This window comes from Pelecanus crispus, chromosome 2 (genome assembly GCF_030463565.1).
Source record: "Pelecanus crispus isolate bPelCri1 chromosome 2, bPelCri1.pri, whole genome shotgun sequence".
Classification (NCBI taxonomy): Eukaryota; Metazoa; Chordata; class Aves; order Pelecaniformes; family Pelecanidae; genus Pelecanus; species Pelecanus crispus.
Genome location: NC_134644.1, coordinates 71,658,157 through 71,730,245, shown reverse-complemented (window position 1 = coordinate 71,730,245; position 72,089 = coordinate 71,658,157).

Genomic DNA, 72,089 nt, shown 5'->3' with positions numbered 1-72,089 from the left:
GTTGAGAATGATGTTTTCCTAGACCTTTTCTTTCATCCTTCAGAGCAAATGTTATGTTGAAAAACTACTTTTTCCCTGCAAGTTTTATGAAGTCCATTCCTGCATTCATGCATGGAGTCAAAGCTGATCCTGTGAGCATCACAAGAAAAAGCATGTGAATAACACCAATAGATGCCTGAATGATCCTGATTATTTGCACAAAACAAGGTGTCCGTATGTCACTGTTTAAGTCCAAATGAAGAAATTGTCAGGAAAAAAAATAAAATCACTCTGATTTGTCAGCCTGTCTTATTCTAACAAAACTCTGCTTTGGCAAAATGTCTTTCTGGACAGTAGGTTCATAATCTTTTTTGACAGTCGCTGGAGATAGACTGTGTTAATATGAATGACTTTACCTTTTATAAATGCCACCTGTATTATCAACATTGATTTGAAGGTGACATAGTTTTCTTGAAAAACCCATTAGGTTTTACACTCTTGGCAAGCAGCTCTGCTTTGGTGATTAGACATAGTAACTCTTCTTTTGAGCAAGGAACCTCAAATATTTGCCTCAGCTCTTATGTGCGGGCTGCATAACCAGATATAAAGTAGATGATTTAGCTTAAAGTTGTCTTAATGATCTGACACTTGTTTCTGCTTTTACCTATTTAAGCACAACACTTTCATTATGGCTATATAATCAATATCTATGATGACACGTTGTGGGTGATGCTGTCAAACAGGATGAGCATGCTGCTACTCTTTCAAAGCCTTTGTGATCACACAATCCTTGTTATACAGCATCTTTCATTCAGCATTAAATTACACTAAATTTTGACATCTCTTCTTATGAGATGAACTGCTTGTTCCTCAAAACAAAAGTTTGCAATTCAACTGTATATTTCCTGGAAGTTGGACATTTCTGTCTTCTAAATGATAATTGTGATGAATGACAATGAATCCCCACATGATAACCTCAAAGAGATGAAGGCTAAATCTGCAAGGGAATTCAGGTGCCCCAAAGGTTCAATATTCTAGTGCCTGGGTGAGAACATGCAGGTACATGCCATTTCTTAATGTATATGTATACAGATTTCAGATATCTCCAGCTCTAGGCAGCAGCTGTGAGAACATGCTGAGGACCCATATTTTCATTCAGTCACTTAAATTTCACTTTAGGTAGCTAAGCTCTTTTATGGCTTTGGCCCTGGATGACTAATTAGACAAGACAGAGGAAGGAAGTATTACCCTTATTTTATAAATGAGGAATTCCAGTACAGGGAAATTAAATGCTTTGCCTAAGGAAATGTATGAAACTTGAGGCAGAGTCAGGAAGGTCCATTTAAGCTGTGCTTCAGATCTAGATCTCCTTAGTCTCTGATTCCAGTGTCTTAACAAAAAGGCCTTTCTTCCTCACTTCCTTCAGCTATGTCAGCTCACAAATGCTGCTGAACTGGATATGTTGAGACCATAACTCTGTTTACTTCCCTTTTTTTTGGTGTATTTTCTGGTGAAATAATTAATTCTTCTCTTTTATGTAGGTTTTTGAACTATGACAGTCCCCCTGGTTTGCAAGTGCCAGTCAGTACAGCCTTTAGCAACGTAGCTAACAACTGTCACAGGCTGTTTGTGTCCTCACTGTCTCCCCAGGGAAGGAGTGTTGTTTTGGTATGATTTTTGCAAACACATGTGCTGCCAGGTATTTGTGTTCGAGGAGGCAGGTGAAGGTGAAAGTGCACCTTGCACTGCCAGCTGTGGCAGTGAGGTTATGACGGTCTCTGCTCTCCTGGGGACTTTGCTGCGGGCAGGGCTGACTCAAGCCTTCACAGCAGTGCACGCAAAATCACATGCTGCTCTCCTCGGGCAGCGGTGTTGGAGCTGGTAGGCTCCAGCTACGGGAAGGGATGATGAGGAGAGCAAAGCTAGGAAGAGGAGCCAAGGGAGGCCACAGAGGGCTGGCACGTCTCCTCCTGCTGCTGCCAGGCAGGCAGGGAGCAAACGCTGACGGTTTTGACCTCGCCCTCCAGCAGCAACTTTGTCTTCCTGTAGGTCTGGCACAGGCAGAGCAGGCAGCATAGCCGCGGTCACTTTTCCTGCCGGTAGAAACCTGCTGCCCCAGGCAATGGCCGGGTTTGCCTTTCTCCCAACCACTCTGGCTCCAGCCTTTGCCGGCAAGGCAAACTGAGGCCAACCACCTCCAGCACATCAGGAGCAGTGGCACTGCCATTGCCTGCGTGGCATGCAGGGCTGCAGGTCCAGGAATCTCAGCAGCAGCCACAGCCTTTTAGGGCTTATAGGCTTACTCATGGATACTGAGGGATCCAGATCCTGGAGCTGTTGGGCTCCAGGTAACCCCTCTGGCTTTTAGGTGTCAGAGTTTAGGAAACATTTTTAGGTGGGGCTGGAAATGTGGACTCTGTAGCATCCAGTGCAACCCACCCAACTGTAGTTCCTTGCAAGCCCACTGACTATTCACCCAAAGTTTGGCCAAACTTGGTCTGTTTTCATAGAACATCTCAGGTTTAGGTATAGGGTGCTTTCTAATGAAATATAGCTTTATTTAAAAAATGTCCATCCATCTCTGTTTTGACTGGACTGCTTCTATGATGCTATCTCCAGCAGCCCTGAAGGTTGCTTTTGCTAGCTTCTAGGTAAACTAAGAGCTATGAGATTGGGTGCCAGCTGGCCAAGAATGAGGTCTACAAGGTAGATTTCCTCAGCACTGGACTGACAGATGGACAGAGAGAGGAGGGCCCTCTGTTTGAGTGTCGCACTGGTAGCTGCCCTCAGGAGTGGCACCAGCTGTTGAGTGTTTTCCTTCCCAGGCTGAGGAAGGGCATAGGCCACTTCTTAGGGCTCAGCTTGCAGCTCCTTGAGGGTGTCTGTTACTTCCTGATGAGATGAATGAAAGTGCTGAATTCAGGGAATATATGTGAGCTGATTGTTGTTGGGTGGGAAGGAGCAGGTCTATGCCACTTGGAAAGTTCCCTGAATATGCATGAGCTTGTTGGCAAAATAGAAGTAGCCCCTTGGTAGTTTTGTCTAGTGTTCAGCTTCGTTACGTGCCACAGTCATCCAAGTCCGATGAAGTGTTTTGTCAGGGTGTACAGCAATCTGGGGAAGGATTCGGTAGTTTCTTTAGAAGTTGACAGGAAGCCTCTCTTGGCCTACTCTTTCACAATCACATTACTACTTTCCTTCCTGCCCTCCTGGTTCTCTTCCTCAGACGTGACTTCTGTCAGACCTTTAAGTTAAGCATGTCAGATGTGTGCAATGATGAGATACGAGGGAGGCAAAGCTGATCCCAGATTTTCCTTGTTTTACTTCTATATAGGAACTTATGTCTTACAAATGCCTGTAAGCAAGTTGAAAATGGTAATCTGCACAGGTCTAGCTTCTCCATAATTCAAATAGATCAAATAAATCTGGGCAGACTGTTTTTGAACTGAAGCAGAGGTCTACAGTATTAATGCTGTGATACCATACAATTTTTCTTTCTGCTTATTAGGAAAATGGTACACCGAGGTTTCTGCCACAGATAAATCTGCACAGGTGTTCTTCCTAATACGAATTACATCACAGCTTTGTACACAAAATATGCTGTCTCCACGACAAGATTTTGAAAAAAATATGTTTTCAGAGGCACAGCAACATTGTCCGACATTCCTCCCTCTGTGACACTTGAAAGATACAGTAGGTGATACCGAAGCTGAACTTGATTCCACTCTAACAAGTAGTGAGCCTGATGCTGACTTAGGCTATATGTCAGGAATATTTCTGCAGACCATCACTGCAGAATAGTTGGCTCCTTAGAAGGCTGTGACTCTGGGGAGACACTGTGGTAAGGGCACTTCTACGTCAAAAACCAGTTATCATTCGTAGAGAAAGACAATAGTTAATCCTTCAAATAAGCTCAAATAGAGACATAGTTAATTTTTCACTTCTTCTTTCACCATCATAATTTGGAAAATATAAGTAAATTCTAAGATACCAGTGATTCAGAAGCTGGCTGCTCTGTTAGCGTGGCAGAAATCTATACTATAGGTGCTTGCTTCTCCTTTCCTCTTTATTTCTGTCACCTCTGCCATTGGAATCAGATACTCTCCAAATTGAAAACAGGTATCTGATCCAGAAGAGTGCATTTCCCATTAAACGCAATGAATCCTAATGCAATCTGATTGGATACAAATGAACTGCAGAAAATGAAAGAAAAAGGCCAGTTTGCAATGTAGGTACAGTCTCTTAATATGTGTAACTGAAGATCCAGGTAGCTGGGGAAAAAAGGCCAGTCAACTGATATTACTGCAAGCACTCAGCAAACCTAAATACCTTCCAGTCTCTCTGTCATTAAGTGTTAGGAATCTGGATCAGAATCATTTCTTTACTGGAATTGTTATTTTACTAAGGACTGATACCTGTTTAGAAGACAATTTTTTTTTTCCTTTTGAAGAACATTTATGCCCTGTATTATGAGGTTGACCCACTTACCACTGGTAATGGTAAAAGTCAGCTGCAGCTGTGCTAAAGACAAGAGGTACATTTGTGCCCAAGAGAGGTAGGCAGAGGAGTTGAGTCAGGCCCCATGTGTTTGAAAACAGGCCACAGAAAATCTACTGCTTTAATTGCCTCCTGAAAGATTGACATGGTCTAATTTGCTTATGGTTAAACACCATCATTTATGATGAACAGGGTGATTACCTTGAGCATTCAGCACCAATTACTAAACCCTCCCCTCCTTCCCCCCCAATATTATTTTACTTAAATCTGTTCGTAACAACAGTAACAATCTCCATCCCTCAGAACATCTCTTTGCTTGAAAAAAAAATTATTAGCTAAACTAATTCCTGGGCAAACCTCTATGTTTCTTCCCACATATACATTCTATATGGAGGTGCAGTGTTAAACCTCTGGCCATCACAGCAATTTACTGGTTTTTAATGGCTGGAATATTTCACCCCCTGTTAAATATCCCTTTGCCCTTTGTTAAGTTTGTTGCCTGTTAAATTGCATGTCTAGCTTTGGAGCTTATGTTGCTGCACCCCTGCTGCTTTAGCTCCTTATCTCCATAGGATTTGCTGTAGCACACACAGCCAGTGGATGAATTTGCACATATTTGCAGTGTGGAGCCTTGACTTTTACTGCTAGCATGTAAATGAAAAAAAAGAGAAAGAAAAGAAGTAATTTCCTTTTCGTGATCAGCAATTCATCATCACTAAAGCACTGGGAGGAAAATAGTTATCAACTTCCCATTTTAGGTTATAACTTCAAAGCAAACCTTTGATTTGAATGCCAGACTCTGAATGCTGGGGAAAGAGGGGGGGAATGGGAGGGGGGAGAGGAGGGAAGGAAGTAGGAGGGACTGGACCGTCACCTTGTGGTTGTGACAGCACCCACCATCACAGATTGAAAAACAGCTTGTAAAGGTACCAGAACAGCCACTGGTTTCTCACTTCCTTGTTTATGCTCATTCAGGGATTAAGGGAGTCACTGCAGGAGCGCACATTCAAATCCATCCTTACAGTCAAAACTTTGATTCTTGTGGAAATGATCTGCCTTTAGGGTATGAAATACTCACCTAATAAGTAAATGAAAAAGCCTACGTTTTCATAGACTTCTGGAAGACTGACTGCATTGTACCCTCTTACTTGCTTTTTACCACTTGGAGCACTTAAATTCAGCATCCATTCATGGAGGTACATGTTTCTGACAAATTTCAATTAAAACCATAGATAGTCTGTGTCATAAACAGCCTGTTTTATTGCTACATGTTTTTACAGTAAGGTGGAGAATTTAATTCCCTGCAGAGCTTGTTTAAAGGCTTTAAGTGCCTGCCTGAGCCCAGATCCATCTTTCACGAACCTGTTTTTCTGCTTGTAATAGAGCAGCCCCTTTTGAGCTCCTTCTCTTCCTCCTTCTCTGCCTCTCTCACTCTCTCTCCCTCTTTTGAAAATTTTATTATTCCATAGCCAGCATACTCAAGGCTGTTTACAGAACTGATACCTTGGTACATTAGTACCACATTGATTATGGTTGGAAATAATCGCAGGAAGCCATGGTCAGCTCCCACCTCTTGTCCTTTCTGCTGTGTAAGCACAGTCTTTTTGGCTGCATGAAAGGAGGATGTTCTGTATACAAACTATTTCCAGGCCTTGAAAATGTTCCATATAGGTGCCTTTGAGGACTTTCTTCAGCCTATTTTTGTGTCAGTCTCCTGAAACTATCATATATCAAACCCCATGTTATTCCTTCGTTCAAGTCCATTGTACTACTGAAAATACTGCTTAATCCATTTCCTCTAATGGGGGGAAGTGGGCTGATGATTTTTGAAATATGCACGCTATTCTCATGCATTAGGTTATTCAGTAAAAATTCCTATTAAAAGACCATTAATATACATGCACTGGAAACACCTTCGCAGAAGTCTCCTAGGCTTTTAAAGAGCCCATGGAGAGCCTGACTCCAGTGAGCATTTTGTCATTTGTTTCCGTCAGAGCACAGCTCAGTGCCAGATTACATTTTACCTCAGTGTTTATTTCTACAGTAAGCAGATATGCCTAATAAGACATTGGCAAGATTTAGACTTTAAAACACAGCCTGTTCCAAACCCTAGGCTGCCTGTTTAGGACCTTCACTTGTTTCATTACAATCCCATCTTTAGTGGAGCAGCACCTAATCTTCTCCTTTCTCAGCAGAATATTCTTTTTGGCAGGAGGGCGTGAGGGGTAATTAAGGGGCCCGGCCTCCGGTTGTATTGTCGGTAGTCCTTTATTTGCAGCCTGCTGCCGCTGCGCTCAGCGGAAGGAGGGATGCTCTGCCCCAGCGATGCTCTGGGACCAGGGCTCGACCCCTTCCACCTGCTGCAGAAAGACAAGAGCTCCCCCTGCACTCTGAGTGCAGACTGTATCCCCCAGAGAGGTTCTCTCCTGCTCCTCCCGAAACCCATGCTGTAATTTTAATCGGGTAGCTCTGTCCATTTAAGGGCGACAAGAAGTCATAGCTGGCATAAACAGTATGTATCTGCTGTTCGCAAACAGGAAAAAAGGAAAGAAGAATTGCTGTTTTGCTAGAGCCATTTGAAATTAGTGGGGTCATTAAAAGCTTTTATTCAAATAAATAAATTCATAAAATTGCCTAGAACTCAATAGGGCAGGATGTCTAATCAATAGTAATTCATTTTCAGAATTGCTGTCTGTTACACAAGCCAGGAATTGCAAGAGGTAAATCATGACAAACACTGCATGCACAGACAGGATCCATTATATCACAGCAGGGGTCATGCTGGAATCACTTCATCTGTTTTTAAGGTTTGAAAGCCCAGGATGCAGCGGATTTTCAAACAGGCCCATCTGTGTGATATTTCTGGCCACAGATCTCTGGTTTCCCCACCAACGGTAGTAACTAAATCTCTGTGATGTACTCCATGCCACAGGATGGATTATTTGCATTAGGAGTAATCTTCTGGTGACTCTGCAGGTGTCTGAAGCTGGCAGAATGAATTGCAGGGCTGCGCTTAAGCAACTTTGCTTCTGAACATGATTTCAGCTTGAAAATGATTAAAATGGGTAGCTGAACTTTTGGAGCTGTAGCCTCTGCCCTGTGCTATAATTATTGCCTAACTTCATACACAAAAGGGGCAAAGCTGGAGTGGGGCCACTGTTTCTCCAGTTTTTCGCTGAGCTTTCTGAATAACAAAAAAAAAAAGAAAAATACAAAGCCAAACCCGCTCCCTTGCAGGCTTGCTACTGCCTGTTACTCACCTAACTGGAATTTTCTGACAGTAAATTCCAATTCATTTAAAGTCTGGTTTTAATTCTGTACATAGATGATTGTGAGAAATTCACTTTTATAGTTTGGAGGCATTCCACCTGGAAAAAATTAGCTCTGGAAAATGATATTTCCATCTGTTAAAAAATGGGAGGGAGTGGAGGGGGCAGGGCAGGGAATAAATGATGGTCTATGAAGATTAGGGCCAACATTTTCAAAAACAGGAACTAAAGTTAGCCTTGTGTATTCATACTCAGACACAAATAAATATATAGTGCTTTGGGAAATTGTGCTAAGCCTCTGCTAGCTCTGTCTTGTTGGTTTTTTTAACCTGACCTCATCGTTTCAGGCCATAGTTAGCTGCCCAAATGTGGATGAGAAGCTCATGCTCATCCTTCTTTGTGACAGTATTGACCCTTGTCCCAGGGAGCAGAGTCTGTGTTTCTTTCTTCCAGTGGAGGACTGAAGTGCCAGTCCAGGCTAGAGCCCATGGATCTGGTCATGGATAAAGGTTAAATACTCCAGCCTGCCATGATGTTGAACTTCTGTCTGGCTACATTTCCTTTAACAGCAGCTTCCACAGGAAAATTACAAGCCCACAAATTTCTGCTTAGTGTTTTAATTGTCTACAACACATTGCTGGGAGCTACAGTGAGTTTTGTAATCGGCATATGTAGCTGGTACTGAAAGACCAAAGTAACAGCAAGTCCAATCCAAGCAAGACCACTTAGCACAAAATTACATTCTGCTAATCCTACTGAAACAACCATGCCAAAATGTCAAGGGACATGGCTGTGCTTTCAAACATTGTGAACAGAACACAATTTATTTAAAGTTATTTGGCTGCAGCTTCCCCTCATTTCTTTGTTTCTTATCTAAGAAAGGCATAAAGTACAGTCAATGCTGAGTATTTGCTCCCTTTAAATGTGGGATTTCTGGGGTCTGATGTGAAGACTCTTGCCTTCCTTTCATCCCCACGGACAGTGGCAGATGAGACAAGTGCTTGCACCTCCTTGAAATATTTTTCTATTTCTTTAAGGCAGGTCTGCAGTTGCTGTGGCTTGTTTCTCCTTTCTGGACTGATGCTAATTATTCTTTGCACAGTTTCTTTTGCTGTTGTTTTTTCTGTGTTTTATGTCATGTTGTATTTACTGGCTCATGCTTTTCAGCTCTAAAGTACCAGGAAAATTAATATAGCTAGACAAAAATACCTGGATATACCTAAGCCCATCTCTAATTTTCTCCAGGTTAATAGCTTTAAGGAGGACAGCAGGGCAGCACAGACAAGACAAGTTCTCACTGAAGTGTACACAGAGCATGGTATCACCTGAAGTGTAACTTTTGAGGAGATGGACTCATACACTGCAGTATCTTCTCCAGCAAAACTTCTACTAAACTAACTAACTTTCCTGAGTGAGGCTTGAACTTAATGCCTCTAAAACATTCTGCAAATAATTATCTTTGCACTGATGTAGAGGAAGCACAACCGCACTCCATAAACACTCATCAGATCAGACTCACAGTGTGTAGGTATGCAGGCACATTGATTTCCTTGCCTATGCCTGCCTACTCAGGAAAGCTGCTCTCATTCAGGAAGGATGCTTAAAACTCCTGAAATTTAAACACGCTTTCTCATCTCTGGCCCTTTCAGATGTGGAAACTAGCACACAAGAGGAAATCCTGACCCACAGAAGCTCTTTTCACACACCACTTCTAGCTTGAAGGGCGATTAATACAGCCTAATTTATGAGCCTGGGTTTGTAATAACCTTGTGCTATTGAGCCAAGAGAATTACTCTTATCCAGGCATCCTCTGGACTTACATGAAGCATATGTTCTGCAATTTGATGGCTTTTCTGCTGTTTGCTTTTAGCTGTACCCATTTGGCATGATCTAAAAGTTGGACATTTTCTCCTAACACCAGATTTCACAAAGAACTTAGACGTGCTTCCTGACCAACCAAGACCTGACATTCCAGCGCAGTAGTTTCCTACTGCAGGATAGGACTTTCCCATGGGACCTGCTTCAGCAAGGCCGGGGCTAAAGCATGTGTTGGTCTGCAAAATGGGAGATCCACTCCTGCACTCTTAAGAAGTTCCTTCTCTCAAGGGTTAGGGCTGCTCTAGTGCCTTGACAAACCAGGGTGTTATGGCTTAAAGTGTCCTTCCTCGCTTTGGAGCTGAAATGGGCTGGAAAAATAATACGTTTAACAAGATGATGGTCACAGATGTACACAGCAACCAGGGGAGAATGTGTGTGATCAAGGAGAAAGGAAGAAGAGATGAAGAAAAGGAGGAGAAAAGAAGGAGAAAGGGAACCAGAGGCACAGGCATAGATACTGCAAATACTGAAGCTCAGTTTGCTTGCAAGTGGGACATCAAGACATTAAGTAGAACAGTATCTCCTCAGCCCAAGTTCCTGTCAGTCCTCCCTTAATACTGTATACCATGGTGAGGAATATGGTGAGGACCTAACAGCAGTCAAGCTGTTATTTTACTCCATTGATTGTGTCTAATATCCTTCTGTTTCAATCTTATTATGATTTGCATTGGTTTTGCCTAGTTTTTCTCTGCAATACGATCTCTAAAGACACATCACAAAATAGTTGTGGCTTTAAGTTTTTGCATCATCAGAGAGTCATTAGCTGTTCCACAGATATTTAGGTAGAAATCTTTAGCCTCTTGCTTCCCCTGCAGTAGCATTGTTCTGAGCCTTGCAGCAGATGCCAAACAGGCTATCCCACAGACAAAATGTGTGAAATAGGTTCACTGGTCTAACCTCGCACTGTAAGCAAAGAACAAGGAGGGGATAGAGTCATATAACACAGCACTTATGAAAGCACTGTAGACAGGGTAAATAAACCAAACCAAAACTAAACCATTGTCTTTATTTCTACTATAGCTTGACTAATGCCTTGGACATAAATACCTCTACACCTTAACAAAATATCAGTCACCATATGAACTTTGCAGTCCAAAGCTACTTCTTGTTAGAAAGGCTGCATTTGCTGGAGTGCCATAAATATAAAGCTAGCTGTGTTTTGAGCAGGAATGAGCACTAGCCTATGAATATCAAGTGGTTTCAAGATATTTAGTGACTTACGTAGCTGATTGCTAGGGGAAGACATGTTTTTTTTCCATTTAAAGAGAGGGAGTGAATGAAATTGAGATCTAGCAGTGCACAGAACAGCTGGTTCAGTAGTCTGAGGTGGAAGAGGACCTCAACGTACTAAATAAACCTCAGCCTGAAATGCTGTCAGAGAACCACTGTCTGTTACTTTGGAAGCAGCAGGGCATTTTTGATGATAATAAAGGCTGGACATAAACTGCAACAGCGCCATTGCCACATTGCTACAACATCCAGCACTAATATAGCCACATTTTACCAGATCCTGAAATTATTGTCAGATTTTTCAGTGCAGTTGTAATTGGGTCATGATGATGAAAAGAGTTCTTCATATGAGGGGTCGTTATGGCTGGCATAAAATCAAATATTTAGTTATCTGTCTTCCATTATATACTGAAACATATGATATTTATGATGTAATGAAATATTCAGGCTCAATGCTGAGACACTTATACCTTAGCCTCAGAATTCAGCAAGCTCCTGAAAATGTACTTTGCATACACAAGATGTATATTTCATAGAAAAAGATGCGCACTGAAATATTAATAACATTTCCCTGAACTCTCTACATTGTATTCTGCAGAATATGACATATTTAAACGCACTCATTACAAGCTTTACCAGCTTCCACCAAAATGCACTGTATCACTCAGCTTACTCACACCATCCATGGTCTGTCATTCTGATTTCAGCCCATCCCAGGTATTCTGTACATTCCCCAGTTGCCCAAACACATGTGCTGATCTCCAAGAAAAAGCTCTTAAAACCAAGATTTGTCTTGTGCCTTTCTCTGAAACCTACTTTTCCCACCATACGTGAACAAATCTTGCCAAAAGTGCTTTTTCTTCTGACAATAATGCTTGCTGTTTGAGTTTCCTGACAAGCAATGAAGATTTTCCTTTTCTCTTCCATTCAGTTCACAAAAAACCCCATTGTATTAGTTAACAACAAAAGCATATAAAACCAAGATAAAATGTTGGCTAAATGACATTATGGCTAAATAACAATAATCCTCTTTCTAATTTATGCAAAAAATGCTTCGTTATCTCACTGAATGAAAAGAGAAGTAGGTCTTTTGTATGTAAAAACACCATAATATGAAGTCCTTGTTTAAGTGAGAAAAGGGAGAGCTCCTGCATATCTAAAACTCATTATAAACTTAAGTCATTTTTATGGGGGAAAGATATAAAAATGATGCAAGAACCCTAGAATTCTGTCATATAGTATCTGAACATACACATTCCATTTGAATTATTTCTTTGGCAATGAACTAGATCTCCATGAGTTGATGCCATGATGGATTTTCAGTGAGTGTTTATTTTTCAGGGAAGTTCATTTTTTTTTTCTGCAATTGCTGTCATTACATTGCTAATGCAGAAGTTGTTATTAAATCATTTTGAAAAATGGGTTTACTCTCTTTCCAAAACAATTTGGGACACTGTTTCAACATCAGTAAAATGTACTCACTTCAGTCGTTTCTCATTACGTTAGTTGAGTCATGGACAATTACAGTTTTGTCCTGGTGTTTTCTGATTTGCCCACAACATGTTTGACCAAGATGTTCAGAAGTGGTTATTGACCCTAGCTACTCATCAGGAGGCAATTTAGTAGGATCTAATTTGGACATAATCTAACCACCAGTCCTCTTCGTAACTCAGTTTAGTTGTCTAATTACCCCAGTGATTTTTAAAACTGCTGACCTTCCATTATTATTATTATTTCTTTAGTTTCATCTGCTTTGCTATGTTTATAGAAAGAAGCAAAAAGACCCATCTTTGTCTTAGGCATCTTAAGGTCTATGAAACTCTTTCAGAGACAAAGGAAATGTCTTTGTAAGCTGTTTGTGCAACAGTAACAAATAATTACCTCCAGCATGTTCTTATTTATGTTAATTTTTAATCCTTAAAGTATTACCAGTAGTCTGAGATGAAAGACAGCAATACTCTGAAAAGTTGTCATGTAACCTGCAATGGCTCTCAGCACAAGAGGCAAAGAGGAAGACAGACTTGGAATTACAATTGACCGCTAAGTGTTACTACTCCACCATATACAAGCTTCATTACACAGTAAAGGAAGCCAGCTATATTGCATCATATTACTTGTATATTGAACTATTTTGACAAAGAGATTTCATAATCGGGTACACAGTGGCTTGCAGAATACAATACACCAGATATGTGGCGGCTCCATAAATATTTCAGTATGTTCTGCTGCTTTTTATGCGAAGTGCACATTTTCATTAGGTAACATATTTTTTTTTCCCAATGTACAGTGTATCAGTTTTGCCTCATGATTCTTCCACTATAGCAGTTTCCAGATTTTATTATATCATACATATGTTTCAGTACACAGTGTAAGAGCTTACTAAATATTGAGATTCTTATGGAAACCAGATGTATTTTCTGATGGCTTCATATGGCTGCGTATAGGATCTTGAGCTGTGGGCCTGCAGTGGTTGCTGAGACGAAGTGTCAAGGTCAGGCATGATACTAATTACATGCCCTGAAGTTATGCCTTGCTAAAATGGCATGAGCCTTTATCAGCTGAATGCTTTTTATCAATTCCCCAAGACTCCTAACATTTTTATGCATCTACCATTTTTGAAAAGATCAAGTGTGTTGATGACATCCATCAAAACTCAGACTTGGTCACCTGTTAAAGAAATCACTCCAGCCAGGGCTGTAAAACAGAAGCTGTTATACTTTTTATTTTATTCTTTGTAATAGGCCAGTACACAAGTAATACATTCTACCCATTGGGAATTTTCAGACTCGCTGTATATCTACTTGTATGTGCTATTTACAGGGCCTCCAACATGGCAGCAGGTTTTCAACTCACTGTTTTAAACAGGACTATCCCTATACCACTGCACCCATACAGACAGTAACTGGTATCACAGAGAGAACTAATGACATGCCCGTGGCACTGGTGGGTTGGAGCGGGGGTTAATCTTTGGCATTTTTACAGCTCACCACTGGGATATTACCTTCTTAAGGCACATGCTTTTGAGTACATGCAAGAAGAGAACTGCATCTACTGCAAGGAAAATTGTTTTTCATTGATTCTTCCGCCAGCGAGTAACTAGCATGTATCATCCTTTAAAAACAACTGATACTAATGCCTGTTCTCCTAAATTCTACTGTTACATTAATTAGCTAAGATAACTAAAACACTAAAGTGCAGTTATGTATCTCCCTGACCAAACGTGCGAAAAAGTGAGTTAGGTAGCTGGCAGTCTGCAATAACAGAAGTGCTCTAAGTGCTTAGAGCCAAATGATTCTCTTATGAGTCCTAGTGCTGTATTTCTGACTCCATCCACAAGCCTCAAGCAAAGAAAGTCTGAAAGCTCGTGCAGTATACATTAAACCACCACTCTCTGCTATTTCTTCTTTCTGTGACTTAAAAATGTACTCCTGTTTGAATTAAAGTAGATATATATGTCATCAGGATCTTAGCTATCAAACATGAGCAGTCAATAGAACTGCTGAATGCCATAATTTCACCTTCTGATTCAAATACAAGAACATATTTTCCTGTTTCATGTGGCTTTAGGCCAGTGTATATGCACTAACTTAAAGCTCCCATTTAGATGCTGTACCAACAAGATAAGAGCTCTGACCTTGCAGAGTTTTGAAAGAGAGGACTAAGTCAGGTTGTAGGACCTTTTCTTCTGGCTTTCTTTGGAATATTTTCCCTGTTTTACTCCATTAGAGACATCCATCTCCTTCTCTCACTTCTCAGCCTGTGAAGTAATGCCCTTCCTTCTGGTGTGGAAAGGGTAGTACACCTGCATCCATGGCAACATGTCAGCCTTACTTCACTTGCCATATCTTGTACGTAAAAAGTTCTTTGCCATTATTTTAGGACAAGTTCTCCACTCCCTTTGTAGTTAATACTAAGGGTCAAAACCCAGCCAGTTATACTCAAGCCTATGATGACTTTTCTACTCCTAGTTCAGTGGCTCAGAGGTACTAGCAAAGATAAAGATCCAGATTTGAATTTTCTGTAGGAATCACTGAATTAGCAATGATTCTACTTTTTTTTTCTGTGCCTCTCAACAGGCTGGATCAGAGTAAATACTCTCGTCTGGACCATTCCCAATTTATGTCTATCTCCTTACAAAACAGATATAGTTATTGCCGTGACACTTATATTGCACATTTTTCTGTATTATTTTCAGTCGTAAACGGCCTAAAAAGTTGAAAGGACACTTACTTTTTTTTTTTTTTTTTTTTAAGATGAGTTACATTTTAAGAACTCCAGAGTAATATTAATATCCTTAGTAAAGGACGAAGTAGTGATCTGCAGATCTAAGTTACCCTCTGGGGATTTAACTACTGGCCTTTTTTCTTTGGTAAAAATCTGTGCACTTTTCAAACTGAAGGTTACATTAACATTACACAGAGAAAGTCAATTAATTTAACAAATTATCAATTTGTGGAGTTTCTTGAACATGCAGTAACATGCACACAAAGCAGCTCTTTGTGATCCCACAGATGTCCTGTCCTCAGTGCACAGCTTCATTAATCATGTGCTATGCATGTTATTGTCTAAATTGCAGTGTCATTTGAGACAGGGAAAACATTGGGAAAGAAATGTTGCTTACCCTTTGCACACCAGTAAAGATTACAAATAAGCAGAGTGTTTAAAAAGGCTATCAGATCAGTGCCGTGAATATTTTGTTTTATTCTTAAAACTGATGTGATTCACCCAACCAAAATTTCTTTTATGTTTTTTTATATATTTCTAGAGCAAAACTGAGTGTACCCAGCACTACATATCCAGTTCCCTCAAGAAAAGCTGAGATCTGATGTAGTTACATCCCAAGAGTGGGAAGGCAAAGGTTTCCTTGTAGGGTTGGGTTATGCCTCTAGGACATCTAGAAAATGCTGCTATAGTGTATTGGGTCTGGCTGAGATGGAGTTAATCTTCCCTATAGCAGCCCTCATAGTGCTGTGCTTTGTATTGATAGCTAGAAAGGTGTTGATAACAAATCAATGTTTTGACTACTGCTGAGCAGTGCTCACACAGCATCAAGGCTGTCTCTCCATTTCCCCTCCTCACCAGTAGGCTGGGGGTGGGCAAGATCTTGGGAGGGGATGTAGCCAGGACAGCTGACCCAAGCTGACCAAAGGGATATTCCATACCATATGATGTCAGCTCAGCAATAAAAGGTAAGAGAAAGGAGGAAGAAGTGGGGGAGGGGCATTCATTATTTACAATATTTGTCTTCCGGAGCAACCACTACACATACTGAAGCCCTGCTTCCCAGGAAATGACTGGACACCACCTGCTGATGGGAAGTAGAGAATAAAATCTTTGTTTTCCTTTTGCTTCCAGGCACAGACTTTGCTTTTGCTTTTATTAAACGGCCTTTATCTTGACCCACAATGGATTTTTTTTCCAATCGCATTTTCTCCTCCCCATATCCTGCTGAGGAGGGGAGTGATAGAGCGGTTTGGTGGCACCTGACATCCAGCCAAGGTCAACCCACCACATATAGTTAGTGTGATTCTGTTACAGCAATGCTGCACAACACCATCTCTATCCCTAGTGCAATACTGACACAGGCATTGGACTAAATTTGCCCTCTTACTAAATGATGAATGAAACTCAGCCAGGCCAGAAGTACTACTTTACACGGATTTTTACCACGTCTGTATTCCAATGACCACTGCTGGCTGCTAGCTAGGGTCTCCATTTTCTTACATTAGATAAACATATAAACAGCTGGCTATATATAAAAATCATATGTGAGCTATACTTTGAGAGAGCCTCAGTGATTTGATATGAAGTGTGAGGACCCTGTTAGCCTAATCCAAGGATATCTATTGCTTGAGGCTAAGACCTTTTCTGCAGCACCAGGCTAGATGTCAGCACTCAAATAGCAGAGACTGTGGCTTAAAATGCTTCCCTTCCAACTACGTCCCTAGCACTCATCAGTCACTTGACCTGAATACTTCAAAATGGACTGTTGTCTAATATATCCTGTCAGAAATTCTTCATACAGCCTTTCTCAAATGTAATTCACATATTCCATGTTTCACAGGTTCCATGATTTCTTTGTCTAGTTGCCTACAACCACTTAATTTAATGACGGACACAGTTTGACAGATACAGGAAGGGCCACATTTTTATCTCTAAGAAGGTGATGAGCAGTTTATACTTTGAAGGACAGGTACAATTCAGAGACCTCAAGGGCAGAGTATAGCATGTATTTCGTCAGCTTACTGATATAAATGCAAATACTCCAAAAAGCATCTGCCATTAAAAATGTTTGGATTCCTTACACAAATGAGCAAAAAAATTGCACAAATAAACTAATGAAATGGTGATATTCGCAAACAAAAATCCTAAGCAAAACTAAGAAAAAGGCTGCTAAGAAGGGGTTAAAGAGAGAAAAGTTACAGATGTGGACAAAAAGACCTCTTATTCAATGCAACCATAAAATCAGTGTTATAGATATCCTCAGGGAAGGAATGCTACAATTAGGATCCTTGATCTGGGAAGGCCTACTTGTTACTTGATGATGAACAGTAAGGTCAGAAAACAAAAAAGGTTGATTGAAATCAACTGTTTTGTTGGGCTAGAGGATGCGGGAGAGTTGTTCAGCCACTTCAGGATAAACTGTGGAAGTGACTCTGCACCATCAGTTCAACCCTCACTTCAGCCTGATGACTTCTCAGAAGTTGACACATATTCACCAATATTTCATGCTGATGATATTCTTGCTTCTGTACCGTACAGAGCGTGAGCAACCAAAGAGTGTAACTGTAAATCATATCCCTGTAATCTTGCTAATGATTCATGCAATGCCTGAAAACAGAGAGGGGGAGAGTTAAAATGGACTTCCACTCCCTGCAAACAGCTCAGAGCACTGCAAATTGGAGTTACAAATACCTGTTGTTGAGGAAGCGATCAAGTACCCTTTAGTCCTCCAAGGCATTCAGAGGAATGTAAATGAAGCCCCTGTGAGGAGACAGGTAGATATGCAAAGGTACATTTGTAGGAGGCTTCTAGTAAAGCTGTGTGTCTAAAATATGAAAACATCAGGCAATTTTAACACTGCTGCTCCACCTTTACAAGAGGGGTTTGTGCATATCACAAGTGCCATGAATCCATGGACTTGTGTCTGGATGCTACCTGTTGGTAGAGAAGGAGCACAAGTTAAAAAGATGTTGCCTGTAGGATCTGTGTAGATCATAGTGATCCTGAAGGCTGCACATTTCTTCTTTTTCACAGACTGCTAATGGAATTAGAGTTGAAACCTTCATTTTTACAAATACCATATTTGCCAAAGAAATCCAGTTTATAGGCTTATTTCCTGCTTACTACATTACAACATATATTGTATCATGAAACAAAATTTAGTAAATGTGAACTGTTTTGTTATAACATATTCAGATCATAGTGAATTTTCATTTTGAAATGTTTAACATTTTGAAGATGAGGTCTTTTTTTTAAGGCTGAAAGATATAAGTTAGATAACCTGGAAAGAAAATGTTTCATGCCAGGTCAAATTAAATTTGGGGGGTTGAATTTTTAATCACTGAACAAATAATGTGTCTTTCACACAATTGTGAAAGGCTTTTTATTTGCTTTTTAATATGTTCTGTTTCCACACAATGATACCACCATACCACTTACTTGAGAAATGATATGTAAGAAAAAGTGAATATGAAATATGTATTTTTTGTAGAGTACATTCTCTCCACAAATTACGTGACAAAATGCCTGAATAAAAAATACACATATAAAAGGGACACAGTGCTCTTCCCTCTTATTTTAAAAAACTATGAAGTAAGAACAACTTTTCACACACAAAATTTCACAAAGATATTTTCATTTCTAAGCCAATGAATGGAATGAAATCCTCTAAAAATTATATTGAAGTTCCTTTAACTTCTTAAAATTCATTTGGCAACTTCTATTTGTTTATGTCCCTAAATTACTTTTCAGCTGTCATTGTACCCATGTGGAACACAGGAAATAAATTTCCACATATTTCAAGCCTCAAATATGTGCATACAAAACACAACAAGCCAGCCTGGAACAGTAAACACCTTTTCAACACAGCACTGTGCCACCTTGTACTCACACATCTTTTCTATGGATTAAGGAGTATAAGATAAAATATTACAGAGCTACAACTTGGGGGGTTGGGCGGGGGGAATACAAACCAAAACCCCCCAAAAACCTGCATCAAAACCTTTAGTGCTTTAAGTAAATGGGCACCCATTAAATATAATGTTTCTGAGCTAAATCCTACAGAGAAGAAAATGTTAAGCATTGCTTTGCAATTTGCCAGATGTTTCCAGATTATTTTTTCTCTTTCCATCACAGTCAAGTTAATAATTTTCAATAGGCCACCCTGCAATGAAAAGTAAAAGTAACTTCCTTAGACAGCTGCTTTGCATAAAGTGTTTGCTTTCAAGGAATATTGTGCAGACAGGAGATACTGGAAAATAATAACACAAAAAAAAGGGGGAGGGAGAATGTGCTCACCCTTCCCCTCTTAGCATTTCCCCATCCCCCCAAAAAGAAAAAGATAAAAAGCTTTGTTGAAATGTTAGGGGAGGCTAAACCGAAATCCATAGATGACATCAAAGAGCCATCTTGAGCTAGTGTGAAATATTGTCACCCCATTTTCATTTGCAGCAGTTAATAACTCTCTGAGTAGGGATGCTGTCTAAACTAGGCTTTAACGTGTAAATAATGACTAAGTGATAGAACAGTTCAGAAACAGGATATGCAATGAAAGGAGAAAAAAGCACAGTGAGAGTGGCTTAGCTCAGAGTACAGGAACAGACCCAGGTCCGCTTGCTAACTGACTTCTTTTATATTTTTAAATAATTATATTTGTTGTCCTCCAACTGCTTGAAAAAATATTCCATGGCCACAGATTACACATGGAGAGATTTGAGAGAACTCAGCTGGCAAACACATTTCTTTCTGGGAAAACCCCCACATACATCAATATAAAAAATGCAGACATAATTCTAGTGTTGAAAACCTCCTCAGTTTTTATTGCATAATTATTGTTTTTAAAGAATCGGATTTTAGAAGACCCCTTGCCAAAAATATGATTTTATGGTAAAATAATGGGTTTTAAATTAGGCATAGGGAGTCCTCAGTATAACTGAGAATTTTAATGTTCACGATTATCTACTTTTCTAGTGTCTCAGACATCTGCTATATCTTTGGAAAGCTGTCATTATTATAAGATTTTCACTTTATCTACTGAATCCGGCTTTTAAGATCATAGATGTCATATAGTACTCCGACTTACAAATACCAAAGAATGTTTACTACATATACAGTAATTGCCATAGACAAGCAAACACACAGGCGCACACACGTATATCTAAAGAGACATACAAGACATATACAGATAATGTACTTACACATATATATACTCGTGGGGGGTGGCGTTAACTAGTGGACATACAACACATTGAATCCAATTACATCCCTGAGTTTTATTATAGTCTCTTCTGTAGGCAGGTTTTGAATATGCTTCCATGATCCTGACTCAAAAGAAGAAATAATTTTGTTAATACAGAGAATGTTGTACAAAATACACTGATATATACCACAAAACTATGAAGTGTTGAGTCAGTAAGAGATGAAACGTAGAATTTCTAGTTATCTCTGTTAAATGTTATATTAAGTGCATCATATAGAGGCACAGATATGTGCATTTTTCTTGAAATCAAGATATATGCATAGTCCCAAACAGTTTTTGAGTTTTAGGAAGGTTGGGAATGTGAGCTTCACAGCTAAAGCACAGCTTTAATATTTTCGCTATGCATCAGTGAATAGAAGCCTTGTTTTCTTACAGACTGTTTGGCTGGGCTTTTTTGCTTTTCAGCACAGCTCTTGTGCTTCTCTTTTAAAGCTTCAGCTCTCCCCATACCTATTGTGTTATTAGAAACACTGCAAAACTCGGGGGACATAGAAGCAGCCTCCAGGGGCTGCCCAGCTTTTGCTGCAGCTTGCACGGCTGCTGCCTTACCCAGCCTGGAAGCAGCAATCTGCTACTGAGGGACTCCGTGTAGCACCCAGGCAGAGCATCAGGGACAAGTCTTCAGAAAAGTAATCAAGTTTCAGCCCTTGCCAGTTGTTTTTGGGTTTGCTGCATTTAAATTGCCCAGGTTTCTGTTTTTTAATCCCAAAGAAGTGACTTCATTGTGTGTGTGTGTGTGTATGCACAGGAGCCTTTTGGTCTTCCTTGGGGCACTGACTCTCGGAGAAGGTCCAGGTACATCCCCATGGGTCAGCCAGAGCTGAATGGGTTTTCAATCTTTTTACACCTGGGAACCTTGGAACATTGTCCAATGGAAATGTAGGCCAGTAGGAATGAATATAAACCTCCTCATTACTTTCTGCAGATCTCCTAGAAGGGGTGCATGAATGAGCATTTGAAAATGACTGTGCTTTATCCTTTTTATCACACAGCCACCACAATTTACTTACTCCCTGGCAGAGACTCTAAGCTGTCTGCCTCTGTAAATCAGCACTAGGCACCTTAGCCTTCTCCCAGAGGGTTCAGGTTGAGGTGCATGCAGGTTGGGATGATTCATGGCAACTTTGACAGCCCCCTTAAGGACTCTTTTATGACTTAAATGCACAGATGTGCCAAGTTTTTTCTAGGTGAATGATACTTAGACGTTTGCTGCTGAGAGATTACACTTTGATATAAATGTCCAGTCTGTAAAAAATGTGCATTTTTCAGGATGTATTAACAAATGAAGCTCTTGCTCAAGACCACTGTTGTATGTTTTTGCCTCTTTAATCTTAAAAGTAACATATGGACTAAAGCCTAGCATTCATCAAACTGACGTGGGAACAGAACAGACATTTATAAATCTAGTCCATAAGCACATTTTCTCATGTTTGGTTTTATCTGATTGCAATTATATTGTGTTGGGAGAAGAACAGTAGGAGCAATACCCAGCACCTAGGCAGGGCTAAGATCTGAGTGGCTCTGAAAATGCAAGATAGAAAACCTTGCATTTGGCAGAGCTGTCTGGATGGATTTTACACCAAACAAGCAAGCTGATGAGCATGTGTCGTCTCCCCCCCCCCACCCCCTCCATGTTTCATGCACATGCATGCACACAGCATGTCTCCAACGTATCCCTTATGCCAGGAGCAACCAAAAAGGGACAGGTGAGAATCAGGACACATCTATGGGCTTTGAACAGGAATGCTATGGCACAGACATCCCATTAGGCAAGCTATGCAGCGTGAGGCTCAGGCAATAATGTGTGGACTCATCCAGGATGTTTGGATGCTTACTCTGACAATGGTAAAACCCCTAAGTCACAGCAGCTAATTTTAACCTGAAGGTTGTCAGAGACCAGCTTTGCAGCAGGATGGGCCACTGCTCCACACCTTACCTCACCCCTTGGCACCCTGGCTTCCCCAGAAAGATGTGGGTGTTTGCTGTGCTCCTGCCAGCATCTTGGTTTGGTGCAGCCTAATGCACACCCACAGGTCAGTGGAGACACAGGCTCTGTTTCTTTTCAGGAACTATGAATCAAGTGAGGGAAGAAAAAAGAATCAAAAAATAGAGGTAAGGATATTGATTTGCTAAAGATCGGTGTTACTCAGAGCCTGAGCTGGGATAATAGAACCGCAGGACACGTCCTTATGCAGGGAGCAGCTATTCATGGCCCTCCTTGAGATGTATAGATTTAATGGCAGCCGTATCCCCTCTAAAAATGCCTTGTGCTATAGTATGTACTGTAAAAATAGCACTCTCCACACAGCAGGTTTCTATTATAGGATTAACCAATTGTGCCCACATTGTAAAAACCTGCTAACGACTAGCAAAGGCAGATCTCCCCAAAGCAGCAAGGCAATGACAGAAAGTTACAAATGAAAGACTAACGACCTAAAAATAAAATTCAAACCTGATACATCAGATGATATTGCTTAAAAAGCTAATGGCACAAAACTGCATCAATTATTCAACTAAACCCAACTAACTAAACTTCCATTGCTTATTCTCATATGTCCTATGCTTATGCATCTGTTAATGCCTTTAAGAATGTAAAATGGCAGGTGGAAAGATTGCATGTAAAGTGTGTTTGTTTATGAATTCCATATTTAATGATTCTTCAGCTAGCTAATGATTCTTCAGAAGAGGCATGGATGATTCTGACTGAAGTGGAAGGGTTATGTTAACAGCATTATACAATCCCCTGCCAGTTTCTGCACTGACCAGAGTTTTATGAAGTCCATTTAAAGTAGATAACTCCAAAATAAATTAATTTCATTCTCTTCCAGTGTTGACCAGGTCATTCATTTAATTAGACTTCAGTAAGTATAAAAAAAATCTGAATGTTGCTTTCAGTTCAAATCATCTTGTGGTATGCCCTGTTTTAGCATATGGTACCAGGCAGATTGCCAGCTCTATATGGAAGGAGAAATTCAACGATATGTTGTAATAAAGCACTCTCCTGGTTCCCCAGTCAAAACTTGCTTTCACCTAAAGTAGTCTTTCTTGCCCTTCCTTATTTCTAGGATCTTGACATAAAGTCATCAGCATTCACGCTGTAAGATTACATTTAATGTGTTTCTAAAGCCTCCCATTAACATTTCAGAAAGTCTGACATTTCCTGATTCACCAGACAACTAAGTCTTTTTCTATCGGGGTAGACAGTCTCTTCTCAAATCACTTGCATGTGTCAATAATGACTCCTTTCTTCCTCCGTGAGCCAGAGGAGAGTGGGGCCCCTGCTTCCTTGACTGAGGGGGTTGCTTTTGCAATGGCTTATGCACAAGTGAAAGGCAGAGATGGAGGAATGATGTTAAGCAGCCTCACAGTCAAAAGCTTCTGCAGATAGCCTCAAACCCAGACATAGGTGGATTGAGTAGTAGATAATTCTTTATTAAGGCACTGACAGAAATTCAGTCTTTCAGGATGCATATGAGCCTAAGAAAAAGCTACTATTATTCTTGAGTTTCCATTCCTGCTGAGCCAGCACCTGTTTGCACTTTTCCCTCATTCTGGACAAGCAAAGATTCTCACTTAGCATGTAATAAAATGTTGCTTTATTTCCCCTGTAAGCCAAACACATTGACATCATTGGGTTGTGCCTGGTTTATGGCCTAAGGATTTGGCCTTTTATATGTACACTATTATCTAGATCGCTAGATCTAGCACTACCCCCACCCACACTCCAGTCTCAGGTCAAAACAGCAAGTCCCTCAGGTCTATTTTTTAAGTTCATGTTTGTGAGTGTCATGTATGTTCAGATCTGTTTGATTTCCACGAGATACCAGGGTGCAAGCCATTCTGTACTCATTAGACATTAATGTTTATTGTATAATTTTACAGTTATCATCCAGTTTTGAATATTTGGCCAACTTGCTTGTTTTGTCCTGCAACTACAAAAATAAAATATTTTCTATAACCTAGGTACCATGAAAGGTCTTGACTGACTTCATGTATGTCCATATAGAGTGATTTATCACTTGACAATGATGTCCCCATTCTATTATACTTTTGACGAAAGAGAAAGGAAAGTTTGGTCTTTTGCCCTTGATTTTGTGTTTCTTTCCCACAATCCAAGATGGGTCTCAGAAACATAAATGCTCATGATTTTTCCCACAGACATGAAGAACAAGATATACCATCAGGACTTCAATGCCACAAAAGCTGATATAAAGTAGTATCTTTTATACTTGCTTGGAGGCCACACACAGCTTTTTTAGGCAACTCATATGTTGGTTATGGCAAAGAAGAATTGCCTCCTTCTTCCCCCAGTGTCAACTCTAACTAAAAGAGTTGCAGGAAGTACTGTCTGCTCTGCCTTCTATATATCTATATATCCATATACATCTATATATCAGTATAAATATACATTGATCTATATCAATATTGATGTCTATATTGATATCAGTGTATTTAGATATTTATACAGATATATGTACGTATCAATATAAATATGTGTGTGTGTATATATATATACACACACATTGATAGCTCACAATAGGTATCAGTGTCAATCAGTATCCATAGATGTTGACATCTATCGATACAGGCAGATATAGATATTGATAGGCATTGATCTTTTTTTTAATCTGCATATCTATATCAATAGGCATCGATACCTATTGACTTGTTACCTAGAACTACCTACGGATATGAATATCTATTGATAGGTATTGATGCCTATTGACAGGAGTTGGCATCAATACCTATTGATAATATTAAGCATCAATAGGCCTAATAGACCTATTGATGGGTTTCTATATTGATTGATGCCCTACAATTGATAGGCATTGATACCTATCAAAACCTATTTCAAAACCTATTTCAGACATCAAAGTCTTTCGATATCAGTACCGATCAATGTCAATATGTATGGATATCTATTGATATCGACAGGCATCAATGGGGTTTGTTATCTATAAATACTGACAGGCATTGATACCAATCAATATTGACAGGCATCAATATCTATCAATATTGATACAAACTGGCAGCTATTTATATTGATACCTAACAAAAGGCATTGATACCTATTGGTAATGAAAATTATCATTATTGGTAGGCAAAGATGACTATTGATATCAATAAGAATTTACAGTTACATATAACAATACTTCTCAATTTTGATAGACATTAAGAGGCATTGATATCTATTAGTGTCTATAGCATTCAATACTGATAGGCATCAGAAACTGTCAATATTAATAGACATCAATACTTATCAATACCTATATCAATGGGCACTGATACCTACCAATATTGGTACCTATGGATATTAATACCTATCACTAGTCACTGATAATATTTGTCCTGGCTTCGGCTGGGATAGAGTTAATTTTCTTCCTAGTAGCAGGCATAGTGCTGTGTTTTGGATTTAGTAGGAGAAGAATGTTGATAACACACTGATGTTTTTAGTTGTTGCTGAGTACTGCTTATGCCAGTCAAGGACTTTTCAGCTTCCCATGCTCTGCCAGGTACACAAGAAACTGGGAAGGGGCACAGCCAGAATAGTTGATCCAAACTGACCAAAGGGCTATTCCATACCATATGATGTCATGCTCAGTATATAAACTGGGGGAGGGTTGGCCGGGGAGCAGCCATCGCTGCTCGGGAACTGTCTGGGTATCGTATGGCGGGTGGTGAGCAATTGCATTGTGCATCACTTGCTTTGTATATTATTATTGTTATTATCATTATTATATTGTTATTATTATCATTACTATTTTACTTTATTTCAATTATTAAACTGTTCTTATCTCAACCCAGGAGTGTTTCTCACTCTTACTCCTCTGATTCTCTCCCCCATCCCATCGGGGTAGGAGGAGTGAGCGAGCAGCTGTGTGGTGCTTAGTTGCTGGCTGGGGCTAAACCATGACAATATTGATACCTCTCAATAAGCATTGGCACCTTTTTCTGTCAATAGGCATTGAAACCTACCAATATAGATACCTTTTTATATCAATATGCATTGATAGGCCTTAATACATATCTGTTTGGATACCTGTTGATAGGTATTAATATCAAGAGATATTGACACTAATTGATATCTCTCAATATCCATACCTATTGATAGGCTCAATACCTATTAGTTTTGATACCTATTGATATTGATAGGCATCTATGCCTATTGTTTTGGATATTGATTTGGATCTCAATAGGCATTAATAAGTATTGAGATCAATACCTTTTGATATCAATGCCAATCAAGAAGATTCAAACCAGACAGCTATTGAAGCTTATCAATATCTATCAGCAACGATATCTATTGATATTGGTAGGCATTGATACCTATCAATAGTGATAGGCATCTTTACCTAACAATTTCAATACTTCTTGAATATCCAGTTTCAATACCTCTTGAATATCCAATTTCAATACCTCAATATATCACACATGTTAATATTGACACTTATCAATAGTCACAATACCTATTGATATTGATGGGTATTGATAGGTTGATATCAATACTTATTTTGATGTCAATACTAATACTACTTTGATAGTCATCAATGCTTTCTGACATGGAAAGTATACATATTAATGTATACCAATATCAGTATTTTGACTATCAATAAGCATCAATGTCTATCTGTTTGGATACCTACTGATACCTTGCGCTCCACAGAATTGTCAATAGGCATCACTAGGTACCTCTACCTGTCTATATACTTAATACCATTTTTGATGTAGACAGGCGTCAATAACTATCAACAACTTTTGATGTTGATAGCCACCAATACCTATCAATTTTAATGTCTATCAAAAGTTATCAGTATTCTTAGGCAGTGATACCTATCAATATGGATATTACTACTTAGCAATAGGCATTAACCTCTCAATTTTGATACCAATTTTAATATCAATAGGCATCAAGAGGCATTGGTAGGCATCAATAACTATTGATATTAATAGGCATCAGTACTTTTCCTTATCAATAGGATAGGAGCCTACAGATAGACACTGATTTAGATACATATCAATCCATATAGCTATTGATAGGAACTGAAATTTATCAAGACTATAGGCCTTAATAGGTAATGACACCTTTTGATATCAATAGATATCAATAGGTATCAATACTTACAGGCATTGATATATATTGATATCTACAGGCATTTATAAGCATCAATAGACATTGATACCCATTGACACCCATTGACAACTACTGATATTGTAAACTGTGGATAGCTATCAATACCCACCTATTTTGATGTCTGTCAGTAGGTAGCAATATCAATAGGTATGGATACCTATCAGTACCTATCAATAGCAACACTTGTTGATAGGCATCTACACTTACCGTTGTTGATACCTATTTTCATCAACATCTACCTATATTGATAAGCTCAGTCAGTGTCTAATACCTATCAGTTTTTATATTGTTTTTGATATTAATAAGCATCGATGCCTACCGATATTGATACCTTTTGATATCGATAGCCATCGACAGACAATCAATACCTATCGATTTTTACACCTATCAATCGGTAATGATATGGATAGGTATCAACAGGTATTCGCACCTATCCATATCATTAGGCATTGTTAGGCGTTCATACTTAATGATTTCAGTGCTGATTTCAACATCTATAGGCATCAGTACCTATCAATATTGATACCTATTGATTTTGGTACCTATCCATAACAAAAGGCATACATACCTGTTAACACCAGTGGAGTTGCTCTTCATAGCACTGTAAAAGCACCCTCAATACAGAGTTACAGCAGGCATACTGCTGGTGGTTTCTATGGCCTCAGGCTTATGCTAATAGTTTGCATCATGTATGTTGTGCAACACCACTCCTCAGAAAACTACAGAGAACCTAACTCCTGATGTTGAGTAATTGACCGGAGGATTTCTACCTAGGGACCACAAAGGAAGTGGAGATGAGACCATACCTAATTTTCGAAACGCTGCTACCTAACATGGGAAACCTCATGAAACCTATCAAGTGAGAATGTATCAAGAGGTCCCTGAGAAGCAGACCTAGTAGCGTTGCAAAATGTGAGTACATTTCTATTTGTTTGACCATCTTGAGCCATTAGTCTGAACCACAGGGGCATTGTAATGCTAAAGGTTTACACAACATTCAAGAACACATGGGTTATGGCATGTTCTATGCTCCCTACCCTCACACCCCTTCACTATTTCAGATAAAGAACACTGAAATGACACTGAAACAAGTCATTTACATCAAGGTACTGAGGTGTTATCTCCTATTCAGACAGAATCACACAGAACATCTGTGTAAAGTTTGCTAGTTGGTGTTCTGAATACACAGGAAGAACTCTCTACAATAAAAAACAGTGGAATAAACTACTAATCTTTCTCTGAATAAGCAGATTGGGGAATCTCCTTAAATTTCTAAAAATCAAAATTTGCCTTTATTTATTCCATGCCAACTCCTATGTTCAATCAATTTGTCTGACATAGAGAAACTTCACACATTAAGTATTCCTTCTGAGTACTTCTGTCTGAAATGAAGGCTTGATTTGCACTGGGATCAAACTATACTTCTTGGCAATGCTATGATGATAAGTTGTGATACAACAAGGTGGCCAGGGAATAGTCTCACTTGTCAACAAGGATGACTTCTGCGGAGTATGTTGATAATGCAGTAGTGTGTTGAAATAAAATGTTCTGATGGTCTGCTCATATGGTGGAGAATAAATTATTGATATGGACTACTTTTCTAAGACATCTTAATGTAAAGACTTACGTGGCGAATGCCTCCATGGAGATAACTCATGCATGAGTAGCATATATTTTCATTATTGATTCACTAAAAGGATAATATTGCTACTGCAAATGCAAGAAAATTGTCTCTATGGGTGAAATTCCATTTTAATCTTACTCCAAAGAAGGTAACAAAAATACACCGGGGATTATTTTTAGTCCATCAGATGTACTCTAGTGGCTGGTGGTTTAACTTTTCCAAAACCATAGGCTAATATGTTGTGAGCTGCACTGAATATCTCAAGAAGAGAATAATAAACAGAAAAGAGCCTACTCCAAACAATTTAAACCTGAACAAGCTGCCGAATCATGAAAGATGCTAAGCCTTCCTGGGTTGATGAGCATTTTGATAAAAGCAAATTTTAAGTACAGAAGACAAACACCAGGAGATGCATCACATGTCAGCGCTGAGCCTGTACCAAGAACAGAAAGTTAAATGCTTCTTGTTAATTTGGATGCCATCCCAACCTGATTGCAAGCACCCAACCCCACAGTACCCCAGCAAGGCAGTGGGACAGACTGTAGCCAGGTTCAGCCAAGAGTCCAGACCATCAGTCACCTCCCTGGGGATGGGGACAGGCTGAGACATTGGCCTATGGATGGGCCTGGATCGATGGGACCCATGGCCAGCAGGGCAGGGCTGTGGGGATTTGAAGACTGGCACTGCTGTGGCATCGCTTGGGCAGGGACTGATGGCCCCAGAGGGCTGGGCCATAGGCAGGGTGGGGGGACCATCAGGGGGCAGGGTAGAGATGGTCAGCACTGGTGGTGCCCCTGGGGCCATGACAGCAAAGCAGCACTGCAAAAATTGTCTATATGTGCGTATACCTGATATGTATCACATCAAGGTTCCCCTACCAGACCATAGCAGAGTGTAATAGAGTGCTCTGGAGAATGCTTCCACGCTTTTCTATCCGTTCCTACAGAATTTGAACAACGTTAAAGTAGTGTTGAAAGAAGACCTCCCCAGCATGTTCGATGCACTGTAAGATAAGCTGTGGGTGGGATTTCTGAAAACTTCTCTAAGAAAAGATTATTCTCCAGCAGGAGCAAAGCGAAGCCAGCGCTGAGAGTATAGAAAAAAACCCACAGTAGCGTGTCACATGTTGCTGCTGGAAAGGAATCTTAGCTACACAGTTTGTTTCATTTTAGAATATGAAATTTCCTAGCCCTTGAGAGCTTTGGTATCTGAAGTTCTAATGGTAGACCCACTGTGGTTAAAACAGAGTGTGATAATCCAAGCTGGCGTAACATATATACAGTGCATTCGGTTTGCAAAATGACAGACATGAAGGAAATAAATGCCATCATATTTAAACTATATTTAGGCTCCTAATTGCCAAGTATAAATCTAAATATATGATTTTGAAATCTAAGCTATATAATCACATTTGAAAACTCCATGTTCAGTATGAAGTAATTATTAACTCTTCATTACCAAATAAAGTAAATTATTATTTTTAAAATGTACTTAGCTATCTAATGTAATCTATCTAGATTTCTATTCTGTTCTCATCCCAATAATAATATATTAGAATACATTGAAAGGTCTAAGTAAACTTTTAAGGAACTTATTTTTCCATGTACCTAGGCCAATAGTTTTCTACCTTTGGAGGGGCCACTTCTAAGGGTTCAGAAAAAGTAGCCAAGAAGAGGACACCTATTTCCAGAAGTTTTATATTTGCTATACAGAAGATGTACACCTCACAGCTAAGAAGTCTAAAACCAGTAGTAGAGGTGATAGGAGAGTTCTTGCCATTAAAGTATTGCACTGCTTTCCAAGCATTTCCATATAGAAACAACTATATTTTTCTCCTAAGAAAATTTCAGGAGAAATAGAATCATAGAATCATTTAGGTTGGAAAAGACCTTTAAGATCATCCAGTCCAACCATTAACCTAACATTACCAAGTCCACACTAAACCAATTATTAAGGGTAGACTAGACTAAACCATGTCCCAAAGTGCCACGTCTACCCGCTTTTTGTACGCTTCCAGGGATGGTGACTCCAGCACCTCTCTGGGCAGCCTGTTTCAATGCTTGACTACCCTTTCCGTGAAGAAATTTTTCCTAATATCCAATCTAAACCTTCCCTGACACAGCTTGAGCCCATTTCCTCTTGTCCTATCGCAAACTACTTGGGAGAAGAGACCAATGCCCACCTCACTACAGCCTCCTTTCAAATAGGCTACTTTTAGTTTATGGGGACATTCTTGTTGCTGTTTAAATGACCAGTTACTCCGTCCATGCTAACAAACTAGCTAACACTAGCATCATTCATCATCTCTCTCTTTGATTACCTCTAGCAGACCCAGTCATTTCTGTGTTTAGATGCGTAACACAACCATAGCCTGTGCTGCTATCAGTGAATCTGGGGTTTGCACCAGTACCCCATGGCTTGGGTGTTGCAGGAGGTAACCCAAGCAGAGGGTGCATGGGTTGCCCCAGCCAGATCCCCTGTGTAGACAACCAAGGGGCAGGACTCCAGGCAGTTACAGCTCACTAGCCTGTTGGTCTAGATGAAGCCTTCCTCTTCAAAGGTAAAAGGCAATGAGACATCGTTTCTCCCTCTTTCTTATGGCAAGAGCAAGTATGCTCTCTCAAAGCCAGGGCCACAGGGGATGTGATCTACCTAGGGCTGGGATGACTTAATAGCAACATCTCTTAAGCAACTGTGCCAATATCACTAAGAGTGCAGAGACAGACTTCACTACCTAATCCATACTTTCTTTACATGGAAATGAACATAAGCCAGTCAATAAATTGACTTTTTCTAGTTAAGTGATTTAAGATCATAGTGTGAAAGATGGCAGATGAACTCTTGCAGGAGTTTAACATACTACTACTACTACTACTACTACAAAAAAAAGTTTCTCCAGTCTAGGATTTTTGTGGGATTTTTGGTAATTTCGGTATTAGAGAAGTGAAAGAAAAATGAGAACTAATAGTTTTTTTTAGTTTGTGTAGCTGGCACGTGCTTTATCCTTTGCAAAGAAAATACAAGTGACTGAAGGTGAGAAGATGCTATAGGGCAAGAAGATGTTAATGGAGGAAGAAGACAGCAGGCTACCCTGTCAAGGGGGATCTCAGGAGACCCTCTAGTCATTCTGCTATGCTGAGGCAGGCTCAGGAAGACACCTGCCCTTTCAATTCTATTTCTGCATACAAATCTCCTTCAGTTATATTTTATATATATATAAGCACATATACACATTTCATACACTCTCTTTTTTGTAAAAAAAAAGGAAAATATTTCCTTGCCAACAACCAATACACTATGGAATAGCAAATTAAACTATAAAGCCTCTTAGGTCTAGATTAATTCTATCTAATTTTAGGCGCATAAATGAGACACACAGCCTAGGAACAATGTCACCCTAGGTACCCTCTGTTGTCAAGACAGAGAGACAGGACACCTCCAGAGGGCACTTAAGTATTAAGTGGCTTGAGATCACACTCAGAAAGTGCTTATCTGTGTCAAATGACAGTAGAAGGCAAGTAGACCAACCATACTTTGAACTTAGGTACCTTAATTAGATGCCTGGAGTTAGGTGAGTTGAATCCAGTTTTATTTAAGCAGGAAGATGAATAGGGGACTTGTGAATGCAAAGTAAAAGGAAAACAAATCAGTAACACAGTCAGTTTTGCTTTCTAGACTCTAAAGGTCAGTTCAAAGCCACAGAGAGTGATAAATAAAATTAATATTTTAAAAGGCTGAAAAAAAATCATTGATAACATTCCTTCAAGCTAAAACATTTAAAATAAGGGTCAGAGAAAATCAGTTCTTGATTCCTTGTTTCCCTGCTTTGTGTGACATCCTCAAAAGGACCCCTGGATATTCAAAAATAATAATTTTTTATATTGGCTGGATGATTAAAGATACTACTAGTGGAATCAGAATTTTCCTCTCTAAAATAATGCAAATGTTTGTTTTACAAGAATCACCTTTGGCATGATGGAAAGCTCACTGAAAGTGATGGTAATTGTTTAAGTTAGACCCCAATATTCTATGTATTTCCATAGCTTTTTATTTAATTATGTTCTTTTTCAAGCTCTGTTATTAAAGAAAATAAGTACTACCTTTCAAACACAGCTGGAGTAGCGGCAGGGGACAGGGGCTCTCTGTAGCATTCATTTTTAATAAGTCTTTTCGCTCTTAAGCTTTGACCTTACATTTATAAGATAAAAGTACATTTGAGACAGGGAGTGTCCCTGAGTTATTAATAGCTTACTTAATTATTCTTCTTTCCTTGGTGCTAATACTTTAGAAGGCATTCAGAGGATTTACATGAACACACTGTACAGCACTCAGAGCATGCATACCTTTGTTACATTTGTCCATTTCCCTTGATTTACCAACCTGTTTTAAACACAATTTGCGAACTCTACTGATGTAATTCATTTTGTGGTATAGAGGTGCAAAGATTACACATTATTCTCTGAGGCCAGCAGCGACAGAAATTATTCAGGGTCACATTTCCAAAGCAAAAGTTAAACCTAGCAGAGCTTCTTTCTCGATCTCTCCTATTTGGGATGCTTTTTGGTTGCACCCAGCACTCACAGCAGTGGCTGCATGGCACCGAAGCAGCAGCACTTCTGACCTAACCTGTTGCCAAAGCACGAGCCTTGTGCCTGCGAGGGCAGTCCAGACCTCAAGCACCAGCTCTTCCTCCTGAGGATGTCTGGTCTGGCACTGAGCAAACTAGGGAGGAGGTGGTGGTGCTACCCGCAGAGCCCCAAAGGTGACAGCGGTTCTGGGATGCAGGAGGAGGGTGCCTTGTCAGAAGCCGCATGTAATGGCATATGCACATGCTGCCCGAGATCTTAAAAGCCAGTTCTACTGAATGGGGCCAAACCACTTCCAGCACAGCCTTAGGTGTAGGTTAGATTGGTACAAAGAGAGGGGTGGCAATGAAAAAAAGCTGTTCTGGCTACTCTTGTGACAAGCAAATAAATTTGCCCTACAATATTTGCATTTACCATGAGAAACTGATGGGGGGAGGGGAGAAAACCCAAAACCAGCTTTTAATTATTAGTCCGTTGAAAAGGCACATGCATTGGAACTCATGCTGGAATCATTTGGGATAATGGCAGCAGTAACACCTCTGATCCCCTAATACTTGTTCCAACAGCTTAGTCTGTTTTCCTATTAAACTCCTTTAGCTGCAGCCCAATATAGTGCCATTACATTCAGGCTCCTAAATCCATGGAAGTATCTTAGAGGCATACAGCTCAAAATGCAGCAGATGATACCATCTGTGGAGGACTCAGGAGAAGCAGCTTTAACACTGAATTTGTTTCTAAGAGTGCACAAAGGCTTTCCTTGTATCTAGACAGGCAGATACATTATCATTGTGGAAGGTCACTTTCAGAACAGCAAGAAAGTTTCACTAGGATAAACTTGTATGCAACAATACTTTCTCTAAATTAATTAATTCATTCCAATGGAAAGAGAAACCATATTGGTTCAAATTAAAGTTGGTCTGAAAATTCTTCTAGTTTCTGTACAAACCTCAAATTTTCTTGACTGCTGTTCAGGACAGATATCACACTGAGATACCGAATGAAGCTCAGATGCAAATTATTGAAATAATGTAGAGCAATCAGGTGGGAATTGGAAATTCAAATTCATTCTGTGTTTGCTAAGAAGTCATTATTTAAGAAAAAAAGATCAATCATTTCCACAGATTTACTTGGAGACATTAAGCACCACATGACAGAGATTATTCACATTTCACTAGCATCTAGGAGTGCCAGCCTCTCTAAGTAAGAAATAGCCTCTCTATAGATGCATCTAAACAAAGGGGAATTTGAGGCACGTCAAGATCCGGTGCCCTAACAGAGGACAAAAAACCAGAAAGTGGGGAAACAAAACCTGACCAACCCAAACCTTCCAAAATTTCAGTCTAGTGCCCCAAATCACAAGATCAACTCTCCTCCATGCTATGGCTATATCCTCAGGCTGAATCATAGGGATCATACAATCTCTCCTCTTGATGGAAAGCAGCAAATCCAACTTCTCTTGTGTTGGTTTTCTGTCCATTGTACTCTAATGGGTGCTTGCATGCATTTGTTAGCCTCTGTTCTGAGGCTGCTTCCCCTTTCAGATGTTAAAAAACGTGTTGTTTTTTTAAAAGATATATTGAAATATTTACATTGTGGTAGTTGTGCGGAGGCCTTGGTCCTGAGCACTGGGAAAGCCAGACTGGAAAGACTGCCCAAGGGAAGCTAACATGGCCTCTTCTTCCAAGAAGCTGTGTAACATCTAGTTTTGTTACTTTCAGTGAGGGGGAACTTGGATATTCCCAAGCTGCTCTACCCATGGCAGGATCAAGCTGATATACAATATGCTGTCCCTGCTGCACGAGGTCAAGGCTGGTAATCTATTATTTTGTTGAAAATTGAGCCCAAGAGATGCAAGAAGCTCAGTGGAGAGACTTGTAATTTATATCTCACTCTCAACTCACTGCAGAAAAAACAGGCCAACAGTGCAGAAGAGTTTGAGACTTGAAAATGAAACCTGGGCACTGGGATTTATTTTTCTGTGGTGGTTTTAAGAGACCAAAAGAGTCTGCAATAGGTGTAGGCCAAATACTGAGGCTGTGTCTGCTCAAGTTTTGACTGCAGTGAGAACGGGCTTGAATAAAAACCACAGGAGGACTTCAGGATCTGGCCCCATGTGGGGTGTTTAGGGGAGACTGGTTGTCAGCAATTGGGTCCAGCCAACAACTTCTGTCTACTTAAAATAAAGTCATTATTCTCAAACCCACAGCAGCGCCTGCTTCTGATGACTGCTGCAGTCACTGATTGAAACCAGAATTAGGCAAAGCCTTTTTTGGTCCCTGCTTCTAATTTAACTTCCCAGCCTTGTTATTTCTGGCTGTAAACATTTTTATTTTTTGCTCTGAAAGACAGTTCAAAGTTTTCAGCTGATTGTGCCCAAGTAAGTTTTCTAGCCAAGAGCCTGTACTGCGTCTTGAACTTGCAAATAATTGGTCCAGCCAGGGATTTCTTCATTATTGAGGAACACTGGAGGAAATGCTCTGTAGGCATTTCAGGGGTAATCATAGGCTAACCTGTCCCAGGATATTTAATCTGTTAGATTGTATTTAATATTTATATCATGATAGTATCCAGAGGCCCCAGCAAGACCCCCAGTGAGATAGAAATTGTAGAAATGCAGATGTTTACACAGTCTTTTTCCCAAAAGCTAACAATCTAAAAGCAGCCTATAAAACGCATATTTAGAGAAAAACAATAAACCTGGTAAAGCCGTCACTGTAGTGAATAATCTTATTTTCTTGTATTAAACTTACTTTATTCATTTGTCTAACCAGCAGTATCCAGTTTGCACCCAATCAGCTAGCATAGAAACGGATATTTCTGTGCAAAATTCACAGGAAATCTTGCAAGATCACTTTTTTTCTATACTTTTGGATAGCTGCAGTTATTCCCTGTTAAAATGATTAGTACTTTAAATGAATGAGATCACCTACTGAATAAAAGCACAGCCAAGCCACACTCATAACATGATCTCATGCAGGCTTGTCTTCAAGAATGCCCCCCTGAGAGTTTTCTACAATTGTTCATCCAATTGTTGTATGTAACCCCTGTTCAGAAAGGAAATGTGGCTGACAAAACCAACTGAAAAAGAGCCCACTGGTGCCAAAAAAAATATTAAAAAGTGTTTGTGCCTGGGTATTTTAATATATATTCTTTCCTCATCACCAAAAAAGAATCCACTCATTTTAAACTAATATACATAATGCTAATTTTCATGTACAGGGGCCATTCATTTATTTCAGAGGGGGCTTATGAGACTAGGGCTTAAATAAGCTATGCTTGAGTGTCTCCATGCCCTACAGCCAAATATGGCAGAACGTTCTCACTCCTTATGGCACCCATATAGCGCAGCACTGTCTGCACAGCTCTACCACCAGCAGTTTTTTTGTCTCATCTACAAGGCAAGAAATCACGATTTTACAGAAAGGAATGGAGGCACTGGGAGAAGAAAACATCCACCAGTTGAAGAGTATTTTGGTGCTAAAGAAGGCAGATGATTCCTTGTCAGATTTTCAGAATTCGTCATACACTTGTGAAAAGTCCCACATCTGCATAGATGTCCAAAAATCCAGCAGGCTGTAAGGGACTTGTTGGGACTTACAGAGGAAGTGTGCAGCAGAGAGGGGACTTGAACCAGGCCACCAGATCCCCAGACTATCCTCATAATCATGAGCTTATCCTTCTTCCCATTTCACTGCCGAGGAGGTCACCAGGAATGCAGACATTACACAACATTGACTTTCTCTGTCTTTGAAGAAGAACTTTGATCCTTGCAGTCAGACATTTTCTATCCCAGACAGCTCATTGCATTAGGCTGTCCGCTTGCCAGTTCTGTGCAGAGGCTAAAGAGAAACTTCTCTGCACAAGACAGAGTGAAACACAAAGACGTGGTTAGAATGGGAAAGCATAAGCGGTCAGAAAAAAGAAAATTAAATGTGGGGAAGAGGGGAAGAGAAAAAAATGGGGGATGGATGGGAGCCAAAAAGAAAGAAACAGCCACTAGTTTTGTGGCATGGGTTTTGAAAGCCTTTCTCTGAGGACTAAATATATGGTATTATTTACATTTAGCAGTTAACACTCAGAAATGACATTACAGTTGGTGAGCACCTTTGACTCAGACAGCAGGCAGACATGATGCTGCAGCTAAACATGCAAAATACTTCATTTACCAATGGATTTTTAGCAAGTCCATTTAATGATCTTTTATTGTATGAGTCACGGATCACATTGACAAACTAGTACAGTCAGTGGTAGTGTGAGCTACCAGCTTGTTTGCACAAAATACCATCCAATGATACCGCACCTCTAAAGCATACAAATGAGTGCTTCATTCTGCTCAATGGTTTTCTAGACAAAGATAGTCTCCCTACACTCTCTCAAATGCAGATTTTCAGGATATCACATTCTCTCCCAAACTGCCTCTTGGTTTTCTGAAAGTGTCGCTGGCTTTTTGAAGATCTCTTTTGTCTTTCTTTTGGTTATTGGCAGATAATATCAATCAGATGTCTCCACACATTTTTAATGTTTCTGCTATGTAGATGTTACCTGATACCCACCCAGAGCATCTGACCCCCAAAATCAAAGAACCGTGTAAAGGTACATGTACAAAACAGTGACACAGGAGGATGACCATGCTGCAAGTCTCCACAGTCATGTTTGTTTGCCAGGCACTGTCCCAGCACAGGTGGCAGAAGGGTAAACATACACACTTGGTGTGCTTACCCAAGCAAGGACATCTCCTAACAGAGGCAAAGAATGGGCCTGGGTGATTTTTATTCTCTACCAGATGGTATGAACGGAACTTCTCGTATGTGATTTCAGCATCTTTGTGTGTGTGAGAGAGAAAAAGTCTGAATTTATATTTATCTTCTTTAGAGCGGGACTGACTGCCATTTTCACTTCTCTTTTCATCAGTGGAAAGCTTGGGCCTGATTCTCAGCTGATGTAATCTGGCGCTGTTCCACCCAAAGCAGTGAAGTGCACGGGCACAGGGGAAAGAAGACAGTTTGGCTAGGGACCCTTGAGAAATCTCTGCTTTTAAGTGCTACCACAGACTGACATCCATGCAAAGCAAACAGGATGTCCAATTTTAAATCACTAACAAGCCACATCCTGTAAACTGCATTCTACTCAGCTGACCCAGGGGATAAGTGTAGGGACTGATCCTCAGCTGTGGTACTGCTGGTTTGCTTAAACTTACAGCTGAAAACCCCTCCTGAATGGAACTTTGTTCTATCCCACCTGCCCCCCACCACACCATGGGCAGATGAAGGATTACAAGGGGAGGGCAGAAGTGGGGCTCTGCCACCCCAGCACAGCTATAGCACAGCTCAGATATTCCTGGTGGTTGTGTCCAGGACTGTGCCAGCCCCACGTCAATCAGCATAAACTTAGAGTGCCTCTTACCCCTTCACTGAGCCTGATCTTCAGAAAGATGAAAATTAAGGGGCTGTCCTTCTAGAAAAAAAAAGAACATCACATAATTGCATATGGATTTAAGAAGATTGCAAAGACCTGCCAGCTCAAAGCTGTTTAAAGAGGCAGTTTGTTGGTCTTTCACTAGTGTTCTGCTCTTCATTCATGGCACATCTGTTATCAAGAGGCTTTTAAAGCCCATGCAGGTTGTCTGAACCAATCCTGGCTAACAAATACACAAAAACTGTTTGGGAATATTTGTTGTATTCATGTTTACAAGTTACATTGGTGATGCCACGGTACTCTCAGGGCTGGTTTTTGTTCTTAATTTTTGTCCACCTCAATATTTGCAAGTATGGACATGTGAAAAGCTGTTGATCAGTGTCCACAAAGGCCAAATAATTTTGTGAGTGTATACATGTATGTAGCTGTGTGTTGTGGACTAACACCCATATACTTTTATCCTATTAAGGTTATATGTTAATATGTACTTTGCATATTCTTTATATTAGCATGGTGGAAAGCTGGCGTTAATCCAAACGTGACTAAAACTGAGCAAGATGTACACTTTGGGCTATTCCCCTACACATAATTTTATCGCAGAACTGCAAGCACATGCTTTATTGTTCACTTGCTGTCAGGACTGGCAGTAGAGGTTAAAGGCTAATGCTGTACTCTAGTTTGGGCTAGAAAGCCATCCACCCAGCAATGAGGATGCTGGCAGAAATACTTGGTTGCTGACTGTCCTCCACTATCCCCATCAATGAAGGGACTGCCCTGCTGGGAACGATGGCAGAACAACCCAGCACTGACTCCTGACATCTCCTCCCTGAGATGCACAGGCAAAGCAGAATAGGGAGGATGCAGGAACAGGTTGAATTTTGCTGAGGAAAGGCTCATACTTGGCTACAGCCAACCCAAGTCCTCAGAGCAGATGCTAGTCCCCAAGACTGACTGCCCAGCATTACCTGTAAGTATACTTTAACTGTACAGTGACTTGGGTCTTATCTAGGCCAGGTAAAGCAGGCCTAGATCAAAGGCCTGCTGCTGGATTAGTCTTACACCAGGCTGGGTTTCAGCAGGTTGGCTGATGGTTCATCGTGCTGCATTACTTTGTGTACTGCTCTATGAATTCATTTGCGGCAGACTGGGAGAATATGTCCATTCTTCCTAAGCCCTTGTGTGCAAGTGCTCTCAGCTTGCCAGCACAGTAAATTAAACTGCTGGTGGAAAGACACAGATCCCACTCTAGAAGATGAACTCTTCCAGCTGTTAATGCAAGTCAGATTTTGGGACAAGGAGCAAAAGGGAAAAAAGAGGCAGATGCAGGGTATGAGACTTGGTGGAAGGAATTTTGGCAGTGGGTTTTGCTCTGACAAGCAGCAGGGTGCCTTACTAAGGAGATCACGCAGGCTGCATGCAGGCCTGGAGCTGTGGAGACAGCTGATGAGAGTTTAGGCTTTGCCAGACAATAGCACTGTAGTACACACACTGAGGAAAACCCACCAGTGATGAGTAGAGAAGTAACTTTCTGGAGAATTCCCGTATGGAGTAGTTCCTTACCCTTCCCAGAGTGTGCTTGCACATGTGCAGACATGTGGACAGAGATTTCTCTTGCTGTGAATGATGCCACCAGGTGCCCTCTGCTGTGACATATTCCAGAGCATCCACTGCAAAGTATCTCGTGGACGCCTAAGCTCCCTAGCTGCTTGTCCTGGTTTCAGCTGGGATAGAGTTAATTTTCTTCCTAGTAGCAGGCATAGTGCTGTGTTTTGGATTTAGTAGGAGAAGAATGTTGATAACATGCTGATGTTTTTAGTTGTTGCTGAGTATTGCTTATGCCAGTCAAGGACTTTTCAGCTTCCCATGCTCTGCCAGGTACACAAGAAACTGGGAAGGGGCACAGCCAGAATAGTTGATCCAAACTGACCAAAGGGCTATTCCATACCATATGACATCATGCTCAGTATATAAACTGGGGGGGGTTGGCCAGGGAGCAGCCATCGCTGCTCAGGAACTGTCTGGGTGTCGGTCGGCGGGTGGTGAGCAATTGCATTGTGCATCACTTGCTTTGTATATTATTATTGCTGTTATTATTATCATTATTGTATTGTTATTATCATAATTATTATTTTCCTTTATTTCAATTATTAAACTGTTCTTATCTCAACCCAGGAGTGTTTCTCACTCTTACTCCTCTGATTCTCTCCCCCATCCCATCAGGGTAGGGGGAGTGAGCGAGCGGCTGCGTGGTGCTTAGTTGCTGGCTGGGGCTAAACCATGACACTGCTCTAGCGTTCCACAAAACCACACTCTGCAGAGCTTTTCCCAGTACCTGGAAGCAGTCCTGCCTATAAGCTTCTGATCCAGTTATTCCTCAGGAAGAGACACTTAATCCTTAGTGATTTTAACTACCACGGTAGCAACAACAGTCGTAGAACTGCACTAGACAACAGGAGTGCCCTATGTAGGAGGAACTGAACACAGTCCAGAGATGGGTCCCCAAATACTATCAAATAACATTAATGTGAGGGGTTTGTACATTGCTCTCCAGAGCTTTTAAGAATACACCATCAAAAACATCCTAGCCTGCTTTAGGAAAAGCATTGCCAACAGGTTGAGGGAGTAGGTCTTTCCCCTCTGCTCAGCCCTGGTGAGACATATCTGGAGTGGTAGGTCTAGCTCTGGGCTGGAAGAGAGATGTGGACGTACTGGAGTGGGTCCAGCAAAAACCCCACAAAGACAGTTAAGGGATTGGAGCATCTGACATAGGAGAAAAGGCTGAGAGAGCTGGGCCTGTTCAGCCTGGAGAAGAGAAGGCTCAAGAGAGGATTGTATCAAAGTGTACAAATACCTGGGGGGTGTGGGGGGGATGCAATAAAGAAGACAAAACCAGGCTCTTCTCAGAAGTGCCCATTGACAGGACAAGAGGCAATGGGCACAAACTGAAATACAAGGAAGTCCATTTAAATATAAGAAAAAACATTTTTTTTAATGTGAAGATGGTCAAACACTGGAAGAGGTATCCCGGAGAGGTTGTGGAGTCTCCATCCCTGGAGATAATCAAAACCCAACTGGACATGGCCCTGAGAAACCAGCTCTATTTGACTCTGCTGGGTGCAGCAGGGTCAGACTAGATGACCTCCAGAGGTCTCTTCCTTCTTCAGCTATTCTGTGATATGCTGTCCTTTGAAATAAGGCCAACAGCACTAAGCCAGCTTGTCTTTGCACAAGACTATAGGAGTACAAGTAGAAGTTGGTAAATGTACAAGTTTTTTTCTTCATCACCTCTTGAAGTTACAGTCAAAGAAAGCTGGTGTCTTATACTTGGATGTTAGTGAGATACATAACACCTTGGCTATCTTTACCAACTGTCCTTCAACCCTAAAACCAGCATGCTTTATATCCACTGATGTTACCAAACCTGTACTGAGGAAAAAGACACAATTGCAGAATATTTCCAGTTGCAGGCCAGAGGCAGGATGTCCAAGACTGAATCTGTCTGAAAAGTAATTTCCTTCTGATGTAAAAGACATTCTCTTTTTAATTCTCCCTCCTGCAAATACCATTGCTTTCTTATTCAGAAAATGGGTCCAAATATAAGCCGGCAGAAAGAGTGTCTAATGTGTCCCAAGGTAAGTATCAACTTCTACCCATTATGGAAAGCTTTATGCAAGTCTGTAGAAAATAAGTGGCCCTTAAGTGAATGTTTTCTAGAAACAAAATAAATGCTAGTTCTCAGAAATGTCTCAACATTTTCTATGGAGGGGAAAAAGAAAAGAAAAAAATCCATGTCTATAATATCTCAGCTGAAAGTGTGCATAAGGCTCTGCTACAGCAAAGGTTGATCTCTCTCTCCTTGTTCCTTTCCTATGCATTCACAGCTCCCCTTAGCATGGTGCTGCAGGTTGTTTATTTCTTCAGAGAAATTGCTGCCAAATGCTTTTTGTGACTTGGCAAAGAAGATTAGTGGAGAAGAACAGAGAAATGAACATTCCCAGCAAAATGCCTGTTCCCCCCAAGTGGTGTCTTAGCTGGTATTTTAGTTATGGGTACCTGAACCCTTACATAGCAGAATAGGGAGGATGCAGGAACATTCCTTACATAAAGGAATCAGGGAAACCTGTCCCTTTATTCCCTCCCTGCTCCCATAAATAGATGATGTGCCCCAAAGCGTCCAACTGTGGATCTGCCAGCCAGACTGACTCAACAGAGGGCTTGGTACCAGGCCCCATAATGCTTTCAGGTTGGCCTAAGCTCAGCCCAGCATTTCCTGGAAAGATGCTTCTCCTTCAGCTATGTTGCTCTGCAAGCTGCTGGCATTGTGCTCATGCAATGCCCAAGGATAGCACCACAGCCTAGAAAGAAGACAAAGCTGCAGAGCCCTGCACTGACCAGCAAGTATCTGCTCCTTGTGAGCTCAGAGTGCCCTCCTTGCTTCAAAAACCATTTGTCACAAGGGGCTCTGAGAAGGCTCCAATCCTCCAGTAGGACTGCAAGTTGTAGTAATCATAGCATCTGCAGTTCTCTTTGTGCAGGCAGCAAAGAAGGAAGATACAAATGCAAATGAGGATGTCTTCTGTGACAAAGGAGACTAACAGCACCCAATGTCTGGTTTTTACAAGTGATTATTAGCATTTTTTGTGCGCTTCCAAATGCAGAATAGTTGCTATTCACACAAATGAATGACAATAGCGTTTACTGCTTATTAGTATATCATTCATTTCTAATACAAAGTATGGAATATAGGATATAGGGAAATATTATGGGAAATGTCGCAAGATTACCAGAAAAGCAGATGAGCATTTCTCATATAGGAATATAGAATAATGGCAACCATAATGAGTTCAAAAAGCCCCAGGTAGTATGCAAACAACAATAAAATGCTCTGAAAGTAATAAATCCACAAGGTTATTAGTACAAGAACAATGATGTAAATGGTTTCAAGTCCCATTTGGCTTGGAGCATTTCCTTCTAGGTCAGTGGTTCGAATAAGAGGTAGGCAAATACTGCAGAAGATTTTGTGTAAATGTTTGTTTAATGTTTTTAATGAATTCACTTAGCTTGTGTTTATTTTCCACTAATATTGTAGCACAGTGGTTCCCAGTCTGCTTCATATTATAGAAAGCCTGATGCCATAAAGGGGGGGGGGAAGGATCAATCCCAGGCCATACACCCCTGTTGCAGCGAATGTGCTTTGTGGCAAGAAAGTTCATGAATATCATTCATTTTAAACAAATATTGGCAACTGGTCAAAGAAATCCAGTTCTGTATTTGTTCACATGAGAATTTGTACCATATGCTTTGAATCTAGGAATGGCACTTATTCTGTCCAGGAACAAGCTTGTACACTAAATCACGACTAAGCCAGGGAAGTAAAATTTCAATTTCAGATATTCAGAAAAAGAATATGATTCACAGATATCTGTTCTGATTGTAAATGATTTTTAAAAAAAGGAAGAACAGTGATATTTTCACAAACTATTAGTAATAACAAAAAGATGCAAAATACATTTCACAGCTGAGGCACTACTGCTACCCACACATTATATTACATTTTAAGTTATTACTTTTAATAAGCTTTGTTCAAAGATGCTTCCTAATATGCAATGCCTGCTGCTTATTCACAGGTGTCTATGGAAAGAGTTCAGCCCAGCTTCTACAGGAATAGTCTCGCAAAAACAACACTGCAAACACAATCTGCACTTCCTGGCAACATAGCAAGGAAGCCACTGAGAGGCAACAAATCTTACTTAAATGTTTACTCCCCGCTTTCACATGGCTGTTAGATAACACACCGCTAAAATATCATCAGTGTTAAGTAGACTTGGGAAGAAAGGGAACATTGGTATCGGTGTTCTAGCAGAGTGGCAATACACCTCCTTTAAATATGTACGTTGCTCATAAAGGCTATTGCCAGGCTGTGATATAATAAATTCTTCCCTTTTGCTGAGGCAGGACCGTCCAATTCAGTTTCAGGTTTAGCAATGTCCAAATTTGTTACCCAGCTTCATCCACCACCTGTCCCATGGATTCTTGCCCAAGTAATTTCCTTTTGGAATCTCAGCTTTTCACCACTCAGTGTGGTTAAGTTTTTGCTGGGAGGGGGATGTTTCCGTGGCTGGAAAGTAAATGGTAGTGAAGCTCCTGCTAAAATAAATCTTGCTGAAGCCAAGGGTACTGGAAAAAGAACGACTAATGTCTAACCTACTACGTTGGCCAAGATCCTGGGTAAAAGAGCTACAGAAATATCCAGAAAGCAATAACCTAGATGATACAATTCCAATCAGGATTTTGGATGTAGAAACAGTAATAAAACTCACCCTTCCCATAGTCACATGCAATCTGTTTACCAAAGTGGCTAAAGAAAGCGTTTTGTTTCTGGTGGTGTTATAAGAACTCCTTGTGGTATAAGCATATATTTTAAAAGGCCATTAGTTCCTGCTAAAACATTGATTTCTCAAAAATCTACAAATATAGGAATCCATCTCTCAGTTTATGAAATAATAACTACAGGAATTTCCCAAGTTTAAATAATATTTTCACAGACTAATAACAGATCTGATGATTGCCAAGACAAGATAGCTCAGTCTATTTGGAGACTAGCAGTTAAGAAACAGATGACAATATAAGGAACTAAGTGCAGTATCTGTATCATAACTAAGACGCTTACCACTCCTTACAGAAAAATCCTGTGTCCTGTAAATTATCTCCACCAGAAAAATTCCTGGGCCTTACTTCATTCTAATGTAAATCCATGTACAAATCAGATATGGTTATGATCAGTATGTTTTTCCTGATGCACAGCAGTATGGAATTGATATATGCTCTGACATGTATTTGGGCTTATAACTAGGAACACACATACACGTGCATACCTGCATAAAACCAACATTTAAGAACATCAGGCTGCAAAAATCGGGAAATGACAGATTCAAGCTAATTTTGAAATGCCAGATTTAAGCTTTCCTGCCAGGTGAGCAGGTGAAGCACCAGATGACTATAACATTTCAGAAATTCCATTCTCTGGGATGCAGGTACATGCATATATACATATATGTACTATTTCTATTTGGAGAAAAAAAAAGGTACATTTTGAACAAAAAATGCTGCATTTGCTTCCTGACCTCAAGGGCTGTGAAGGGAAGCATGTTACAGCATCACAGACCCTTCCAGCCATCCCTTCCCTCTTCTGGGCCCCACTGATTCCTACCCAGCTGGTAGAGTCCTTCCCTCCCACACACTGTCTCTCCTGCTCTCTCTCCCTTTTTGTAATGGTCTTCTCTGCCTTCTCATCCCTGTTCCACTCCTCTGGGACTTGGCCAGGACAATTGTCTGCTCTTCAGGCATCCCAATGCCATGGTCCTGGCTCACCAGGTTGCTTTCTGTTCCTTTTTACCCCCCATTTTCGTTACTATTTTTCCAGCCCTTTCAGATCCTATCCTTTTCAGTCCTAGCTCTACTCTCCTTCTTCTTAAAATTTTTGGTACCTTTTGCCTTCTCCTCTCCCCACTTTGTCTCTTTGCATACTTTTCATACCTCATAGTCCAAGACCCTCTCAGATCTTCTGCATCTCCCATCAGATTCTTGTCCCTTAGCCTCTGGCTTCAATGCCCATGTCTTTTCCCAGGAGACCTACATCCCACAGATCCAAATCCTAGATGTTCTTCCTTGCTAGACCTTTCCCACACCCCACCTCCCAGATTCTGCCCACTCCAGTATCTCTAGCATATTGCAGCACTATGGTCACGAGATAAATGCCAGTCACCCACAACTACCATTGGACTATAATTAATGTGGGTGGAAACTTCAGAAGATTTACTTTGCAATAAGTACTCAGAAAAGCCTGTTTCAATTTTACCCACTAAATTTCCAAAGACACTGTGAGGTTCAGGATGGCTTTACATGGAGGTGTGAAAAGGCAGATTAGCTCAAAACCCTGCTCCATACCATAACAATTGTTAAAAAGAACACATGCCAAAATTCTCGTAGGCGAAGCAGGCAACACAATGGATTTTACCCTAGCCTTGTTCTGAGAAATGCCTGAACATATTGTTTTTAGAACAATAATAATAACAAATGATAATAATAGCCTTTTGGATCCACTGAATATAGAACATTTCAGCCCACAAAGTGAAAATTTGAAAAAATTAGTTACAAAAAAATGACTGTTTTGCCATGGGGAGTGTTTGGCTTACCAGCTTGGACAATGATCATTGTGTGTTTGTGAGTATGGGTTTTTTTCATTCCTTTTTCACACTTTGCTTTATTTGTTTTAACCCATGGTTCTTATTATTATATATCACAATACTATTGGCATGATGGTAGCATGTTTAAAAGCTCTGCAGATTTCAATGTTCTTGACAAGCCCGCTGTTCTTTGGCCTGTGGGACACTGTTCTGGCCCCCTCAGAATCACAAGGAACTATGCCACTGCCTCCTCACAGGGCCACAGTTTCTGCACTGGGGCCCAAATACAGCAGAAACCAGATAGTTTCGCTGGCATTGAAGAACATGCTCTCCGCTACTGAGACTGAAGGGTCTGTCTTCTGCATTAATTAGGTTTGTACTGGTGTTCTTCACGAGTCAGTCTTGGTATCTAGAGCTTTCTTCAGAGAATATGCACTACTATACATAGTATACACACAGCTGTAAAGCCCCAGATTATGTTTCCTTTGCTCTGCCAAGGAGAGCTAGTTACTATTTCCCCACAAAGATGATAAAACTGTAATTGTAATTACTGATACAGAGAACTGTTTGGCTTTGAGGAGAATCGTGAAGATTTTTGATGGGAAGAGTCAACAAGAATTTTGTCTAGACATGCTGTTTGATTAAGGAACTGACTATGAGATCAATTATCAGTTATGACTGAAGCTCAATTCTACCATTTCAGATATAATCACCAGCAGTCAGACCTGGCAGCTGTGGTGCATTCCTTTGCAACAATATAGCTGTGCATAAAATAATGATATTTTAGATTACCCAAGCAGCTGGACTACAACTCATAGCTGGAACTGAAGAAAGTAATACACATTTAATTTAGAGAAAATCTGGCATTTCAAAGTATGCAAAAACCTCAGCTTTAGCAGAAGTAACAAACATCTTGTTCCAGTATCACTTCTTTTTCTCCTAAAGAAATAATTTCTGGGGTGCTGAAGAGTAGGTCATAATAACTTTATCAAATGCGCCCAAGAGACTTTGCAGCCAAAGTCTTATTGAAAAAGCAATGAGGCTCATATTTATTCACCACAAGTGAGGCCTTCCTACAGGAAATTCTGTAAGTTTCCCCTTCTCTATTTCTTCACAAACCATGGCCAAAGAATGTCCTGAAGCTAAGAACCTTGTAGATAGAATTGATTAGTCCAATGCTTGGCAGCTGTCGCTACATGGATCTGTTTGCCTTTGTCTTTTTTTTGTCTTTTTTCTTTTTTTTTTTTTTTTGACATATGGAAACTCTAGGTGTTAGAAATATTTTGGGCTAGCCTCAACTGAAACGTTAATTATGTTGAGGAATTCATTAGGTAATTTTTAAAATTATTTTTTATGGAGCATCTGGGATGCTACAGGATATAATGAACTTAATAAAGCATGGTTGAACATTGCTAATTTTAGAAGGTCATAGTCAAGAAGTCAACTTGTTTAAATGATAAAGCCAGCACCTCCTGGGAGATGTCCTGCCTACATCAATTACATGTAACAGGCACAGTAACAGGGTCATTGTGGAAAAAGCAAAAGGCCTCAAATCCATTTGCAGCTGCTTGGATTCAGCATTCCTGGTGCAAAGCCAGTGGAGCCAGCTTCTCCTCCAGCCACTTCAGTGCAGTGCCTTTGATAGGTGAGGAATGAAGCTATGCCATGGGCACAGCTGCTTTCTCTTACCAAAGACTAAAGCAGCTGCAGCTTCAGAGTGGAGGAACCACTGGGGAACAGATCTGTCCCATCGTTATTTAAGTCCCAGGAAGAATGGCAAAAGCAGTGAGAGTAAAATACCCTAAAGAAAGAGAGCAACATGCTTCATAATGTTGGCTAAGCATTGGCAAGAAGCCATGCTGTCATACCACATGGAGAACTCCCGCAGATGAGGTGGGATGACAGTTCTGTGTCTACAGCCCATTCATCCTGGCAGCGCATGTGCATCTGTTACATGCACAGGAATTCTTTTAGCAGCAGTTGTAAGGAGGATTAAATAGGTGTCTAACTCTGAGGTACATAGAAAGGACATCACAAGGTATAATGGTATAAAGTTAGCAGGGCAGCTATATGAAAGGGTTGAGAAAGGAATAGGGAAAATACCACGCAGCTCTGCAGGTCCTCTTTGCCTCTGAGTTTAAAAGAAATTATTCTGAGCTGGAGTCAGTGCTTGACACTGAAAATGAGGTAAGAAATAAAAATTGCTTGCTCTGTACAATGTTCATGGATACCCAGCTAAAGACAGCATTTCCACTTTCTTGTAGGGCTTCAGATGTTTCCACAGGGGTGCAGATATGCCATGTGTTTTCATCTGTGCTTTTCCTATTGTATTTCAACTTCATTAGAAACTGAATTACACTCAAATGGAATTTAAAGCAATGGAAATGTGTCTAGATGGGATTTAACTGAATGTATTAACTCAATGGGACTTTCAGATAGTGAAATAGCATTTTGTGAGCTCCCACAAAGAAGCAGGAATGGCATTTTTATTGGGGTTCACCACTTTTCTATTTCAATAAACACTGAACAGACAGAACACCTTTGTAAGTGAATTCTAAGCTTAGTCAGAAAACACGAAGGTTTATTTCCTCCCTCCTTATGAAGGAAATTTTGATATCGAATTAAAAATTTTATTCTCATTTACATATTTATATTTTTTGCCACAAAACCCCCACTTTTTATTTTAAGACAATTGGAAGACCTTTTGAAAATGGCTCAGAACTGTTTGATCACCTGCTTGGATATCATATAACTTTTGAAAACAACAGAACTAGGCTTGTAATGAACCTGTGAGAATCTTGTTCTTGGTCACAGGAATCTTCCCCCCTGGTCACAGGAATCTTCCCCCCTTCTTCACAAATCTAAAAGGTCTAAGATCCTTCTGAGGAGGGCTTTTCACACTCTCTTTTACAATTATAATGATAGATGGATACCTATGAAATAGAAGCAGTGTGATTGAAATAGTTGCATAAGCACAAAGGTTTTGACAAAGTAATCAGGAAAAACGGGATTTATATAAGCGGAAAAATCTAAGAAACTGCATCTTTAAAGAAAAGACACATGTAGAAAATTAGATAAACTGAAGAACAGGCTCTGAAGGGAGTGAAACAGTCACAGGAAGACAAGTGACTTATTTGAAGACGCAAAACTCCGCTTTATTTTTCCTTACTTCTCTAAAGCAAAGTTAACAGGATAGGTTTTCCATTGGATTTACCTGAAGCTGCACCTTGATATGACCTATATCAAGGATGGAAAGCATCATGTAGAGCACAGGCCAGACTATAACATGGCAGAGTACGTTTCCAACATACCTTCACACACATGTTGTGGATAGGGAAAGACAAAGACGACACTGCTGAAATGTCCCTGGAAGCAAAAGTTCTTTGGAGCTTTCTGCTGCCATTGCAGGAGGGGTGGCCGTGCATATCTCCTCTACAAATGGGGATCACCAGGCTGTCTCCTCCATTCATTACCACTTCTGGGACCTTGGCATGCAGCACCTACTTTGTGCGTGTAGCTCTGTGATCATTTCCATTCTTAAAACAGCGCTTCAAACCGAGCCTGCACACCTCTGACGAGTAACTCCACAGATTCATTTAGTGTCTGCCCTTGACTTCCCTTCCCTCTGCTACTCCAAGTTTCCCAAGTTGTGCTAAATCTTGTTAAATCCTTTCTCTCTTTGTTATGCTTAATTATATAGTTGTCAATCTTAAAACACACAAAAGAGGGAAATTTGAAAACATTCTGGGATTTGTATTATACTGTTGAATGAACTGCTATTTTTCATATTGCACAGGAGAGACAGCTTTAAATGAACTTTCACAGACAAAAAAGTGGGTGATTCTTTAACAATAAAAAAAGGAATTGGCAGGTGTGTAATTATTTTACTGCTTCTACTTTTGTTACTTTCCTTCCTTACTGTCAGCCTTTATCGTCTTCCCAACCTGGTTAAAAATAATAATAATAATAATAATAATAATAATAATAATAATAATAATAATAATAATTATTATTATTATTATTCAACCCCCTTCTTTTTATGCTAACTTTATGGGAAGAACTGGGACATGGTGGCTTCACTTTACCAGCCAATGCAGCACATACGCCAGGGCTGAGAAAAGTAGAAATGTTGCTTCAAGGTGTCCATTAGAGACTCAGAGGCCTCTGCCAAAACTATGGCATCAACACACATATACAAAGAGATCCTTTCTTTGAACAGTTACCTGCTGTTAACCACACGTCTCTGGACACTTGCACTGGAACTGAGGACTCTGGCACACGACTGAGTTATAACTCAGTTACAGCAGCTTATCAAGGTTTGGTCTGTCAACAGACCTGACAAAATTGTCCAGCCCATACAGTCCATCTGCCTCCACTGCAAGGTAAAACGCATTAGCTCAAGTCATCATGAAGTGCATATAGGGGCCATTACGACAGCTCAGCTGACAAATGGTAACAGTTTATTCAACAGTAACTTGAGACTTTTGCTCCAATTAAACAAAGGGAAAGAAACCGTCAGATATGCAACAACAAAACACAGAGAAGAATAGCCTTCTGTTACTGCTGATGAAGAGAGACAACTGAAGAAAAAAGAAAAATCTTATTTAGCCTGTTCTGCTGAAATCAGAGCTGTGCAATATCTGGTTGGGAGGTGTGGATACTGCCCTGAAGAATACAGTCTGACAGAGAAAGAGCGCATGAATAGGAATGTACACAGCAGGGCCACAAGGAAACTAAACTAAAGCCAGTCATGCCATCGGATCAACATTGTGCAAAGCCACAACAAGTAGTGGCATGTGACTTTGAAAAGAGAGGAAGTACAACATGACAGAGGGGCAGCACAGAACCCTACAGTGTCAGTGATTTGTGGAGAAACTGGCAAAATGAGCAGAAACACTATTTTAAACATTTATGTTAGCATTTCCAATGTCTAAGATGTGATCCATTCAGAGACAAATCTCTTGTAAGAACATATTTCCGAAGTCCAGTCAGAAAAACATCAATGTGAATAGCTTTCATCCCTGTAGATACAAGTTTTCATTGTCTGAATGCTGTTGATATAAGGCACCTTAACTTCTAATCAGGTGTTCATGTGTACTGTTTTAGACACCCCAGAGATACAGCACTTCATGTTGCATTAACTGAATGTGCAGGAGTGGAGGTTGTAAGTGAAAACCTTAACCTGTAGGATCAAAGTTACTCTCTTGTTTTAAGCTGGAGGACGTAATGAAACACTTTGGTCAGTTTTCCCTGCAGCCCTTTCCCCAAGGCTTATCTGCATGTGTGAAGGGAACTGAACATGAAACACAAAAGCTCAAACATAGTGACCTTTACAATGATGTTGTGAGGTCTCAGAGCCCACAAAAACCAGGCCTTCATTTAGGAAAACATTTCATGTGACGATTTGGTGTTTCCCCTCAGCAAGTCCTTTCTCTATGCCTGGGACAGACTTTAAGCTGCATCTTAGTTTCAAAAGGTTAAACTGCTTTCTGACAGTTCCTCAAGGAACTCCTTGAATGCCCGTTCTTAAGATGTTGATTCGTTTCTATTAAAAAATACTGAGCGTGTGTTTGTTGTGGGATAGGTAGTCTGTTTAAAACCACTCCCACTCTCAGGAATGGTTGTAAATAAAGCATAGTTCTTGTGAGGGAGCTGTCATCCAGAAATATTGCACTGTGTCTTTCCAGATTATAAAAATAACATTTCTGAGACTTGAAGGACAAAGATGACTTACAAGAAACATATACAGCCCTGTGAGTGCAGAATCAGGGCCCAGAAGCAGACAGCACTGGCGGTGGGTTGTGCTTTGTATCTCGGTCATGAAGAGACAACAACTTCCCAGGCTTTATACCCCACTTCTCCAACTATTCTGGCCTTCTTCGAGCAGATAAGAACTGACATGTCACCCCTCCTGGCGCAAGTGCCTAACCCAAATATTGGTTCTGGAAGTTATTCCAGCCATGAATTGATAACAGCAACAGCATCATTATGGTTACCCACTGCTTTCTGTTTACAAGGCTGTCTTCAGTCATTACTTTCTGGAACTAAGGATTCCCAGTTTACATCTGCAAGGCTGTTTCAAGCTTGGCCTGAAGCCTATCCTCCAGATGTCCCCAGGCACCCTGAAACCACTGCTACTTAAGCAATACTAAAGCTCCCTTTTCTCCTCTTCCAGGATACTGTATTTGCCACACCAGCGGTTTCATTTATGCACACGACATCCCTTCTCAAATAACGTCCAGGCAAATTTAGAGCATGGTGCTGGGCCACTCTGCATGTGCCTTTGCTTTGGCAGAATTACATGCCTTGCTGTCTCTTGCAGGTCACTTAAATGACAGCTGCGATGGGACAACCAAACCAGTTATCCAAGTCTGTCACCAGGTGTTTTTTTACCACGGTGGAGAGATTCACAGGATCAGTCACAAAGAGTAGTTTAGTTGAGGTTTGTCTGATCCAGCCTGGGACTTTTTGTGAGGAACTGGGCTGTGCATTTATGTTTTGTTTTAGCTAACAGCTTTCAAGCCAGAAACCACTCTAGGTTCCTGGCTTTGCTCAGTTGCCTCAATTAATATAGATGTACATGTATGTATATATACACACACACATATAGTATAGTACAGTCTGTATATATAGTATATATACATAGTATATGTATATATCACGTTCCGTTACAATTTGCTCTAACAGACACTTGGTTCTTCCGCATGTCTGAGACAGATCAAGCTTCCAGATTTTTTGTATAAAGCAGGGGCAAATATCTGTGTATCTAACTGCATTTCTGCTGCGCACTTCACCAAGTTATTGCTGACAGCCTCTCAGCACATAATGCTGTATTACCTAGAAAAAACACAGCAAACAGACTTTGGAAAACAGGGGTGAATAGTCCACTCATCTATATGGGAAATAAAAGCTCTGCCTACAAAATCATAAAGAGTGTATGGATCTACTGTCAAAAGAAAGAAACAAATGAGATTTACACCATTTGTATTCTCTTAGTGGAAATACTGAGCTGATTGAGCATGAACTTCTAAAAATAAAATTGAGCAAATGCCACCAGTATTGTTACAGACAGACTCCAACTTCTGTAAAGAAACTGCTGGCTTTTCAGTCCCCCATATTTCATAATCTTTCTCCCAGTGTGTGAGAAACCCTGTGCTTACCCTGATGCCTCCCATACTATAGCAAAGCTGCCAGCTGTCTCAATGTATGCAAATGAAATGATTTACTGAATCTTACAGCACTCTTTGTGGGGGGCTGCTCTTTGGCTCTTTGCGATTTCTATTGACACAGCAGGCAGAAAGCCTTGTGAATTTGCCAGCAGCCCTATTCAGTCGCTTTCAATTAGAGAATACCCCGAGCTGCCAAAACCTTACTCTTACCTGAAACCTGTCTGATGTATCATTTCACCTTTGCAATGCAGGTGGGTCTACAGTGTGGGAAACTCAGCTTGCTTAAGATAAGTTTATCATTTAGCAGCACTTTGCCATAGAAATAGAGGCTTACTCTCATATTAGTTACTGAGGTAGAACAGAGACACAACTATTTGACAAGACTATCCAAGGACCAACCTAAATATGGCAAAGCTGAACGTAGAACAAAGCTATTCTATCTCTCCTGTACTTCATATACTAAGGCATGCAGCCTAGGAAAGTTAAACTTACTCCTTTCTCCCCAAACTTTTTCCCACTGTTTACCAATTCCATAGAGGAACATGGCATAACTAGGCGTTGACTGCATTTTACTTGTCCTCACTTATTCCAGTCACAGCTCTGCCAAAAATAGTTTTATCTGAGTGAAAACCAGGTGCAGTAGCAAAGAAACTTTTGGGAAGTTTTAAGAAGTCTTACTGCCCAGATTAGAAAGTCATCTTCAGTTTATAGATCTACTACCCTCGTGCCCTTCTGAAAAATGGATCTGTTTGCTTATAAACAACACATTAGGCAGAATATTAATAGACTTACAAGATTAGGCATGCAGAAAATAGCTTCAAAATTAGATTTGTCAATAAAAGCTTGGAGAACAAGAATAGGGTTTTGACGATAAGTTGTCCTGGTGGACATTAGTCACATTTCTATCCACCGATGAAGGATAATGAAGGTCACTGTCAACCACATTGATTCAAAATTAAGGACTTTGTTAAAGTTGCAACCTGTAATGATATTGATTTGGAGCCTTCAAACAATCTCTTCTGCAGCCCAGTGACGCAGCTGGTGAGGGACCTGCACTCGGCACCACAGACCCTCTCGAGGACAGGACAAACTCTTGAGGAAAAACCCACCGTGCCATCATTTCTGGCTATATTTCAGAGTGTGCAGAAGCCCTCTTTCCAAACCCCAAATGACTTAAAAGATAAACCTTTCACATGCAGAGGCTATGACAGGAGCTGAGGCAGGTTGTGCAAAGCCAGCTTCGTCAAAGCTGCCCACCTGGGTACCCAGGAGGAGGGCCAGGCTCGCTTTCACCTCAGTGGATCAAAAAAGAACACAGATAATGCAACAGTTCAGTGTTCACATTCAAGTCTTTCTTTTCTGCATTGTCCAGACTGTTTTGCCGCTGCCTTTGGGGATACAGAGTTTTATCTTTATGGCCATAAACAAGATATCGTGTGTGTTATGGTGCTCATTAAGTAGTCCTGTGTGCTTCTGCTTTTGCACAGGGCCTCTAACAACCACTATAGATTTAAATCCAAGAGCAAGCATCCTGCGATAAATCCATAGGTACACAATGCATACATTAAAAAAGAAACAAACAAAAACCACGCAGGTTTGAGAAGCACTCCCTAGGGACTTTTTCTTCTCTGTACCTCCTGATAAACAACTACTTTTTTCCTAGCACTGACTAGCAATAAACTTTGCAATATTTGGCAGGCCTTAGAATCAAATTTTCAAAAAACTTGTACTAAAATTCTCAAACATATTTGCCCTTGCTGCAGCATTATTGATATACTGAGCATGAGTTTGATTAACAGATTCAATTCTACTCACACTCACATAAGTTGCCTGTGCTTTTACCTTCTTCAGGTCTTCACACCCTAGCTTTCTATGCAAGTCTTAGGAGCTCCATTTTTCAAAATAGGCCTATAATTTTTGAATATTTGCTTTTGAATTAAAGCTAAATAAATGAAGTCACAAAGCAAGTAGAATGCAACAATTTGCCTCTCATGTCAATAGAGTATCTGGGAGCTAAAAGGCCTATGCTCAAAGAGGAGGATGAATCTTTAGTGCTCTTCCCTCAGTGACAGAGAAATGGCTCTCTGTGTATTCTGTCAGGAAAGTCTACCCAAGTCTCATAGAATCATAGAATGCTTTGGGTTGGAAGGGACCTTTAGAGATCATCTAGCCCAACCCCCCTGCTGTGAGCAGGGACAGCTTTAACTAGATCAGGTTGCTCAGAGCCCCATCCAACCTGACCTTGAATGTTGCCAGGGATGGGGCCTCCACTACCTCTCTTGGCAACCTTCACCACCTCATTTAAAATGATCTGGACCATGAAACTCAAATTGCCTGCCCAAGAGATGTGGTAAAGTTAGGATAATAAGTGAAGTCTTCAGAGCTCCTGAGGAAAGCTTCAAATATTTGGAAAATAAAATAAAACAAGAGATAAAGACTCACTGTAGATCCCTGAGTAGGAATTATCTGAGGCCTTTTATCCCACAGCGATTTTCCTTGGCATCAACCATAGATAGCTGGCAAGATTTGTACAAGCCCTTCAGAAAACACACAGGGGACCACAATGTCCATGGGATGAACTTAATTCTGTTTGAAACTGGGGTTGTTTCAAACATCTAATGCTTGTCCTCCTGTGCCATGATTTAGCACATACACAGCTACAACAATTGCTGCCTGCAAGCAACTCAAATGCAAATTGATCCTAATATAGGCCAGGTCCCTGATATCCAGATTTGGAGAGAAATGTCTATCACTCATTGCGGTAATTACTTTTCATGTAGGACAAAATCCTGAAACGTTCATACAGTCCTTTCTTAGAAAAATCTCTATCCTGAGATCATTAGAAATTTTAACCAAGAGGTGATTTGACTTGCCAAATACAGGCAGCATATAATGAACCACCTCTTCAAGGCCTAATGAAGTATATTTGCCTCCACTGGTTCTGGTTTTGTTTCCATCTAATTCACAGAACTTAATGATACTTTTCATACATTGTTTTTTAGGGGACTGACAGATCTTGTCATTAGTAAGAAGGAGTTTAATTTAAAGGAATGTAAACAGTGCTGCAGAACTCAGCTAGAAGAAGTGGCAATTAAAATGCATCTGCTATGATGAAATGAACTTTAATAAAGATCTTAATGATGATGTTAGAAGTCATGCATGAAGTATTATTCCTTATGCATGGAGTAACAGCAAAGTAATAAAAAACCCTTGACAAAAATATGAAACGTGGCATTTGTAAGCCTGACAGAACTATGGCACTGCAGGCATTTTATTACAATGACAAGAAGAAAGAAAGAAAGAAAGATATCCCTCCTTGATTGCCTGTGTGTCATTTGAATCAATTTAGCCTAAATTTGCTTTTTCTTCTGTAAAAGGTCATTCTTTTGTAAAGTGTTTCTTATAATTGTTGTCATTCTAGATCATTTACATCAAATTTTGGCTAGATTAATTTTGAGAGAATCACTCTAATAGATGATTAGCTAATAGATTCATGTAACAATTCAGGCACAACACTCAGCCAGAGGACTGTCTCCAGGAGAACATACAAATTAAGCAGAACTTTCTGTCTTTAGGTGTGCAGATATCTGTACTGATCTTTACTCCAAGGTCTTTAATTCGAATACGTGCTATCACCCTACCGAATCATTCTGTCCACAAATTATTCTCCACAGATTTTTTACTTCAGTTGTGTGTACCAGAAACAAGGCATTCTTTGAATTGTTCTGGGAACCAGGCAAGGACAAATGTTTCCACAAGGTTGAAATGGTCAGCTGGTCCTCTGAGTTGATTTCCTGTTTAAGTATTTAACCCACAACACAGCAAATAGGAACTCCAGGAAGGCGCATCGAAAAGCCAAACAAAATTAAATCAGCATACTCTGCGTGCCAGCTCTATTCCTGCCCTGTGTGTGTTTGGCTGAGTATACTAAAGTACAGTAACTGAGTGTTCAGTATGAAATATAAAATTGTGGTCTGACAAAATTTTTACTGGATCTGAGAACAAAAGGTGCCACGATCCTATTCTCAGCTCTGCTGTCAGCTCACCGGGACTCCCAGAAAGGCATTCAATAGTTCTGGAGCTCAATCACTGAATGCCATTTTTGACTACCTGAATGTGTGACTCTCTGTCTGTGCCCAGAGTTATCTGTGCTAAGCCCTCAAAATCTCAGTTCCTGCAAGGTTTCCTATCTCTCCTAGATTAACTCCTCCCATAGTTGGTCTCCATCTGGTAATCTGCCCACTGCTTTAATTGTGCTGCAATCAAGCTTCCGAGGTGAATACAGTGGGAAATGTCTTCAGAATCAGTATTTCTTTTCCATATGCAAAATCTGGAAATTAAATCTCCATTTTGAAACTGCACAGAGAGATTTGTGAGTTTTTATCTGATTTGAGGGACAAACCCATTGGAATAGAAAGATTGAAAATAACGTGTCATGTTCTTTGGGTATTAGTGTGTTAATTACTGGCAACACACATGGAGTCTTTGTGGTGGCCATTAGTATGGTACTCCTTAGTGTCATTCATATCTATCTTAAAAGGTGAATCAAGTGTGCTAGCTGAAGCAGTTTCATGTTTAAAAAAAAAAAAAAAAAGTTGTTTCAGAACACTGATGACCCGATTTTGAGAGTTTTGCCATCAAACTGCACTGGGCACTGGATTAGTTCTTAAGCGAGTTAAGAGCTCAGTTCAGCAAACGGCTTGAGCTCTAAATCAGCAAATAATCTCACTGAAGTGAACAACACCATTTTGTGCTCATGGCTACACACTAAGCCAGGCACTTAAGTCCACCCCTATCAGAGTACACAGTGACATGCCTGGCTTTCTGTGCTGGGTCCAGGCTTCCCATCAGCAATATGCCATTGTCAATCAGGCCACTCCAATGTATGACTTTAAGCTAACTTTATGAGATGTGTTTTTTATTGTTTCTAGTTTAAATTCTGTTATTCTTCCCACTCTGCCTTTTGGTTTTTGAACATTGTGAAAGGATTTTGCTCATGTTTTTTGACTTTTCTCAGTAACCACAAGGGTTCAAAGCTTGCTATTTTTGGTGATGGTGGTGGTGAGTGAAAGCTGGGGTTCCCATGCAGTTGCCCAGTTTCAAAGGCTGGGGCTTTTAAGAAAAATAATAAATGCCAAACAGCTTGTGATGAGATCGTGAGAGCTGACAATACAGGGTGTGATAGAGAGTTCTCCCCTGTGAAATTGGTAGGAGATCAAATCCCAACAATTCATTAGGGACTGCATATTTTCTTGCTCACTATTTCTAATGGAGCCACCACAAAACTGCCCTCTAGTTGGGGGTGGGTTGTTTCTGACTCTTTGGGCAGCCATATTTTCTAATTCATTTTTCACTTTTCTTGCCTCTGGTACCTACTTTGCCTGTTTCCCACATTTATGTTAAGACTGAAGAGTTATCAAAACTTCACCTTCCTGCCTGTCTGTAACCACATAAATTCATCAAACCCATAAATTCAAGGCAGCAGTGTGTACATCCTGCCTGAATGTAAAGAGCAGCTTTCTGGACAGGCTGATTGAGTTCATTCTCTCTCTTCCCCCCCACCCCCCCGCGCTGGACTGAACGATGTTAAAATGCTGCCACCTTCTGTTAGACACTTGTGAAGCTAATCGGCTGCAGAAGCACATTCCCCCATTTCCTCCAGACTTGTAAGTTGATTTATACTGATCCTCAACTGCATTGCTGCAATATATAACATGACAAGTTAAACGCAGTGCCTGCCAAAAAATCTTCATAGGCTCAGCTTTTGTGCGGTGGCACTTGAAAAGACCATTACTACTGCCATCCGACTAAAGTATGCTCAATATTTTTGACAGTGAATTATCTGAACAGCAGTTTATCTCAATGTTCACTTGGTGTTACAACAATTTAAGGATTAAAAAGATGGGAGATAAAAAAAAAAAGAAAAGGAAAACCAGCTTTTATTGAAACTACAGAAAGTTGGAATGACTTTTTCTGTGAATTTAAAATCTGTTCTCTATTTACTCCCAAATGCAATTCAGAGCACACCGATGGGCTGATAATTAACATAGGTGCAGATCGCGTTTAAGTTTTGTCATTTGTTGTCAGGATCTTAGGTCTTCAGAAATGCAGCTGCAGGTTGTATTCTTCTCAGAGATGGTTTGTGTACTGTCTTCAAGGCAGGGACTTCAAAACCCAGCCAGTGAGGAAAAGCTCAGCTTGAGTTTCCCATCTTCCTCTCTGGAAGGCATGTGTCCTGCTCACTGAGTCACTTTGGAAGGTATGTAATCAATAGCTTTGTGAATGCTGCGGTGATAGGGCACACACAGGCCCCTCTCAAGAAAGCATTGTTCTCACTAACTCATTGTTCGCAGCTTTATGCTCGGGGGAGTAGAATACAGTTTCAACCACTCTATTTCTGTAGACCAGAAATCACCTCTGGGTGCCATGCCAAGACAGCCCTAAGAGCATTCTCAAGTCTGAGTCTGCCTTGACGACAACGAGAACCTTCTGCTTATTTATGTGATCAAGTACTTGCAGCTAAGTAAACTTTTCTGGCTGAAATGTATTCATTAAGAGAGAAGGATTTGAGTCAGCTAAGATGTTTTGCAAACTCCTGTAAATTTCAGCAAATCACTTCGGCTGCATAAAAAGGAATTAAAATAATTATTGAAACAATCAGAACATCTTGGACATTTTCTAAACCTCTGGTTCTGATTTGCAGATCCACTATTATTTGCTGCAACCTTACTTATAAAACACTGTTAATACCTCAGAAAGAAAATGTTTCCTTTTCAGTTAAACTGAATTCTGCATTTAGTCCCATGCTATTTCTGTTTTCTGAAACTCCAGCTGAAGCAAAAAGCCCTGTTTTTTCCTACTGAGCACTGAAAAACACCTTCTTAGCCAGGGGCTACCAGCGATTAGTGGCTTCGAGGTAAAAAAAACAAAAACAAAAAACTCCCGAGCAAGTAATGTGATACTGGCAATACTGTACTGTGCTCTCTCTGGTTGGTATGCCAGAGCCAAGAATAACGTTAGGAGGTGCCACAAACACCATGCTGCCTGAAAGCCATGTGCTGGGGACAACGGTCTAAACCAGAAACTGGTCTGTGGACTTGTAGTGTTCCCTAAACTGCTTCTAAGAGGTTTGTAAAACCCAAATAGGAAAGCAAGCCCTGTGTCAGTTGGCTTAAGTTACTTAGACAGGATCTCACCTCTATATTTAGGGGGCTGCAAATCAAAAGAAGTTGGAGATTGCTGGCTTGAGCTATCTGTTATGTTTAGATAGATGCCAATCACTTTGATATTTAAGCCAAGAAAGTCCAGCCTCATTTCATGTTGGAAAATGTTTCTTGTGGAAGGAAAATATTTCATGTGAGTGAAACAAAGCCCACTACACCGAACTCTGCCAGAGTTTCTTTATACATTCATACATGCACATTTTATTCCTCCAGCAATTAAACGCTATCTTTCCTCTACCATAAACATAACTCAGTGATGTTATAATTCATTTCACTATTGTACTGGATGAAGCTGATCCTTTCTTCAAGTTACTTTGGTTTTATTTTCCTATGTAGCAAGGTATTAACAATGTCATTAGCAAACCAAGATAACAAGATAGGTTGGTCTTATTTCTGTGCACCACATTGGAAGTACACCACAGTGACCAAAACACCACATTTTATGGTGGTGCAACACAGAATGATTTTCCTACATGTGAAGCATCTGAATTAGACTCCATATTCTGGCCTGGAGAAAAGCTTTCAGCATGAACCGAGCAGGAGACCTGATAGCAGCTACAGAGAACTTTAGAGGGAGCAAAATCCTCTGATGGATTTTTAGGACATTTTGTCACCAGAGATAAAGGGGCTTGTTTGAGTCCAGGAAAAAAAGAAAAAAGAAAATAAGTGAGGCATAATTACTTAACCTTCAAAAAGGTTGATCTTGTCCTGGTACAAACACTAGAAAAGGTAGGGGCTTCTGTTATTCTGATCCAGTTCACTAGACTGTGTATGTATGTGTTCAAAATTAAAAAGCCAATGATTACTGTTTTATGGATATAAAAACCATCTTGACAGCAATACATAGGCATGATAAAGTAGGTCTCCTGCTGTCTGGAGGCAGTGGCAATTTCTTGAGGGTCAGTGGAGAAGGGGAGACCCTTTCTATGTCAACACAAAGTCATTTCTGAATTACACTTCAATTACACATACAGTTCATTTTAGGAGAAACAGTGGATACACCACTACAAAACAGATGACATTTTAAAAATGTCATGTGACAGGATTCTTTCTTTTAAGAGTAAGTTCCTACTTCTGCGAACGGCTGGGAGAAATTCCCACCCATGTCACGAAGTATTACCGTATCAGCTCCACCTTCCAGACTCTTAGCCATCTTGGTACTTCTGGCAATGATGTATGCTACTGTGACCTACAGAGCTGTTCCAAAACCATTCCAAAAATCATGTAAGAAGTACCCCTGGTTTTTAGAGAAATGTTTTAGTTAGCTGCAGTCAAAAGGATCACAGTCTTTCTCTTTCCTAATCTAATCATGATATAAATTATTCTCCACCTCACCAGTGATCAGGTTAAGTTGAAGAGAGAGGTGTCACCAGGGCTTTGTGTTCATTTTGAGTGCAGATGCCAGCTTCTGGCTGCCTCGGGGATGCTCTTTCCCCCATGTCCCCTCAGCAAGCCTGCACAGAGGGGCTCACATCCTGCAGGCAGCTCCTCCCCTTGCAGTGTGGAGATTCAAACATCTTCTCCTGCTCCCCAGGTAGTTCAGATCAATATCTTGTCACTTCATTCTTCTGCTGCTGCTTTAGCCTGCAGTGAATTGAGTTTTCTGTGTTTGTTGTGCTCTTTTTCCTCTTTCTTTTTTTCTTCTCTTTTTTTTTTTTTTTTTTAAAGTAGGATTTGTGGTTCATTCCTTCACCTTTCTTGCATAAGGTTTTTGCTGACACAGCAGCCATTAGCTACAATTTAGCTCTCCTAACTCCGTATATCACTTCATTACAAGAGACTTCTTAGAAATTGACCTTAGCACTCTGAATAAAAACACAACCTGGCCTTTGATTTCTGAAAAGTGTTGGGCTATGGGATGTCAAAGGATCACAGCAATGAGCTGCTGCATGATCTGCAGCTGGCCTTTGCTGGGTGCCTCAAGCAATATTAGCTCTGTTTTCTGATTTTCTGCTTGGTCCCACTTTGAGTACTGCATTTCTCAGATGCTGGAACATGTTGCTGGAGTGTAAATGCTGTAATATCAAAATCAGCTGCTCCTCCATCTGTAACTAGCATTTAAACATCCCATTCTTGATATGTAGGAAGAAGAAACATTAGCAGATTTGAGGGGCATCATTAGCAATGCGCTGCTAATAAGAACCTCTTGCCTATTCCAGCTAGAGGTAGGAGAGCCCTGCTCAAGCAAAAGCTCCCTCCCCACAGTGTTGGCTTCTGCAGGTGTCAGCCCACAAAGCTGTTGTTTCAGCTCTGATCTTTTTTTAATTAGGACACACTGTGCTGAGAACTGATACTCAGGAAAAATGTAAATCAATGCCACTGTGGCTTCTAGAAAGTAACTAATAGTCACCACCACTCAGCATTGACCTCAGCTGTTAGTGGACACATATGAACCTTTTCTGGAGCTACTGTCATGCATTTGTGTGCAGAGGGACAGTGGTTTCATGGGTAGAGTCAAATTGTGATGCAGGTGGTTCCCAGCCCTAATAGGTTCCTTTCAGAAATCAAGATAGTCATTAACCCCTTGCTCCTTGGTGCCTTCTCTGCACACGGGGTGTTTTGGTCCCTTACTACCCTTACTTTATTCAAGTTGGTGAAGCATCAGGTGTTATGCTGAGGAAAGCCATAAAAGTAGGTAGAGAGATAATATCTAGATATCAGCTTTCTATCAGAAAACAGATTATGAGGAACTGCAAATGCCACTCAGGACAAAATGCTGTCCATTTTGACAGAACAGAACTTTGAAAAAAAAAGTTATAAAGAATATTTTAAACTTAATTTTTGTTTTATGTGTGTATGGAAGAAAAAGAAAGATCTTTTTTCTCGACTGAAAAAAAAATCGTATTAAAACATTATGAGAAGCTCTTACACTATTTCCTAAATCAAGTATTTTAACCCTTTCATTTGTGCAAATTTTACCAAACAGTAGAATATTCTGCAAGATGTGTTCTGTGTTGTAAAACTTGCTACTATTTCTTTTATTTGCTTATCAGTGTTTTTCTGCTTAATAAAACTGAGGAGTTTCTACCAAATTTTAACTGAAATTAATAAAAATTTTACTCAAAATCTTGGGGGAAAAAATACTTGAAAGAAGCATTCATCCATGCATATGCAAACCTTCACTCCATCCACACTAACAAGCAAGAGAATGCAAATATAGAAACACATGCACTTGGCTCTAAGCTGACTGAAAGCAAGAGGATGAGCAGTTTCTGTGAGGAGAAGACTGTTCATGAGGGATTTCTGTAGCATAGAGGCCTATGCCTACTAGGTTGAGCAGCAAGCATCTGAACTGTTTATTTGAACAGCAGTAAGGTAAATACAAAAGCAATACTATAAAATAGTGTTAGTTTTCCCCTGCTTTCCCCCCTCTCTTACTGAACTGCACTTTTCATTTTCTATTAAAGTCAACTGGGCAGACTTTTTGAAACTCCTATATGTTGAAATGTAAATAAAATAAAACAAGCAGGAGGGAGATGAAAAGAAATGACTGGTCCTAATGAGTGTAAGTTTATATTCTGTACTACAGAGCTGACAGGAACATCCCACAGGCAGGGTCAAATACTGAGGAGGTGCTTGCAGCTCCACAGACATCAGCCAAGGACTCAGCCCTGGATGTTTAGTTTGGTTTCTAGCATGGCAGCAAGCGTCGTCACGCTGCCTTTCGGTGCCTCTTTGGCAGCTGCCAAGCAGAGACCTGCTTCTGCGCAGAGGTGGCTCCAGTGCCTCCTCTGTCCCTTCCGTGATGCAACATCCAAAAGGCTCAAGCGGAAAAGTTGCGTGTGGCTGCCTGCCCCCTTCCTCCATCAGGCAGCAAGAGGGGAAGGGGGAGAAAGGAGGGGAAAAACCATTCAGCCCCATGCGTTTCTCTTTCTCCCAGCAGCTGATGTGGAGCTGCCGCCAGCCTTCCTATTAGAAGTTTACAGAAAAGGTGAGCTCATCTCATCTGATTAGGACTGTCACCATCAGACAGTGTTTGCAATTAGTCCATGCCAGCCTTATTCAGGCTTTGGACGCCTTTCAGCGGTGAAAAAGGGAACACTTGAGCTCCATTGAATTGGAGCGTGGCATCTGCTGCGCGCTGGGGGGAGAGGTTGGGGGTCAGCGCTTGATTTTGATAAAGCGTGCCAGATTAATTGTCTTCAGTAATCCTGTTTGTCATGGTAGATGTGCAGAGAAGTCTTTGTGGCACAGCCTGACATATGGGCTGGCCGGCTGCTTGCCTATTCAGTCCCTCCCAGCACATGCTCTTCACAGTTGGCCTAGTTCCCAGCGCCTTGTTTTCCCGGGGAGCCGGCCTCCTGCGCCTATTCAGCTGGCCCCCCGCTCCACAAACAGGCTCCCTAATCTTCAGGCCTGTCTGGGCTATTCAAAGCAATTGCATTATTCAAAGAGATCAAGAAAGAGACCAGGGCAGGCGGGGGAAGCACGAGAGGGGGAGAGTGGTGCAATTTGGAAAAGAAATAAGCAGCCATGTACTTCAGGCAGAGCTCTTCAGGAGGCTGATTATAGTCACTCTCCAAATCTGAATCTATCATGAAATTATACCCTGCCTCTTTTGTAAAATAAATGCTAATAAGAGGTAATTTGGACCCTGCTGATTATTAACTTCAGTGAAGACGATCTTTTTCCCCTGTGTTTTTGTTATGAATTCTTGGATTTCCGCCCCCCCGCTAGAATTCATGCTCAACAGCAAGAGAAGAAACGAGAACATTAAGGAGCCTCTTTAAGTGCCACAGGAGCAGGACAAATGTGGCACAACAGAGGATCAGCAAGCATCTAGTTGAGAAGCGTGGTCTGGAGTTACTGGGGGACCAAGAGTGGCATCAATGTCCTGAGCATGGGCTGGAGGGTGACCCAGCACACCCATGCTCCCACAGCTGAAACGCAGACCCCGTCCTGCAGCTGCACAGCCACCTCACGACAGCCTGCTTCCCCAGGGAGGGGGAGAGCAGGAAGGAGATGGGACTAAGCTGATGGGAAAAGGAAACAGAAAGAAGTAGCAAGAACGATCCTTTCCTGGGTTTCTTAAGAGCCATTTGATTATGCATTTAACTACATGTCCATAAACATTACTTTACAAGAGCTCTTAGGATACAATGCGTGTATGGATATCTTAGGATACAATCACGCACTTCATGCGTGAAATGGGCACAGCTTCAAAGAAATGTTGATAATTCAGTATGTCAGCCAAGACCTCGACTCTACGGGCCATAATCTGAGCTATTTGAAACCCCATGTTGACTTGGCTAAAGCCACATCTTCAGCCACTGAAGAACTCTCTAGCTGTATGTGTACCACGTCAACAGCAAAAATAATAATAGAAATAATAAAAAAGCACACAGTTTCCCTCACTACATTTTGCCTTTTTACTGTTTGGAGAAGCAGCAGAAACAAATGGATGCTGCTGAAAGATATGTCCTGTAAGAATGTGCAGAGAACATACTGTGCCCCATTCATAAATTCCCCTGAAGTAGAGTACACCAGCTGCTCTCCGTACCAAAACCATTGTGGCATGAGGCCTGATTTGCATGTGCTGTATGGTCATCTGACATGTCTTTATGGTCATCTGATTGTGTGTCACATTTCAACCCATTTTTGAAGGACTATCCAAACCTCCTCCTACTGCAGGCAGAAACTAGAGGATTAAAATTTGGAATAGCACCCTGTAGAGGAAACCACACCATATAACAGCCCAACAGTACATCAAAGAACAGCTCATAAGGTGACATCACACTTACAAGCTTAGCACTGAAGAAGGACAAGGAGAATGTCAGCCAGGGTCAAAGATATATGTTATATTTTTTTAGTCATCTTAGTCCAACTTTACCTTTTTACACCACTCCCATAATGTCTTCAGGCTCATCTTTGATCCTTGCCCACAAGTTTCTGGGTAACAATCCACCACATCAGTCCCTGGCTTCTCCTGAGCCTCAGCACTTCTGCTCAGCAAGCTCATCACAGCCATCTGCTGTCATCTGCAAAGGCTCAGCACCACCCAGTTTAATCAGGTTAACATTAAGGAGGTCAGAGTTTGTTTCCCCTATCTTTGTCATCCTTAACACTCAGAAGTTGCCTACGCTTATGCCAGCTGTCAAAGTACTGCCTAACTATGGTTTTCATATCTGCCCCAGAGGTCAGATTTCAGACTGTGTTTTAAATATAGCATTCATATGCTTTTTAAGAGGTAAAATTGTGTGGTTTGGAAATTACTGAGGAGGAAGGCTACTCCCAAGTCAAACCCTGATAAAATGCCTTCTCTCTAACAAAGACATCGTGTATATTTATTTGACTGTTGTCTCCACTATTTCTGCTGCTGCTGCTCTCACTAAGCTTCATTTTCCCTACTCTCCCACATAATGAAATAGATATTGTATTGTAAGTAGAGTGAAAGAAATGTAGGAGAACCAACATTTCTTATGTGTCCTTTTCCAGGTGGGTGTGTAGCCTGAAAGAGGGTTGTAAAACAGAACTACCATTCTCTGTTCAGGCAGGTGTTTTCCTACTGTTTCTGCTAGTTGGCTGAGTTTTCAGACTAATCAAAAAGTTAATATCTGAGGCTACTGTTCTTCCAGTAGGGACCAGAATAGACAAGCGCTCTAACACTGCAAACTGGAATTTCCATAGGGCTGGCAAGGCAGGAGCAGGTGTCTGTTACAATTACATGAAGTGTTTGAGGCCTTTAGGCTGTTGTTGGGTGTGGGCTGAAGGAGAACTATGGCATCCTCAAGTCAGTAATCTCATCTTTAAGCAGCGCTTTGTCCTCGTGGGGGAAGGATGGCTGAGTTTATTTTTGAAACAATGTTGGCATGTCTCTTACATATATACAAATCTTTGTCTTTGAAGAGTGCCATTTTTATGGTTAAGTGAAAAATTGTATTTTTATAAATTGTATTTGATTGATGAAGATATCTGCACTGATACGATTTTTTTTCCAAAAGCAAAGCCAAAGAGATTCTGTTTTTTGAGGCCAGGTCTAATGACAGGAGGATAAACTTCATAAATTTTAATATTCACCTCAAGTATTTTCTTCCTGAGAAGCTGAAAGTTTCAGCTATCCTTGGAAAAATGTCCTGGTCTAAGATATATATGAAGACAAAGTGGGAACATGGAAAAGGTTTTTCAGAACCCCCAAATAGTGGAAAATGAGTAGAGCCTCAAAACTTAGTTCTAATACTTCACACTAACAAGTTCATTCAGGAGATAAAGTTTTACATGACTGTCATGTTACTTTTCTTTCATAAAGTTTGAGAAGAATCAGAAAAAATTATTTATCAGTAAATAATCCAAGCTGAATTGCTGTCATTCAGTGAACTTATTCAAGGAATTTTAGCTATTCGAATTATCCCAGTTGAGTTTTAAATAGAAGCAAGTAATTTAAGGAACACCTGAAGACTGTCTTAAGAAAGAAGGAGGAAGCCTCTTTCCTCCAGTGTCCTTGTAAGTTGGCTACAGGCAGGTGCCAGCAACGAATAGGAGTTTCCAATATCAGCTATGCCTGGTTCACTTACATCTCCCCTCTCCCCTTGTTTTAATTTGATGTTCTGTAAGATTTCTGAGGAGGGAAACACCTTCTTGCATTAGGGATAGTTTGAAGGATTTCAGTATTTTTTAATAACTTAGTGTACAGGGAGAGGTCCTTCAAAGACTAAAATAAAGTAAAAACAGGGACATTTCAGATTAATTTAGTAAAAACCTTTAATATATTTTGAATAATGGTTGCCTTTGATGGAAACCAAGGGCAAAATCCTGAGTTAGTGTGTGGCCTACTACAGCCCATATAGAAAATAGCAGAGAAGAAAGAGGATGAATGCATTGGTACCCTCTAACTTGCAAGTTAAAGCCAAACATGCAACATTAACAGACATGAAGATGCTATATCAAGTTGTCTTTCACTGGCATTAAGCAGCTCTTGTAAGAAGATTGTTGGTTTGGAGGAGATCACCTCTTGAAATAAAGTTTTTCTCAGTGGATAAGCAGGTCATAAGCAGTGTGTTCATGTCCCCAACATCTTCTTAATATACTGTGCTCCTTCTGTTATGTTACCTCTTGCAAAACTTACTTCTTTCTAGAGGGAATAAACAAAATTCCTGATCCCTCCTGGGTTCTCAGGCATATTAGTTACTAAAACCATCAAAAAAAATTATAGTTCAACAGAACTAGGTAACACATGCATGTATTTATGCCGTATGACACATATAGTAAATTAAAACCTGTAATATATATTCAGTGACAGATCACTGACAAAACCAGAGTGGTGTGTTACTAGAGGTACAGCTATTATTTTCTGATTTTCTCAGTACATATCTACAATTCTGTACCTCCAGAATCTTTGATAAACCCAAAGGTGAAAACAGGAATTTAAATTAATAAAGTCATTACATATTACATTGCATTACATAGCTTTTTGATGTTAATACTTAAGTATCGCACCAAAGAAAAAACAAAATAATATCCCGGCCTTATGACAACTACAGCAGTTGCCTGTCATCAGTGAACATGAGAACTAGCCATTTGCATCTTAAAGTCCCCAATGAAGACACACATAACCCCCTCTATTAACAACAGATTATTCCTTTTGTATCTTCATGAAAGCATCATAAGGTTATATATTAATTATATACACTTTGTGCATATTTTCACAAGAAGGAATAAATTTGGACTGGCTCAATTCTTCATTAGTGTGAATCTATATCCTTCTGAGTAGCCAAGAGATGTGCTACTGTCCTGATTTAGGAGCACTCACCACCACATTCCCACTTTGAAGACTGAGTATATTTCTGTCTCATATTGTCCCACACTCTTAAGGTCTTGTATTGAGTTGGAGAATGAAGCAGAGAAAGCTGAAGTAGGACAATCAGGAGAGCAAGAGAAGTTTTTTGCTAAGCAGGGAGTGTCCTTTCGTTTGTACCACTTGCAAGATTATTGAGTTACAGAGGAGCAAGTTAATCTCATCAAACTGTTTTACTTTCTTGTTAATGCCTCCATTTTAAGGTCAAAAGGTCCCAGTTTTCTCACTGAGTTTATCAGGAGCGAGACCAAGCCCAGGACTGTAAGTACACATACCTTTGACAAGTAACAGAATTGCTCTGGCTGAGCCTCCTACCTTCTGCTCTACTCCCTGTGACTGGCTGCGGCCCCTGATGAATAACTTCAGAGAAAGCCTCAGCTTTACAGCACTTGAAAGAAATACATCAGCAAGCTTTACAAAATACACAGGATAAAGTAAAGACCCAAAAATGATGACACACAGTAAATGTCAGCCTAATGTTCTGCCATGCCCTTCTATTAATAACACTGGGACAGAAGTGGGTGTTTTAGGTTGGGATTCACCTCATTTAACTTCAACAATCTAAAAGTCAAGCACCTAACTAGATCTCAGTTTTAGAGCACACAGCATACCCAAAAGGAGCAACTGTCTTCTCCAGAGGGCAATTTGTCCTATTCCAAGGTGCCTGATCTCAGGATTAACCTCTGGAATAACACTTTCTGCATTAGATACAGGGGGAGGCAAAATGGGTGGTGTAGTTCAGATGGCTAAACTTCAGATCAATAAAGACCTCCTTTAGCAGTATCAGTGGAAAGTTTTTCAGGCAAAAACCAGTAGGATTTTGTCCAACTGTTGTTACTACACACTTCTGTAATGCTGTGGGAGCATAATGCTCTTCGCACTTTATAGGATAGAACATTATTCTGCCCGATAAGGACTTGATACTTTCATGGATATACAGCTTTTATCATCGATACTTTTAAATAAAGTATCAAAGTAAATTTCCATGTACTTTTGTTATTTGCTAGAAAATAAAATTATTCTCCACAGAAATGGCTGACATTTTTAGTATGCTCTGGTTTATTAAGGCAGCTTGCACCATTCAAAGCAGTATTTCAGATAAACCGCCCAGCCATTGTAAATGCTGTCCAAGGGAAAGAATTGAGGACAGAGGGGCCCCACAAGTCAGCAGGTAACCCTAAGTCCTCTGTATGAGAAGACTACTGAATCTGCATCACCATAAACTCTGAAGTGCAATTGATGTGACTGAATCAGGAGACATATGTAATTGAATATTTTTTTCCTGATACCCACCCTATTACTGGAGTAGGCAATACAGTCTTCACTGAATCAGAAGAGACAGTTCTTCATTTATTGCCAAATTATGCTGATGAAAGAAACACGTGGAGTGCATGTAGATTCTGCCCAAGCTAACAGGGGATCATATGTAGAACAAATCCTACCAGTGATAAGGAATCTGAAAAGATGAATTTATCAGACTTTTCTGGGAAGGGTCTCTTTTAGCCCCTAATCCTTTTCTTTCTGGTTTCTCTATTTCCCCTTTCCCCAGTCCCTCCAAAGCTTCCAACCACTGTTATCATTTCCCATGTTTGCAAATGGATAAGCAAAGAGTCCTGCTTCTCAGAAATC